This window comes from Rutidosis leptorrhynchoides, chromosome 6 (assembly GCF_046630445.1).
Source record: "Rutidosis leptorrhynchoides isolate AG116_Rl617_1_P2 chromosome 6, CSIRO_AGI_Rlap_v1, whole genome shotgun sequence".
NCBI lineage: Eukaryota > Viridiplantae > Streptophyta > Magnoliopsida > Asterales > Asteraceae > Rutidosis > Rutidosis leptorrhynchoides.
In genome coordinates, this window is record NC_092338.1 from 369958206 (window position 1) to 370030294 (window position 72089).

Genomic DNA, 72089 nt, shown 5'->3' on the forward strand with positions numbered 1-72089 from the left:
TTTCTTACAATAACCCAACTAAACCATAATTTATTATTAATCTTAAATTAAAATTAAAATTATAATATAAATATATTACATATAAAGATTGAGAGATTGGAAAATGGTGTAGGTAACTCGGCAGAATTCGTGGCTATTTATAGGGGATTTCTGACACTTGCAGCTCCACGATCGTGGTACTTTTGTGCCTCACAGCTCCGCGATCGCGAAGGTCCTGATTCCAGCTCATTTCTTGGACAAAACGTGGGCTGTTGTGAATATTATAATATATAATATATATATAATCATTTATATATTATATTATATTCTTGTACATAGTGGACTTGTAATTTTAGCTCCGTTGAGTTGTACTTTGATAGTTGTTTCATGTCTCGGTTCCGGATTTTTGAACGTCCTTTTGTACGCGTAGATATCTTGTACTTTACGTTTCGTGACTTGTACTCTTGTCATTTTTAGACGTTATTCATCAATAAATTGAACCACTTGGATTGTATCTTGTACATTTGAGCTTTTTGGTCATTTGCGTCTTCAAATCGTCGATTCTTCTTTTGTCTTTGCACTTATTTATTTAAACGATTATTACATAAAAATAGAACAATAGTAACTAAAAGCTTTACATATTGGAAGGATATTGATACTAAATATATGTTCATTTAGAGCACTATCACATGTCAGATTACAAGTTTTGAATAAAACATTCCCACCAGTGCCGGACTTGGTGGTTGCGATGAGAACCAAGGTTTTTCATTTGTTGCATGAATTCTGGTCACATAACTGCCGTCCTTTTGATGACTTGGCAACGCGTTGCCCTATCTCCGGCCACAAAGGTTATTTTCCACACATCCGAGGGAGTGGGTTTGAAATGAGGATACCCGAATGCATGTCATGTTTTTGGGCCTATGAGTTGGGTGTTTTTGCATACTTATTTGGGTATATTACCCGATGAATGTAAATATTAGTAGAAAAAAAACTAGATTTATGTTGGTATTTTTTAGATTTTGAATAAATGTTACCCAGTTAATTAATATAAATGTTAGTAGTAATTGCTATTACTTATGATCAGTTGATTATATTGCTTCCATTTTTCCTTTGTATTATGTGAATTTTGATGTTATTTATATTGCTATATCTAACATGACTATTAACAAAATAAAAATAAAGGCTAATTAAGTGTTTTTTGACAGTTATTTCAAACTAATTAAGTGCCTTCGAATCTTACAAGAGTCATATCAGAGGAAAAGAGCCTCTAATAAAACTATAAAACTAATACTACACAAAAGAGAACACCCAAAGAGGTGATTCCTTTTTAGCAGTTGTATGTTGGTCTGCACTTTGCTGTTGACTTGATGTTGCTTAAAACTGTCACCATTAGTCCCTTTCTATATTTTGATATATGATGGAGAACACTTTCTTCTGATCCAAACTTTAACAACCTTAAAAGGAAGGATTCCATTTATTTTGTTTGTTTATGTTCAGTCTACTATAGTACGTAATACAGTATTTTTTATTTTCTTAAATGCAGAGTTCAATATGGTAGTAATTAATTCTATCCAAATTAAGTAATGGGAAAATGGGTAGTATTCAATTCGCATCATTAGATCATTAACTAACATCATCAAATACATCATTAAATATGGGTGAGTTACTTTTTTATATTGTTTGGGTGAGTTACTTTGCAATGTAAACTGAATGTACAATGAATACGCATTGAAAGAATCACAAACCTTATCTTAGTTCATCTTGTTGTAACCAATTTCTGCACTAATTGTCAAATTGAAACACATAATTTGAAGCCAAAAGACATAAAAAGAACAGTCACATACATTCATCTAACTATCAAGATAGCAACTAATACACACAAGACAACCACAATTGCTATCATAGTTAAAAACAACTTATCATAAACTTACAGCTTTTTCTTGAAAATAGCTAAGTCTTCTGTGAGTTTCGAAAATCAAGATCATGAATTCGAGGGTTCAATTTCTTAATTTTCAAATGCATTTTGTATAGCAGATCTTTATAATGTTGGTTTGGAAGCTCATCATAAAAAACATAAAAAATTTACACTCTCTTTGTTTATCCTGCAAAAGAAACAATCAATTGGGGGGAAAATTAAAAACTTAAAATTAGGGCAAATTGAGTACTTACAAATACTGGACACCTGACGAATCTTCTTCCTGGGTTTGCTCGAGTCCATGAAAGTCCAAAAGAAACAATCAAATGGGGAAAAAATTAAAAACTTAAAATTAGGGCCAATTGAGCACTTACAAATACTGGACACCCGACGAATCTTCTTCCTGGGTTTGCTCGAGTCCATGCAAGTCCATCATATATGATATACTCGATACCCACAATCACAATATTTTCTTCCTGGCAATGGATTCGTGTTGAGACTTGAGTTAGTTAGGTTTGAAAAGTACTGAGTAAATAAAAAAAAGATAACAACTGCTTTAACTATTGATCGACGATCATGATTTTAGGCCATGTTGTTTGGGCCAAACAAATAAATAATTAATTCATTAAATATGGCCCAAGCACGGTTCCCAGCTGAAAGTCTGATCTATTATACAAACATTTTTAATTTTTGAAACAAAAATGATAAAAAAAAAAAAAGGGATTTGAACCCAGGTAAATCAGTTGAAAAGGTCACACATAAACGACTAGACTATCAATGCTTTTGAATATTGAATGGAAGTTCAATTATATAAGTTTAATCATTTTTTTAACAAAAGGGAAATAATACGACTTAAATAGTAAATATCATAAGTGCATATTTTCGCAACCACAATTTAAGGGTCCTATGGTAATTAGGACCTTAAATACCCAAGCGTTCTATTTTTATGACCTTATTATATTATTGGTTACTCATTATGAGACACCAACAAGATAATGTCATAATAACTCCATTTGTTCGCAACCACAATTTAAGGGTTCTATGACAATTTAGACCTTAAATACCCAAGCGTCCTATTTTTATGATCTTATTATCTTGTCAGTCACTCGTTATGAGACACCAACAAGATAATGTCCTAATATGTCCTTTTTTCACAACCACAATTTAAGTGTCCTATGATAGTTACAACTTTAGATACCCAAGCGTCCTATTTTTAAGACCTTATTATCTTGTTTGTCACTCATTATGAGACACCAACAAGATAATGTCCTAATAAGTCCATTTTTATGCAACCACAATTTAAGGGTCCTGTGATAATTAAGAGCTTAATAACCCAAGCGTCGTATTGTTATGACCTTATATCTTGTTAGTTACTCATTATGAGGCACCAACAAGATAATGTCATAATAAGTTGATTTTTATGCAACCACAATTTAAGGGTCCTATCATAATTAGGAGCTTAAATACCCAAGCGTCGTAGTCTTATGACCTTATATCTTGTTGGTCACTTATTATGCGACACCAACAAGATAATGTCCTAAGAAGTCGGTTTTTATGCAACCACATATTAAGGGTCGTATGATCATTAATACCTTAAATACCCAAGCGTGGTATTGTTATAACCTTATTATCTTGTTGGTCACTTATTATGAGAAGCCAACAAGATAATGTCCTAATAAGTCCATTTTTATGCAACCATAATTTAAGGGTCCTATGATAATTAGGACCTTAAATACCCGAGCGTCCTATTATTATGAACATCTGTATCAAATAAATGACTCAAGTGTCCTATGATAATATGACCAAAAAATTATGTGTCCTATAATAAAGATTTTACTACACCAGTTTATACAATCATATCATAGTGTGACTCACCTTCTAAGTGTCCTATAAAACATTTGAATAATAGGACCCCAAAAAATAATGTGTCATATTAAACAACTTTTTAGAACCAAGATTATGAGCGTATCGAATAATATGACCTAAAATTCATATGTCTTATTCTATAACTTTTTACGACCCCACTTTATAAGCGTAACATATTTTAGGACACCACTACTTTTGCATATATCTAATGGGACCCCCAGAATTGCCCCATCCCAAATTATGGTTTTTTAGGACGCTTTTTCAGCGGGGTCCTAGACGAGGGGTCCTAAGATAACAGTTTTCTTGTAGTGTTCACATAAGACATTGTGAGCAGCTCAGACACCAAACTTTTACTTGAGAAGTTGTGAATATCTTTGTGAGAGTCTCTTGTGCCATAACCACTTGAGGTTATTTGCTGCCTTTGAATAAAAATATGTATCAGTTGTTGTGACAGCTGTGTTCATGTCAATTTGATACATGTTCTCATGTCTTTTTGCTGTCAGTAGTGGCTTGCATGTCTTATCAAAAATAGTGCCAATTTTCCTTCTGAATTGGAGTATCTTACTTTTGCTTGTCAGTTGGCTTATGTTGAGTAAATTGTATTTAAGCCTAACGACATATGCCACATTTAAAAATGTAACATTCCCATATTAAAGTACCAAAACCCTTTGTATAATCCAACGAATTATCTCCATATGAAACAACTGGACCATCTTTTTCTTGATAGTCCATTAGCAGAGACTTACATCCGGTCATATGTCTCGAACATCCACTGTCGAGATACCAGATTTGCTTGTTTCGAATGCCCTGCACAGTAGCTAAGAGATTAGTTCTTTTTTGGAACACATCTAAGGATGGGTTTTGGAATGGTCATTTTTGATGATCTCTTCCTTTCTGCTGGTCTGCTTGAGGAGGCAGCAGCAGATGGGGGTTGGGTTTGAGTACACTGGTTGGCCAAGTGAAACTTGCTACCACATTTGTAGTATTTTCTCACTTTCGACTTTGGTGACTGGTCATACACAGACTTAATAGGGGCAGTAAGATCAAGTCTGCTTTTGGCTATAGCTGCTATGAGCTGGTCAAGCTTAACAGTCATTATCTCAGTAATAGATGACCCAGCACATGATTCCATAATTTGGTCCACTTTAGCTTTTCCCTTAAGGGCAGCTTTCTTCTTGGAGCCAGTACCATAATCATGGTACACTGCTTTGCCTTTGACATTTGATGAGCCACTGTGGGAAGTTACTGGCTTGTCTGCTGATACTAGTTGACCAGTATGAATTATGATTGCTGCCTTTGATTTGCCATTATTACGTTTTGCTGGCTTGTCTGTAGTTACTGGTTGACCAGTACGATTTTCATCAGCTGGCTCATCATTGGTGGAACTCGAACATGAAGGGGAATCAATTGATTTTAACTTTCTTCGATTGTTTTTTGTGATTTCCCTTTTTATCCGTCTTTCTTTTGGAGTCATGTAGTAGATGCTAGAAGGGTCAGTAGTCTCATCAGTTGATGCAATGGCTTCTCTTACTCTTACTTCATCATCCATTATCTCTTTCATGGCAGGTGGTGGGTTAGCACTAGGTCTTACAAACTTATTTGTGAAGACCTTGTTACCATTAACTATCTTAGCAAAAGTGTCTGGCAAGATAGCATCAGGATCAGTTTCAAGCACAGGGTCCATGAAAGTAACTTCAGCATGAGCAACAGTAGCATAGTCACCAGCAAAAAATGCCTCAACTTGGGCAGGTATCTGCTCATTAATGCACTTGGCAGTGCATTGAGCAGATGTACACCAAGGGGCTACCACCCTTTTAAGGTCAGTAAGCTGGTTTTGAACTACTGCTGCATCTGAGTGAAGAGATTTTAAAGTATAGTTTTGTTTTTCAAGTTTAGAAATTTCATCTTTCAAAATCTTAATTTCATCAGATTTGCATCTAAGTTTTTCATTTAAAGATTTAATTTCAGTTTTGAAAACTTCTTCACATTTGCTGCCTCTACTTAAATCAATTCTCAGGTAGTCAAACATTTCAGCCTTTTCATCATTAGTATAAGTTCAAAAATTATCAACCTTATACAGCATTTCAGATTTCTATTGAGGTGAATCCCTTTTCAGATCAGCTTCCCTCATATCAGCTAAAAATGTACTACCACTTTCTTCCTCTACCAAGTCCTCTACTTCTCTGGCCATTAAACACAGCTTTTTATCAGTACCATAACCAGCACACTCTTCATCATTTTCACTATCAGAAGATGAAGATGAGCTGGTTTCATCCCACTCATGATGTTCAGCAACTAGCACTTTTTATGGTTTCTTCTCCTTCTTATTAGTCTTTGAACTTTCCTTCATTTGGGCCTTCATTGCCTTGTACTTGTTCTTGTACTTTTCAGCTTTTAAAAAAGAGTTAGCATGTGATGAAGACTTCCTGGACATGCATTCAGATACAAAGTGTCCTACCTTTCCACAGTTGTAACACCCAAATTTGGGGCCCTTGACTGATTTACTACCATACCTAGCACTTGGCTTCTTACTCACTTTGTATGGCTTGCTGGTTCTACTACAATTAAATTTTTTGAACTCCCTAGTTAGCAAAGCCATATACCTTCAGCAAACCCTTCCCTATCATTATCATCACCGCTTTCATCAGACCCAGTACCACTACCCTCATCATCTTCAGCTGCCTCTTCTTCTTCTGCCATCAACTTTTGAACCAGTAAAACTTTTTGAGCTTTCTTTTTAGCAGCAGTTACAAGAGCTGTATCATTTGACTTTACAGATTTTGAAGTGGTGGGGGCAGACTTAAAGTTTTCTTTTAAATTAAGCTCAAGTTTAGCCTCTGCCTTCTCATGGTTCTAAAGTCTACCATACAGAGATGACATGTTAAAATTCTTTAAGGTCTGAGTGCTTCTTAATGGGTCAGTAACAGGTTTCCATTTAGAAGGTAGTGAGTTAATGAATTTGTTGACTTGTTCAAAATCAGTATATGTGATTTTCAAGGTAAGCAAGTCAGCAACTAAAGAATTAAACCTAATGAAGGTTTGCTTAAGGGTCTCACTCTTGTAAGCAAAGAACATTTCATATTCTCTTTTTAAAGCAATAATCTTATTTTGCCTAACTTCATCCATACCTTCATATGTAACATCAAGATAGTCTAACATAGCTTTAGCATTCGGTTTTCCCTTAATCTATTTGAACAAGTGGTTGGGTAATGTAATAGCTAACAAGGTTCTGATCTTAGGGTCAAGTCCAACACGACGTTTGTCCTCATCCACCTATCTAGATGGGGGAAGAACAACTTCTCTACCAGGAATAGCAGGAGTGTCTGCTGTAGCAGGAACACTATTAAGTGTTTCAGTAGGAATGAATGGACCATCAGTGGCAATGTCAGGCATGAGTGGGTTAATAGACTCAAGATGGAGCAAAAACCTAGCTTTCCAGGTTTCGTACTCATCTTCATCAAATTTAGGTGGTCTATTGGTTGACCCTTTTTCGAGGTAAGCTGAATTTGTGTATGCAGCTATGAGAGAATTCAGATCCAAGATATGAGATTATCAAAACTCAAGCTCTGATACCAGTTGTTGGTCCCTTGATTAACAACAGGAGTATTGTAAAGGGGGGGAGTGAATACAATTCTTTTGATTAACTTAAGTGTTATTACAGATTAGTATTCAAGCAAGTAATTTAAATAAGAGTCAAAGGTAATTTTCAACGATTATTCTTTATTGATATGAATCACAAAGAATTACAACTGTTCTTGGCGGAATAACAGTTGGTTGATACAAATTATACCTAAGTTATAGCTATCGAGGATATCTTAAGCTATTACACATTTTGACTTTAACTAAATAAACATACACCACTAGTTATTATAATAGTGGATACTTCTATTTATAGTAGTCATATTATCCATGTAATTATTCTATTAACAATTGGTACATAGTATGTCTGTACTTGTGGGGACAACTGCATCAGAGATCGTGCTCTCTTCTTTCCTCTTTGGTAGCTATTTGCAGGAATACCTCAATTCGGTTTGGCACCACTATTTGAATAAACAAATAGAATGTTGTGTTTCCTAGGCGTTGACAAAGAAATACACATGTCTGCACATGCGTTAAACTTCTGCATTCCCACGTGGTCTTGTAAGGTCACTTGTCAGCCGCCGACGCGTGTCCTTTTCTGTTCAACTTTGTCTTCGACTTCTGTTGAATAATACAATTGATGTAGACCACTCAGGAAACCACTATTCTTGTAATGGAGCATAGTTGTCTTCGTGTAGTATGCTGCTTACCAGTTATGCTGGTTCTTCTATGCTGAGTCACTTGATCTTCATGATTTGCTGGGCACACATCCTGTGCTAAATGAAGAATATTGTCTACCTTGTGCTGGTAGACTAGGCAGCATACTAAACACTTGAGACAGCAACATTTGATGTCTATACATAAACAAACCTATGCTGGCTGCACATAACATTTTAGTGTACATATTTGCTGTTTTGTCATAATTAAATTAAATCTTTAATTATTTTGGAGACTCAACACTATTCTCTAGATAATTGTGAGTACAAGGTAAGACCCTAATGATTATAAATATTAATACCTCTGATGCACTCGTGCGACATGTCTCGCTCTCTGAGAAGCTGAAAGGCCCGGCTCTTCAAACAGCCAGAGAGATGCAAACGGGAATCACCGTCATGAGTAAAGCCCAAAAAATCGTCTAGACTACCCCACCATCCACCATCCATCCATTTCGGGAAAAAAGACGACGGAACGCGAGGCACCAATCAACTTTCATATTGAAAAAAATGCTTGATAGATCCATTTCGTGATTTTTCCAAGGAATTTGAAGTCACGATTTGAGACTAAGACGCACTAGAATCTAGTTAGAACTCCGTGGGGTCACTGGACAGCACTAAAAGTTTTCAGTAGAAAACACGCATTAAATTGTATAGGAAACCACTAAATTTAACTGCAATACCCATATATTTTTTAATTTTATAGTTTTTCTTTTGAATTCTATAGAACATCACTAAATTTAACTACTTGGACCTCATATATCTTTCCAATTTGTAGTTTTTTGAAAGTAAACTACCACTAAAATAGCTTTCAAATATAATTAGTATTGAAAAAAATATATTTAGGACATCATTGAGTTATAATCCCGGAATCGCCACTGCTAAGACGCATGACCGAGACAACTCGTGCCGCTCGGTAGCACGGTTACTATGCGACTTGTACACTGAATGCGAGCAACCCAATGCGACTCATACACCGAATGCGCGCGATTCAAAAAACACCGAAAGTCACAAGTCGCATAGTAACTGTGCGACCGTGCAACACGAGTTGTATTAGTTATGCGTCTTAGTCTCAGATCGGGATTTCAAATTCTTCGAAAAAATCACGAATCGCATAGTCCCATGTGGGTTTGCGACTTGCGAGGATTTTTTGACAAAAAAAAAGAATGAGGGCGAATCTTTATAGTTCAGTTAGAAATTTGGTCTTTTTGTCATTCACTCTATATACAATCATAGTTATTACTCCCGCCGTTCCATAATAAGTGTCATGTTTGACTTTTCAAGGTCTTACGTTTATAATTTTGACTTCAAATATTCATTGTTATGTTATATAATATTTGATGAAACTTGTATAAAATTTTTTCATATAAGTTTCATAGAATACTATATAACATAAATAAAAAATATTAGAGATCAAAATTTTAAAAGTAAAACCTTAAAAAGTCAAACATGACACTTATTATGAAACACGTGGAGAAGCACAATACCAACTTTGATCTCTAATATTTTTATTTATGTTATATAGTATTCTATGAAACTTATATAAATAGATTTGGTTTTAAAATATTATATAACAAGCCCATTAGGGGAGACGTTGTTGGGCCGCAAGATGTGGAGGTAAGGGAGCCCATTACCAACTTTGAAGATATCAAGGTAAAGTTGTCGTCTAAGAAGAGGGAAAAACTTGTCTCGCTTGGTAACAAGGGTGTTAATATGGTTGATGATAATGTCCATAAACCAGTGGAGTTTGGTCAACGCGGTAGGAGGTATTGTGATTTTCTATATCCGAAATACGATGAATTTTGTACGGAGTCATACGTTTTAAGTGGTCATTTGAAGAAACCACAAGAAGAGGTTTTGGCCAAATCATCTTTTAGAATGAAGATGAAGGAAGAGATTGTTTCGTGTTCTTTCAACCTTCACGATAATGTCAATGATATCGATTTTGACGATGCGGCTCAAAGGTTGTTTATTGATGATCATGTCGGGGAGATTGGAGAGAGCTCTTCGATCGTAGGTTTAAAATCGGGGTGCAAACCAGTTGAGAAAGACTTCTTCCAAGACTTAGAAGACCGTGGTATTATCATTCCATTCGAGTTTATTTTAACCGAGGTCAATTGTTTTAACTTATAAAATTGTTAATCGAAACAGGAAAAGAATTGAGCGAGAGATCATCGATGGTAAGATGAAGAAAGTGGTCAATTAGTGCGTTTGGTTGTTTATTTTGTTGTACTTTCCTTGGTTCGTTTCTTAGGCTTTATCTAGTTGTTTTGATAGTTTATTCACAGTTTATTTCGTTTAGTTCATAGTTAGAGTCCCGGTGGTGGATAGTTTAATTTTTTGTCTATTTTACTTTCTAGGTTCGAGCATCTAAGCTATCGATTCATATATTTCAGTTGAGAGCGTTCTCCTTTAAAAAATGTTTTCGTTTCTATAAGAGTTAGCGTTATTTTTGTCTATAAGAGTTGGCGTTATTTACATATAAATTCTACGTATGTGTATATAGGTTAATGTCTGTGTAATTCTAAAATGCAAACTCTGAGAAAATAGTGAGGTCCAAATGATAGGATACGCGGATGTCTGTCCTCGGGAAGGGCTTCGGTATTAATAAAAGGCAGCCCATCGAAAGAATTCTCACTTGGAAAAGGCCTCCGACAAGGAGATCCCCTTTCCCCATTCCTTTTCAACATAGCCGTCGAGGCTCTAAGTGTTGTTCTTTCTGATGCAAACAGTTTTGGGTTTTTCAAAGGAGTCAAAGTGGGTGCTGGAGGCTTTTGTTTAACTCATCTTCAGTAAGTATGCAGATGATGGTTTATTTTTTGGAGAATGGTCGGAGCATAATATAATGAACTTAATCCGAATCTTAAAGTGCTTCGGTGATGCCTCTGGTTTGCGAGTTAATTTATCCAAAAGCAGACTAATTGGCATAAATGTAGGCGATCTGGAAATCTCTTCCATGGCTCAATATATTGGATGCTTACCCGGATCCCTTTCATTTACCTATCTTGGCCTCCCGGTAGGTAAAAAAGTGCAACCCGTTAATGCTTGGAGTGAAGTTGTTGATAGATTCAATGCAAGATTATCCTCCTGGAAAGCAAAATCTCTGTCGATAGGCGGCAGACTCACGCTAACGAAGTCAGTCCTCGGGAATTTGCTGCTTTATTACATGTCAGTTTTTAAAGCACCAATATCGGTTATTAATTCAATGGAGTCCTTACGAAGAAGGTTCTTCTGGAATACTTTTGACAAAAAATCAGCGGCATGGGTAAGCTGGAGTCGAATTCTTTCTTCAAAGGATAAAGGCAGTCTAAGTGTCGGTAGCTTAAGGGCTAAAAATCTAAGCTTACTTTGCAAGTGGTGGTGGCGATATAAGAACGAAATGAATGCTCTTTGGCATAAAATTATACACTCAATATATGGGGAAGATGGAGGTCTGAACGAACCAGTCACGACAAACTGTTCCCAGACTTGGAATCAAATTAGAAGATGTGGATAACAAGTAGATTCAATTGGAGTTCCTTTCACTACCTCGTTTATTCGCAAAGTTGGTTCGGGTAATGAAACATTTTTCTGGAATGAGATATGGAATCCTACTTTATCCTGCCCACTTCGCATTGCTTTCCCCAGATTGTACGGATTGGATAACAACCAAAATGCTTTGGTTGTCGAACGTGTATGCATTGGTCCCGTGGGTTTGAATGGTTTGTGGAATTGGAGAATTAACCCCCGAGGAAGATCACATTCACAATTAGATGACCTAAATCAGGCCCTTCGTTCTTACAATGCATTAATTACAACGGGTGATAGCTTGACATGGGCATTAAACTCTCGGGGTATTTTTTCTGTTAAAAACCTCTCCTATCTTATTGATAACGAGATGATGGAATCTTCTTCGAATATAATAGAATGTAAATGGATGTCATCCCTTCCAAATAAGGTGAATATCTTTATTTGGAGACTAAATATGGATAAGCTACCTACGAGATCAAATTTGGAGAGAAAGGGTATTCTGACTGGATCTGCTTCATGCCCATTCTGTGGTGTCGAAGTCGAATCCAAGGATCATGTATTTGTCTCGTGTAGGTTCATTTCACCCCTTTGGAGAGGCTTTTTCAATTGGTGGAACATGTCGGATCAAAACCCAACTAATGTGGCAAACCTGCTTAGTTCGGCCAATTTTGATTGTGGTTCGAGTCATCTGAATTTGTTTAATCTTGCCACAAGATATGTGTTACTTTGGTGCATATAAAGGTCGAGGAACAATCTCATTCACAGCTTACCGGAAAGTAGAAGTTCAATCCTAAATGAGGACATTCTAGTCAGCATGCGTGTTCTTTATCATCTCTGGTTATCTAACAGAGGTAACAAAATTAATTCAAGGTTGGAGGATTGGCGTTCAAACCCCAGAATCACAGATAGTTTGAATGTTGGTTTGGCATTTTGTGGTGTAATGGCTTTATTCCCTTATCTAGTTTTTCCATTTTAGTGCCTGGTGTTTTTCTTTTTAGCTCATTACTTGTGGGCTCTGTATTTGGTGTTGGGTCATTGCCCATTTAATTTATAAAAATCATAGCTTTTCAAAAAAAAAAAAAAAAAAAAAAAAAAAAAAAAAAGGTCTTCAACAGAATTTGTTGTTTCATATGTTTTAAATTGGCACCAAACTGTAACCAATTAGATACTCCGTATCTCAGTAGCTAATAAATAAGTGGTCAACGGTTTGAAAAGAGCCAAAATAAATTTTAGTTCTTTACTATGTGGAAAAAGTAGCTCGAGCATGAGGTTATTTTTAGAAGCTTACAATAGGAGTTAAAACTTATTATTTGAGCGGGTAAATGGATATTACTTTTTGAAACTAAAACTTACTCGTATTATTTTTACGAGTGTCTGATTGAATCATATAAAAGTAAATTGGCTAAAAAAACAATAGAAGATATGATAAACGACTTACGGGTAATTATGTAATTTCTAAAATTACTTCAACTATGTTATTTTTCAGAGTTTTTTTTATAGCTTATTAGAAATTTTGTCACCTAAACAATACTACTTGTATGAGATTTTATTTCATTTATTTATTTTGAAAAGTAAACCAACAAGTTTATTATATATAAAAAAATACTACTAGTTTGAGGTTACAACAAAAGTAAGTTTGAGCTATCCATAAACTCGTAATCTAAACGGCCCATTGTCACATAATAATAGTCTCAACTTGTCTATTTAATTTAACAACTACCAATAACAGAACATCTAACTATAAAATAATACTAGTAGGTGCCTTTGACAGAGTGTGATCATATCATCTTAAATCTTAAATAAGAAAGAAAGGTAAGAAAACAGTAGTCTCAATTTTTACTGCAACTAAAACTGGGTTGAATGTTTTGGTACAAAGTGAGGATAAAATGGAATGATGATCCCTAATTGGTCTCCTATTGTCTCCCATTTGGGGTTTATTTTTATCTCAACTCTTTTCACTATATTATTTTCTTGACTTGAGAGTTATTTAAGCATATACCAAAAATACTTTGAGCTGTTATAATTCAGTAGGCTTATAACTACCTTTAGTGGTTTGATTCTTGATGTTATAATTCAGTAGGCTTATAACTACCTTTAGTGGTTTGATTCTTGATTTAGAATACTAATAATGAAGTGTAAGAACAAAGATGATAATGGAGAGAAAGAAAGAAACACTTTGTAAGTGTGAGAAATGGTGCAAGTTTAATGCTTGCATTCATGAGTATTTATAGCCTAAAATCTCAATATAAAAATACATACTTTGTGTACCAAAATTGACTATATGTATACACCAAAATTGACTATCCATATCTATATTATTATTATTATTATAACACTCCCCCTTGGATAGCAATTTTATTTTGTTGAAGATCAACTATAAATTACTGCCTCGTTAAAAACCTTGCTAAAGAAAACCCAGTGGGAAAAAACTTTAGCTAAGGGAAAAAGAGTGCAGCATGGAGTTGACTCCCCCTCAAGTAGACATCGCTTCAGCTGTTACATCTTTTGAACATGTCTCATGCCAATGTTATGAACGTGTGTTCTGAAAATAGCAGTTGGAAGTGCTTTCGTGAAAAGATCAGCAGAGTTTTTGCTAGATTGCACATATCTCATTTCAATCTGGTTGTCCTTAATGAGATTTTGAGTGTATGAGAAGAATCTAGGTGGTATGTGTTTTGTTCGGTCACTTTTGATATACCCTTCTTTCATCTGTGCTATGCAAGCTGCATTATCTTCATAGATAGTTGTTGGACTTTTATCGCGTTCTAGTCCACAAGAATCAGTAATGAGTTGTGTCATTGATCTCAACCAAAAACATTCTCGAGTAGCTTCATGTAATGCAATCACTTCGGCATGATTTGACGATGTAGCAACAAGTGTTTGTTTTTGAGAACGCCATGATATTGCAGTACCTCCATTTAGGAATACATATCCAGTTTGAGATTTAGCTTTATGTGGATCAGATAAATAACCTGCATCTGCATAACCAACCAAATCTTGTTTTGATTCGTTAGAATAAAATAATCCTAAATCAGTAGTTCCTCGAAGGTATCGAAATATGTGTTTGATCCCATTCCAGTGTCTTTTGGTAGGAGCAGAGCTGAACCTTGCCAACAAATTAACTGCAAAAGAAATGTCAGGTCTTGTACAATTTGTAAGATACATAAGAGCTCCAATTGCACTAAGATATGGTACTTCTGGTCCAAGAATGTCTTCTTGATCTTCACATGGACGAAATGGATCAGCTTCAACATTGAGTGATCTAACAACCATAGGAGTACTTAATGGTTTTGCCTTGTCCATATTGAAACGTTTCAAAATCTTTTCAGTATATGTTGTTTGATGTACAAGTAAACCATTAGGCATATACTCAATTTGTAAACCAAGGCAATACTTGGTTTTTCCGAGATCTTTCATTTCAAATTCTTTCTTTAGAAGTTGAATGGCTTCATGGATCTCTTTATTTGTACCTATGATGTTAAGATCATCAACATAAACAGCTATGATCACATATCCGGATGTTGTTTTCTTAATGAAAACACAAGGGCAAGTAAGATTATTTGTATACCCTTTGCTTATCAAGTAATCACTTAATCGGTTATACCACATACGTCCCGATTGTTTTAACCCATATAAAGATCTTTGTAATTTAATCGAATACATTTCTTTGGGTTTTGCATTTGATGCTTCTGGTACCTTAAATCCTTCAGGTATCTTCATATATATATCACTATCAAGTGATCCATATAGATAAGCAGTCACAACATCCATGAGATGCATTTCTAAATTTTTAGAAACTGCCAGACTGATTAAGTACCTAAAAGTAATTGCATCCATAACAGGAGAATAAGTTTCTTCATAATCAATTCCCGGTCTTTGAGAAAAACCTTGAGCTACAAGTCTAGCTTTATACCTTGTAACTTCATTTTTCTCATTTCTTTTTCGGACAAAAATCCATCTGTATCCTACAGGTTTCACATCTTTAGGAGTGAGAATGATGGATCCGAAAACTTTTCTTTTATTGAGTGATTCTAATTCAGCTCGTATTGCTTCTTTCCATTGAGCCCAATCATGTCTATTTTGACATTCAACCATAGATGTTGGTTCTGGATCATCATCATTATTCATGATGTCATATGCAACATTAAATGAAAATTTCTCATCAAGATTTTTCATTTCATTTCGGTTCCATAATATTTTTGAATATGCATAATTGATTGCAATTTCTGTATTGACATCATCAATCTCCTCTGCAGTAGGAGTACTGATTTGTGGTTCTTCTTGAACACTTTCTTTTACTTCATTATCAGCTGATTTTCTTTTTCGAGGATTTTTATCCTTTGAACCGATTGGTCTTCCACGTTTCTGACGTGGCAAAGATTCATGAGTGACGTTATTGCCAGCTTTTGGAATTTCAATTCGAGCTGGAGTATTTACTGCTGGTATATATGATTTTGTCACCGTTTTTGTATCTGTAAATGCATCAGGCAATTGATTTGCAAGTTCTTGTATATGCATTATCTTTTGAACTTCTGTCTCGCATTCTTTTGTGCGAGGATCAAGATACTTTAATTGAGGTTCACACCATGAAACATCATTTTCTTTATTTTTCATTTCTCCCCCTAATCTAGGGAACAATGTTTCATTAAAATGACAATCAGCAAAACGTGCTGTAAAAACGTCACCTGTCATAGGTTCAATATACCTTAATATTGAAGATGTTTCATATCCAACATATATTCCCAACCTCCTTTGAGGACCCATTTTTGTACGTTGTGGTGTCGCAATTGGAACATACACTGCACAACCAAATGTTCTAAGATGGGAAATATTTGGCTCTTGACCAAAAGCAAGTTGTAGGGGGGAATATTTATGACTTGCACTTGGTCTGATGCGAATCAATGCAGCAGCATGTAAAATTGCATGACCCCATATAGATACAGGGAGTTTTGTTCTCATTATCAATGGTCTAGCGATTAACTGTAAACGTTTAATCAATGACTCGGCTAAACCATTTTGTGTATGCACATGAGCAACAGAATGTTCAACAACAATTCCTATAGACATGCAATAGTCATTAAATGCTTGAGATGTAAATTCACCTGCATTATCAAGTCTCACCCTTTTAATGGTGTAATCAGGAAAATGAGCTCTCAATTTAATAATTTGGGCAAGAAATTTTGCAAATGCCACATTACGGCTTGATAACAGACAAACATGAGACCATCTGCTAGATGCGTCTATTAGAACCATGAAATATCTAAATGGTCCACATGGTGGATGAATTGGTCCACATATATCACCTTGAATTCTTTCAAGAAACATTGGTGATTCTTTCTCAACCTTAAGTGGTGAGGGTCTAGTTATCAATTTTCCAAGAGAGCAAGATGTACATGGAACCATTGTATCATGATGGATTTTTCTATCCTTTAGTGGATGTCCATGAGTACATTCAATAATCCTTTTCATCATTGTTGATCCTGGATGGCCTAATCTGTTATGCCATAAACTGAATACACCAGGATCAATATATTTTTCGTTAACTACCATATGTATTTCTGGTACATTTATATGTGTATAATGTAATCCAGAACTAAGTCTTGGCAGTTTTTCAACCACATGACTCTTGTCAGTGATACTTAAATATTTCTCATTTTCTGTTGTCACTGACTGATAATCATACCCGTTAAGGTATATGTCGGAGAAACTCAATAAATTTCTGCTTGACTTGGGAGAAAATAAGGCATCATTTATTAAAAATTTTGTACCATTTGGTAGTATGAAATTTGCCTTTCCTATCCCTTTTATCAAGTTAGCAGGTCCTGATATTGTATGTATAGTTCCTTCCGTTGGTTTTAGATCAATAAAATATTTCTCGGATTTAAGTATAGTGTGTGTAGTTCCACTGTCTGCTATACAGAGATCTCCACCACTTGATTGATGTTGTATTCCAGCAAAATTCATATTGAACTTCATATATAAGAAATAAATAGTGAGTACATTAATATTACACAATATTTTAAACGCAAATAGATAGTACTGAAACATTTAGCAAACATAATGACAAAGACAGACGATATTAAATCGTTTATTTTTCAAAAGACACACAACTTAAACATTCAAGAAATCTTCATATAAATCAGATGGTTTCTCAGTGACTGTTGGATCAATATTATCCACAAAATTTACTTCCTTTTCTTTACCTTTCAGCGAATCCTGATACATCTTAACAAGATGTTTAGATGTTCGGCAAGTATTAGCCCAGTGGCCCATTCTACCACATCTGTAGCAAGATTCTTCAGAATTTTTAGAAGAATTTTCTTCAACATCTTGTTTAATGGGCTTGTTTTGTGGTTGATATTTATATTTTCGTGGATTACTATTTCTTTGACCACCACGGCCACGACCACGACCACGTCCACGCCCATTACCATTACCATAAGGATGGTTTCTACCATAGTTATGGCTTTTGGCATGATGATGGTGATGGTTATTATAACCACGACCTTACCCGCGTCCTTGTCCCTGTTTATAATTATTTGCAGTATTTGCTTCAGGGATTGCAAGTGTACCAGTAGGACGGGATTGCTGATTTTTCATTAATAGCTCATCATTTTGCTCTGCAACTAAGAGATATGAATTAAGTTCAGGATATGTTTTGAACTTTAGCATTCTCAAATTTCTTTGCACTGTGATGTTTGCAGCATTCATTGTGGAGAAAGTTTTCTCCATCATGTCTGCATCACTAATTTCATGTCCACAGAATTTAAGTTGTGAACATGTATTATACAGAGCTGAGCTGTATTCATTTACTTTCTTAAAGTCTTGGAACCTTAATGTTCTCCATTGTTCCATTGCAGCTGGAAGTAAAATTTCTCTTTGATTATTGAATCTGCTTTTGAGACCTTCCCATAAAACATGGGGATCTTCTACAGTCACATAATTATTTTGTAAGCATTCATCAATATGTTGATGAATAAAGCAACATGCCGTAGCTTGTTCTTTTTCAGAACAAGTGTTGTTTTCATTTATGGTTTCAAGAATGCCCATTGATTTAAGATGCATTTTTACTTTTATAACCCATGGCATGTAGTTGTTTCCAGTTGATTCTAAAGGAGTAAATTTAAGCTTTTCCAGATTCGACATTTTCTATTATCAAAAATTAAAACAAACATCATGATAAATTAGAGTCAAACATAAATTTAATATAACATAAATGATAAGTAGGTGACAGTGTCGACCATGTGTAAGCAATCATAAATAAATGTTATATAACAAAAATATAAATATTAGTAAACATAAATGAAAATTTGGCGACAGTGTCGACCATATATTTTTTTTCAGGTGGTATAACCGACCTATATCATTCTGGTGGTATAACCGACCATATATCATTTTGGTGGTATAACCGACCATATATCATTTTGGTGGTATAACCGACCATATATCATTTTGGTGGCAGAGCCAACCATATTTAGTATTAAGATTATCGTGCTGATAACGTGTTATAATTCAGTAGGCTTATAACTACCTTTAGTGGTTTGATTCTTGATGTTATAATTCAGTAGGCTTATAACTACCTTTAGTGGTTTGATTCTTGATTTAGAATACTAATAATGAAGTGTAAGAACAAAGATGATAATGGAGAGAAAGAAAGAAACACTTTGTAAGTGTGAGAAATGGTGCAAGTTTAATGCTTGCATTCATGAGTATTTATAGCCTAAAATCTCAATATAAAAATACATACTTTGTGTACCAAAATTGACTATATGTATACACCAAAATTGACTATCCATATCTATATTATTATTATTATTATAACATGAGCCATTTTATGCAAATATTACAACTTGGGTGTCACTTGAAATTCACAATTCTTTAGTCATCCAATAGTGGAAAATATGCATTTAGTGTTTGGTGCTACGTGGTTGTGAGGGAAATTATATTATATTATATTATATTATACTTATATATTAAACCTACTTACGTTTTGAGTTTGCGCTCACACTACAAATGGTCCTCCAACTTTCGTACAAATTACACAACAACCCCTCAACTTTACACTTTTTCAGGGGTAAAAAATTTAAATTTATAATTTAATTAAAATAAAAAAACCTTACTCCACCCGAATTTATAACGGGCCCTATCTTCTCGCTCGGTGCGAGTTAAATTTTTTCGAGGCCACCGTTCAACTTGAAAAAATCTCACGACCCCAACGGGACTAACTATATGCAAAACGGACATCGTTAAAAAAACACTAAATAACAGGCCCTATATTCACGCTCGTTGCGAGTTAAATTTTTCCGAGACCACCGTTCAACTCGAAATAATTTTACGAACACAACGCGACTAACTATACGCGAAACGGACATCGTTACAAAAAATAAATATTTTGGGCTATATTACATACATATATATACATATACAACACGACTAACTATACGCGAAACGGACATCGTATATTCAAATTGGACCGCGCGGCGAATACAACCGCAGCAACGCGCGGTCAGATTTTTTCTAGTTTATTTTATTTGCCTTAAAAAAGAAGACAAAAATAAGGGTAAACGACAACGTTGCACTTCAAAACAATGTGTGTTTGTCACTTTCCTAAATTTATGCATTGGTGAATTATTAATTGATTAGGACACACATGTTTTTCCCTTTTACTATATAATATTTCTTGTGTATCAGTGTAAGTATATATGTATATAGATAGATCAACTTTACATATTTTGAGTCACAAATTTTGTTTTCCTTTAAAATTGAGGAAATTCTATCTGGGTTTTGTCAATCAACTATTTTTCCACCTGGATTCATCAAAAGCTTGAATCTTTTTTACTAAATTCAAATTCTTGACAGAAAGGTATTAGGGTTTTCAAAGTTCTTGACTTTATTTGCAAAAGTGAGTCAAGATTGTAAATTTATGTGATATAATTTGTGGGTTTTGAATTAGAGTGATGATGGCGGTGAGTTCAGCTTGCAAAGAGGATCCAATGGGGTTAGATAATGGGAAATATGTTAGGTACACACCGGAACAAGTTGAAGCTTTAGAAAGATTATATCATGATTGCCCAAAACCAAGTTCACTTCGCCGGCAACAACTCATCAGGGACTGCCCAATTCTGTCAAACATTGAGCCTAAACAGATCAAAGTTTGGTTTCAGAATAGAAGGTACTATTTCAGATTTTGTATGATAAATCTTTGATCTTGAAAACACCCATTTTGTCTTGATTGCATAAATAATAGTGGGTAATTTTAATAAGAAAATATAATTTTAATTGAAAGTTAAGTTCTTGATCTTGAAAAATTAATTTAAATGCATAACAAGAAGAAATTTTGACAAGTTTTTGTGACTCTTTTAAGTCAAAAGTTTCAAAATTTTGGTCTTAATTAAACCACTTTCATATTAAATGCATAAAAAGGAATTCACATTTTAGACCAGCAAGAATGGGGTGGTAATGTTGATCAAACTTTGGTGACTTTTTATAGTTAAAGTTAAAGTACTTGATCTTGGAAAAACCCTTTAATCTTAAATGCATAGAAACTATCCCATTTTGTACTACAGACTTAGCTGGTAATCTTTTTCAAGTTTTTTAGAAAAAAAGATTTTATAATAAATATTTTAAATTCTTGATCTTGAAACACCCCTTTCGTGTTGAAAGTATTATACAAATTTCTGAGTTAAAATTTTGTTTTTTGTATATATAGATGTAGGGAAAAGCAAAGAAAAGAAGCATCAAGGCTGCAAGCTGTGAACCGAAAGTTATCAGCAATGAATAAGTTATTAATGGAGGAAAATGATAGGTTGCAGAAGCAAGTTTCTAACTTGGTGTATGAAAACGGCTATTTTCGTCAGCAGACTCAAAACGTAAATGAAAATAGCTGACATTGAATTTTCTCTTAGTTTCAAAAGATTTTAAATCTTTATGTGTCAAAATGTCATTTTAGTTTTTAATGAATGCTTCCTTATCACTTATGTTGATACATTCATTTATCATATGATATGATATGCAGACGGCGCTCGTCACCACGGACACGAGTTGTGAATCGGTAGTGACGAGCGGTCAACACCACTTGAGTCCTCAACATCCACCAAGGGATGCTAGTCCTGCAGGGTATGTTTGTAATTGCACTTTAGCCATTTATATCCTATATGTATTATTATTAATTATTAATTAATTATTAATATTAATATATGTTATTGATTAAGCATTACATATAAGATGTAATATCAATATCAATATCAATATTTAATTTAAAATTTGGGTGTTTTTTGTATGTTTTTTAGGCTTTTGTCCATTGCAGAGGAAACTTTAACAGAGTTTTTATCAAAGGCAACTGGGACTGCTGTGGAGTGGGTCCAAATGCCTGGGATGAAGGTTCTTTACACTTGTACTTTAATTAGCGACTTAAAATATTTTATTAGTGTTTGTTTAATCATTCCATTAACTATTAATCTATATTATCTCTTAGTTTAATTTGAATTCTTTTTGAAGAAACCTGCTAACCTTCTTTTACACATTAGAATCTCATCATTTGACTCACTATCCTCCACATCCTACCTTTTTAGAGATTATTTATTTATTTATTTATGGGTCTTATTTTTCATTTTTCGTTTCTATTGTTTATTTGTTAATCGAATAAAGACTGTAATTTTAATAGACTAGAAGAACAAAAGTACCAAACATAGTATATCATATGATATAGCTATATTGATTTGTCTTTAGAATGAAATATCATCGTTATTATTCATTAATTATCGATCATCCTGATTCTTTTTCCTTTTACCGTGTAACGAATTTTGCAGCCTGGTCCGGATTCCAATGGAATCATTGCTATATCTCATGGTTGCACCGGTGTTGCATCACGTGCATGTGGTCTTGTTGGTCTTGAACCTTCAAGAGTAAGTCGCGTATTTTTTGGACACACATTCAATTATAAATTTATACTTTTTTATAGATGACCATTAACATTTCGAGTTTAGGTTGCTGAAATCCTCAAAGATCGGCCATCATGGTATCGTGATTGCCGAGCTGTCGATGTTCTCAACGTGCTCGCAACCGGGACTAATGGAACCATCGAGCTGCTTTACATGCAGGTTAGCACATACAATTAAACCATGCGTATAAAATTTGTTGCACTAACAGATTCTTTAATCTATTGTAACTTTGAACGATTAATTATTATGTATGTTCATTTTTATTATAGCTGTATGCACCAACTACTTTAGCACCAGCACGTGACTTCTGGTTACTGCGTTATACATCTGCTTTGGATGACGGTAGCCTAGTGGTACGTCGACAATTTTTTTGTATTTCTTACTTCAATTTATTAGCTTTTTTAAGGAAATGTAGAAACTGAAATATTTTTTACATTAAGGTTTGTGAAAGATCATTGAACAACACTCAAAACGGCCCTACTATGCCACCGGTGCCTCATTTTGTTAGAGCCAAAATTCTGCCAAGTGGGTACCTCATACGACCTTGCGATGGTGGTGGCTCGATTATTCACATAGTTGACCATGTTGACTTAGAGGTAGATGATACTAAATTTCTCCAAATCCAACAAAACATATCCATTTTGTAATTATATTTTAACTTTATTTCTCTTTATTTTTCATTTAGTCGGGAAGCGTCCCAGAAGTTTTACGACCTTTATATGAATCATCAACATTACTTGCTCAAAGAACCACACTCGCGGTATGACTAAATTCTCTTAATTTGTCGTTTAAGTACTTTTTCTAACAAAAGGTTTATTTATTTTTTATTTTTAGGCTTTTCGGCATCTGAGACAGATTTCACAAGAAATTTCGCAACCCATGGTCACTAGTTGGGGTAGACGACCGGCTGCTCTTCGTGCACTCGGTCAAAGAATGAGCAGGTTTTTATCTTTTGTTTAAATTTTTTTAACCGTGTTCATGTGATTAAACGTTAAAGATTTCAATTTTATTTGACAGAGGATTTAATGAAGCCATTAATGGTTACTCGGATGAGGGTTGGTCTTTGGTAGAAAGTGATGGAGTTGATGACGTAACCGTTCTTGTTAACTCAAATCTTGATAAGGTAATGGGTGCGACGCCGATATTTTCCGATGGATTTCCGTCAATTAACAATGCCGTGCTATGTGCTAAAGCGTCTATGCTCTTACAAGTAAGTTTTCAGTTCAAACATACCTTGCTCTAAGAAATACACTTTTAGTCACTTTGGTAATGTTTTAAACTTTCAGTCCCTAGAACGCACATTTTGTTACATAAACAGTCCCTATTCCTCTTATAATGACTAAAATACCCTTAATTAAAGCTTATAGCTCGTGTTCAGATGTAAGGGTATTCTAGTCATTTTAAGACTGATAATTTAACGAAATGTGCCATCTGGGGACTGAACATGCAAAACACTTGATCAAGGTACTGAAACTGCAAAAATCGAGAATAACATAAGGACCATTATTATAACATACTCTTTCTATCATAAAATGCCAATTTTAGATACAAGTGTAAAACAGGTGATAGGTTTGACCATAAGTCAACTTTTTTTGCAGAATGTGCCTCCTGCAATACTAATAAGATTCTTGCGAGAACACCGATCAGAATGGGCGGATAGTAGTATCGATGGCTACTCGGCTGCTTCAGTTAAAGGCGGCCCTTGTGGCCTACCGTTAACTAGAAGTGGAAGCTTTGGTGGTCAGGTCATTCTTCCGTTGGCTCATACCATCGAGCATGAAGAGGCAAGTTTATTTCTTGAATTAAAACATGATTTTTTGTAATTTGTTTGTAAATTATTAATATAAACTACTTTTTATTAAAGCAGTTTATGGAGGTCATTAAGCTTGAAAATATGTCTCATTATAGAGCTGAAGACATGCTCGCGCCTGGTGATATCTTCTTTTTGCAAGTAAGTTGTATTCACTTGGTCTTATATAGAATTGTGTGTATTCTTATACATATTAATATGGATATAAATATATAAATATAATATAATTATTTCACTGAAATATTTTCACAGTTGCAAAAATCGCTACTCGGGGAGTACTCAGTCGGGACTTAATATGGGGAGTACTCGGATGTTGACTGACTGAGTTTTGACCAATTTTTCGAGTAATCCCAAGTTTAATCCTATTTTCCGAGTAATCGCGAGTTTGACCGAGCTCGAGTGAGGTTGACCGAGTAGTTTCCGAGTACTCCCCGAGTTGCAAATATTGAGTACTGGCCGAGTAATTCCGAATTCTGAAAAACTGATCATATTACATATTTAATGTACCTAAGATAATGTGATTTTTTGAAGTTATTAATATCACATCTGAGTGTTTGGCCAATATAGTTTTTCTAAGGAATTAGTAGATAAAATAACCAAACACAACATATAAGTGTTTACTTAATAAAGCAAAAAAGTATAAATCAATAAGGGGCCTAAAATATTATTGGCTTGTTTGTTTCCAGCTTTGTAGTGGAGTCGATGAGAATGCGGTCAGCACTTCGGCTGAACTTATTTGTGCTCCAATTGACGCCTCGTTCACCGATGATGCACCTCTTCTTCCTTCTGGTTTCCGTATAATCCCGATTAATAGTGGATCGGTAAGATCTAAACATATGCTAAATTACTAAGTTCCATTCTTTTCTAAATATTAAAATTTCAATTTTTTAACAATATCCTAAGGGTTGTCGTTAAGGTACAAAAAAAATTATATATTTTAATAACCTCCATATAAAAGTCAACTACAAAACATTAATGCATCTTAACGATAACTCTAAGGGCTGTCATTAAAAAATTCCTTAAAATTTAGGCTTTGTTTTAACTTCTTTTATGCTTTACACAGAATTCTCAGAATCCTACGCGTGACCTTGCATCTACGCTTGAGGTGGGCCCACCTGGCAAACGGACGTCTGCAGATTACCTCAGTCAATCTGGACCCACAAAGTCTGTTATGACCATCGCGTTTCAGTTTGCTTTCGAGATTCATCTTCAAGAAAACATAGCCGCAATGGCTAGACAATATGTGCGCAACGTCATATCATCCGTCCAAAGGGTCGCACTCGCACTCTCGCCGTCGCCTTTCGGCCCGCGAAGTCTACGAGCGCCATCTGGCACCCCTGAAGCTCATCTGCTATCTCGTTGGATATGTCAAAGCTTTCGGTAACTCCTTTAATCACTTGTACTCTGTGCAACTTAACTTGCACCTCTTGATAATTAAAATGTGATGAAAAGATTCTATGTTTAGTTGCTTTCTTGGTGAAGAACTTTTTAAAACGGTTGATCAACGAAGTGATTCGATGCTCAAAACACTTTGGCATCATTCAGATGCCATCATGTGTTGCTCCTTAAAGGTAATGTTTTTCTTTTATTATGTTTACACATTATTAATTAACCATACTAATTGTGGAGGGAGTATAATTACCAGAGTACCCCTGTGAACCGTAACTTCCCACTTATATTTTCAGGGGTAATTTGGTCATTTTGCATTTTATTTTTGTTATAAACCTATAAGTATTCCGTTTTAAGTAATACGAAATATGTCGCGTTTTGCAGGCCTTGCCAGATTTCACGTTTGCGAATCAAGCAGGGTTAGATATGCTTGAAACAACGTTAGTTTCGCTTCAAGATATTACTCTCGACAAGATCTTCGATGGAGGCGGTGGAAGAACGACTAATGTTTGCTCTGAGCTCCCACATATTCTACAACAGGTTAATCTTGCTTTAATAATGACTCGTTTAATCTTTTACACATTTAACAACAAGTATAATGTCATTAACGGTTTTGTTTTAGGGTTTTGCGTGTCTCCCGGGAGGGGTTTGCTTGACGAGCATGGGGAGACCTGTATCGTATGAACGAGCAGTAGCTTGGAAGGTATTGAACGATGAAGAAAACCCTCATTGCATAGCGTTCGTGTTCGTTAACTGGTCTTTTGTTTGACTGTTTGAATACAAAAGAAAAGGTTGTTATATTTAGAAATAGTAGGTTTACAAAGCCAAACATATGTTGCTTTGCACGGTGTATTAATGTGGCTTTCTCTTGTTATGCGACAGTACTATCGTATTCAGTTTGTTAAGTTTATAAGATCTTTGTGCTTGTTACTCCAATTTTTAAAGGTTATTGAACTTAGTACAAGGGATTATGAGATATCATATGTTGTTAACATCTGTACACCACCAAAAATACTTTCAAAGGTTATACAGTATAACATGCAATGCATATTTTTAGTGATGTACGGATCATCACCATATTATAATTGTACTGTTATGTGACTATTGGCGAACATAAACAGTTTTAGACCGAAATTAAAAGAATTGAAACCATGAATCTTAGATTTGAGATCATAGCAGAAATTTTTCAGTGAGTATTTTTTTTCTTATACCAAAATAGTTTGACTAAACGTCAGTTAAAAGCTATATAAACATATACTAGAATAAAATAATAAAATAATATTATAAATACCAATCATGTAGTAAAAATGAATCAAAACAAGCATGAGACACTCCAGCAACACAACATATAACATAATATTTAGAGCATCAACACAAAAAACATATTATTGTACACAAAATTTTCATTAATATATATGGAAAGGTTGGATATATGCGGCGCACATAATGGATATATGCGGCGCATATGCGAGCTGGTAGGTTTTGTTTTTGGTTAATCTAAAAAGGGGTAAACAATGGTCATTTCACTAGGGTACCGAGTTCTAAACCCTAAATCTGATCCAAATCTAATCTAGATCTCATTCTTCATCCACTCAAACACTCCCACTTAGAGAGAGAGAGAGAGAGAGAGAGAGAGAGAGAGAGAGAGAGAGAGAGAGAGAGAGTCAAACCCTAGAGAAAGAAAGCTTGATTCAAGGAGGAAGGAGCTAGATTTCATCAATTGGAGTTTAGATCTTGTTGAATCCACTTGCTAGCTACGTTTTGTTGTTGTGGTAAGTTTGAAATTCATGTTCTATTGTTTAATTTGAGTTATGGTTATGGTTTTGGCTTAGTGTTGGGTGTAAGCCCTATTTCTTTTGAGACTTGGGCAATTTGGGTAAGATTTGTGTGTGTCGACCCTAAGACACATGATCTAGGGTTTGATGTTGTGATTTGGGTTAGTAAGTCTTGAGATAGTACTAAATCACTAGCACACTTATGTGTTAGTGTATGGGTGATGTTTGGATTCATATTTGACCCAAAATGTGGGTGTTTGAAATAGGTCAATTGGGTGTGGTAAGACCCAAACTTGCAAGATGAGTATGTAAATACTCAAACCTTGTGTTAGTTGGTGTATTAGGACCATAATCACTAGGTATTAGCGATTAGGGTTGGTATTGTCCTAGAGTGGGTGTTAGTAGTGCAAATGGGTCACATTTGCACTATGGGTCGTAATTGCACTAGGAGTTATGGGTTGGTAAGTAGTTCAACTTGCTTTGTGTGTTGATTGTTGTGATAAATGTATTAGGTATGTTGCATTGAAGTTTGCGGGATTTTGTGCTAAGCATTCACCTAAGCGATAAGGTGAGTGAAGTATTTATATGTGTATGTATATAATGTGTTTGCTTGCTGGTGAATTGGTGAGTGTTATCCGTGCTTGATGATTCACTCTTTGTCGACCACTTGTGGAAGTGGGGTGAGTGTCGTCCGAAAGGTTTCACTCTTTGTAGGCCACACTTGTGCGATGAATGTGGTGAGTGTCATCCGAAAGGTTTCACTCTTTGTCGGACACATTTGTGTAATGTATGTGGTGAGTGTCTTCCGTAAGGATCCACTCTTTGTCGGCCACATACATGTTTTTTTATAACGGCAATATTTAGCATTTAATTCTCTCATTTGCAACCCACACACGCTAGGTAGGAAACTCCAAGGATCGTCACAGGTTGCTCGGCAACTAATCGCGGTAACTGGGTTGCTTGGCAACTAATCGCAGTAAATCCTGGAAAAAACCTCCCCATCCTTGGAATCGAACCCGGGTTGTTTGGCAACTAATCGCGGGCCCGCCCTACTAAGGCTTTGGATATCATTGAAGTAATGCTTCGTTGGTTATACCATTGAAGCAATGCTTCGTTGGGCCACATACATGTGTTGAATAGTGTTATATCATTTGATGAATAACATTATTGTGTATGGTTAACCATTGTTGTGTGATTGTAGAGTTAGCACATTATATTACGATATCATATGTTCTTATGATGCTAGCTTGTATGCGGAATTATGTATGTATGTGCAAGTAAGTAGGTTATATATGTATGCATAAAACTATTGCACTCACTAAGCATGTTGTTTACTCCCTCGTTGTTTACTCTTTAGTTTCATGCGGATAAAAGCAAGGGTAAGCTCGGGGACTAGAGAACTCCCTCTTGTTGATTGTTAGAAGATTGCTTTTGGATATTGACCTATGTTTGGGGTAGTTTAATCCCAAACACCATGTCCGCCTTTTGTTTGAAAGTTAAACTCTTGTGGGTCGAAATTACCATACGGTTTTATTAAATGGGAGTCTCATGGTTTGTTAACTCGTTTTGTTACTTTAACATGTGTAATTAATATTTTGAAGTCGTTTATTCAAGATTCGGTTGTTATGAATTAAATTGATGGTAAAGTGATATGTTGGAAGTGTTAAAAAAAATCTGCGTCGTTTTATTATAACGGGTTTGGGTCGCTATACTTGGCATAAACTCGAACCCAATGGAGATAAAGCACGATTACATTTACCTCGGAAGGCTTCCTTGATGCTAAGATTTGTAACCGCACTCAATCCCCACCTGTAAATTCTCTCCCAAACATCCATTGAATGTCGGAAAAAAAAACTAGCAAATGCTCAATAGTCTCTATATCGTCATCACATAAAGGGCACCTAACGGAATCAAGATCAATACATCGCCTGTCAAGTTCGGTACGAATCGAAATCCGTCGTTTTAGAACCCTCCATATGAATAATTCGACTTTTTTGCGGGGTAAATTGTTTTTGAGTGTACCGTCCCTCGTATTACCTCGTGTTAACAGCTGCTCTTCTATTAAATTCGTTAGCTTCTTAGTTGTGAAAGTTCCGTTCGTAGCTAGGTTCCAGTACCAAAAATCCGCGGCTCTGTCTTGTTTCTCAAACCCAAACAAAGTGCTGGTCAATGTCTCTAGCTCATCGATGACCCGACCCGTTACTTCTCGGTTCCAGTTCCACGTGAATACGCATGACTGATCAACCCAGTTAACTCTATCCCGAATCGTGGTATTCTCCATTTGTTTTTCTTATTACTCCATACATACTATGAACATTGACGTTTACTCCTTCACGTTTTGAACTCCTGTTTTCGAAGAACATCGAGCTGAACACTAAATTAACCCGTACTACTCCTAGTGCTCAAAAGGTGATTAAAAAACTGAAACCACATTTCCAGATTAAGCTCGAGAATGGCAAATCGGGTCAATCGATTACCCGTTGCATACACCAAAAACACAAGTTTCAAAACCTCGACTCCCATTTATTTGTTAGATCTACCAATTATTTATCTTTTTGTTTTCTTATTTTGAAGAAAACTTTAATCAAAAAAGAGTTTAATTTATCACATGCACATTTATGGTTCTTAATAATCATGTCAATAAAGTTATTATTGACATTTAATTGATGACCCCAAGGATAGTAATGTTAGATCACACAATCAAAAGTTGTACTATTATTGTTTTGGGTATTGTATAAGCAATTTATTTTATTTACAATTTACAACAAAAGAAATTTAATACATTTTTATTACAGGAATAGGAAAAAACCTACAATTTTTTGCAGTAAAAATGGCATGAAATTATGAAAATAAAGAAACATTCAACTCTATATAACTCTCCTACTTTCTCTCTTTAACACACACAAACACATCTAACTCAAATCTTTCTGGTATCTTACTATTCTATTCCCTCATAATATCAAAATCATATATTATAAAATTTACATTCATAATCAATATTTCTTGATTACATACACATAATCTTGGTTAACAAGAAGCAATCTTAATCTGCTTTGTGGGTAGGTTACACATTCATGTTGTTCCCTGGATCTTTTTCAATTCATATATAGCATATTTGTCAATTTAATGGGACAAAATTATTATCATTTTGCTAGTCATTTTTCTTAACGAAAAGTGTATGTTACGTTCTTGTTGCGTTGATTTTATAAAATCGATTGTAGGACAATGGCAAACGATGGAGATCAACTTGTTACTCCTTGGAATATGTCTATCTCCAGGTGATTCGATATCATTTAACGAAACTTTATGCTTATAGTCGCTTACATTATGCTAATTTTTTTTGATTTATCGAATCAAACATTTGTATGTTGTAGTGGTCACAATTTGTTGCGAGACCCACGCCATAACAAAGGGCTAGCATTCACCGAAAAAGAAAGAGAGGCGCATTACTTAACCGGCCTTCTTCCTCCCACCATATCAACTCAAGAGCTTCAAGTAAGTTTATAAATCTTTTAATTAGAGTTGTACACAGAAAACATATATATGGTAATATGGTTTCTTGAATAGTTTCTTCGTATGAAATCAGGAGAAAAAAGTGATGCACATACTTCGTCAATATGAGGTTCCTTTGCAAAGATACATAGCTATGATCGATCTACAGGTACTTGTTATTAAATCAACTTACACACATTTTACCAAAGGGCTTTTGGCCTAGCGATATCAAGGAAACTCATCAATATTGAGGTTGTGAGTTCAAGTCCCGTTGTGGACAAAAAGGAAATAAGATATAGTATCTTTATCTTTAGAAACTACATGCTACCTATATCTTGAAAATTTTAGTACAGTTACCGCAATTTTAAACAGATATTTTAATGTCCGGTGAATATTCATTAACCCGCTCCATCCGGTTAATATGGATGTGAACAGATGATTTGTAAACTTTGTGGATAACTGGATATGGATATTGATATGGATAAAGAAAATAAATGGATTATGTTGCAGGAGAGAAACGAGCGATTGTTTTACAAGCTTCTAGTCGACAATGTAGAGGAACTACTCCCAATCGTTTACACACCAACTGTCGGTGAAGCTTGCCAGAAATTTGGAAGCATTTTTCGTCGCCCTCAAGGACTTTACATCTCTTTAAATGACAAGTTTAGACTTAATTCCTTGTTTTCTTTAGTCATTCAAGATCATAAATTTTAATATTTCAGTAGTATATATGTGACTGAAATGAAATGTGTATCATCAGAGGACATGTTCTTGAGGTGCTAAGAAACTGGCCCGAAAAAAATATCCAAGTTATCGTTGTTACCGATGGTGAGCGTATATTGGGTCTAGGAGATCTCGGTTGCCAGGGTATGGGGATACCAGTCGGAAAACTTTCTTTATACACCGCACTAGGAGGAGTTCGTCCTTCAGCTGTACGTAATTTTTATTTATCAGTTTTCAAGATATGCTGCTAGTGAGGTTTGAACAAAAGATTTATTGTGATGATATCAGTACCTAAACCACGTATTAGGCCGTCTTGTGATGTTTATTTTATGCTAATTTAGCATTTTCTTGATCATGATCACAGTGTTTACCAATAACCATTGATGTTGGCACCAACAACGAAAAGTTGCTTAACGACGAGTTTTACATTGGTCTAAAACAAAACCGAGCAAGAGGGGAAGCTTACGACGAATTGTTAGAGGAATTCATGACTGCTGTTAAGTGCAACTATGGAGAAAAAATTCTTATCCAGTTTGAAGATTTCGCAAACCATAATGCATTTTCGTTACTTAACAAATACCGAACAAGTTATCTTGTGTTTAACGACGACATACAGGTGATCCAATTACTGATATCTTAATACTGACCTTTGTGTTCAAATATTCATATCATACAGTACATCATCATCATCATCATCATCATCATCATCATATGTCTATTTCCTTCAGGGTACAGCGTCTGTGGTTCTTGCGGGTTTGCTTTCGGCTCTCAAAGTACTCGGTGGGACCCTTTCTGATCATACATTCTTATTTCTAGGTGCCGGAGAGGTATGCATATTTAGATTTTCAGTCCTTATACTTTATTACACATATATAATCACCCCTTACTTTGCGAGTCTCTCTTTATTATGTTTCAAAGGCTGGTACGGGTATAGCAGAACTTATCGCACTCCAAATATCAACGAAAACAGGTGCCAGCGTGGAAGAAGCTCGTAAAAAGATTTGGCTTGTTGACTCAAAGGTACTATATTGACCATAGAATAGAAACTAGGGCGCATGATGCGACAATTTAAAAAAAAAAAAAACGTGTTTTTTTCACATAGGGATTGGTCGTGAGTTCACGTAAAGAGTCACTTCAACATTTTAAGCTTCCATGGGCTCACGAACATGAACCGATTAACAATCTGTTAGATGCAGTAAAGGTACATAACCGATATTTCATCACCAAATACTATCTTTTGGAAACCTGTTGCTTAGATAATTACGTTGTTGTGCAGGAGATCAAACCATCTGTACTAATAGGAACATCTGGTGTCGGGAGACAATTTACTCAAGAAGTTATTGAGGCAATGTCATCTATTAACGAGGTTAGTTTTTAGCTTTCGAACAGGATAAATGGTGGTTTTGGTTTAGTGAATTGATATTGATTTGATCAAACGGTGTGAAGAAACCTCTCATTATGGCTCTATCGAATCCAACCTCACAAGCAGAGTGTACTGCAGAAGAAGCATATACATGGAGCAAGGTAACCTAGTACCAACTTTTGTTGTGTTTCAAAAAGTTCTAATGTTTTTTTTGTTCCCTTTCGGGCCCGAGTGATACAACTCGCTATGCGAGCTGACTAATATCGAGGCGACAACCTGTTTTGTGAGTTGCCCCGAGTTGTGCATGGTGAACCTGCGTGGCCGCAAGGGGACAATTCGCTTTGCGAATAGATTTACAGCCCCTCATGGTTCGAACCTAAGACCTGTCAGGTAGCAAGTTCTAATTTGGATTGTCCTATATTATAAACTTCCGAGTTTTCGTAGGGTCAAGCTATTTTTGCTAGTGGAAGCCCATTTAAACCTGTGACGTACGAAGACAAAGTATTCGTGCCTGGCCAGGTTCAAGCCTAATTCCTCATAACTGCTTTGAACATTTCATAACACGTTACTTATCGTTCTCTTATGGGGTGATAACAAATGCAGGCAAACAACGCTTACATATTCCCAGGGTTCGGGTTGGGATTGATCATGTGTGGTGCAACTCGTGTCCACGACGATTTGCTTTTGGCGGCATGTAAGTTGAAAACCTACAACCAAATATTCATACATAATTGACTTACAATTATCTTACAACCGTCGTAAGTGTTGTCTATTAAGTTCTACATTGACGAAATATTTATAACAGCTGAAGGTTTGGCATCACAAGTAACAGAACAAGACTTTGCAAAGGGGCTTATATATCCACCATTTTCCTGTATCCGAAAGATATCGGCACATATTGCAGCGACTGTTGCTGACAAGGCCTATGAACTTGGTATGTTCATTTACTGTGAAATATCAATAATCAGTTCACAATGTTTTACTGTTTAAACTTTCCATATTTGTATATTGAGGCTTTTACATTTTCGATTTTTCAGGTCTGGCTTCTCTTCTTCCAAAACCTAACGATCTCGTTACATTCGCAGAGAGCTGCATGTATTCACCAATCTACCCTAACTATCGCTAATCGTATCAAATGTATTTCTGAACTTTCCTATTCCTATTCATGTTATAGTTAAAGCTATACAGCAAGCAAAAGGGTATGTTAAGTGTATGACTAATAAGCAGCTTTAACTGAATGTTGTATTGTGTTGGCATTCAAAATATAAAAGAGATCAAGATGGCTACTTTTCGATACACATTGGATAATCTGCACAGGAGGTTCACTATTTAATTCAAGCTAAACTACACCACAATTCGACACCCTGCAACAATACATTTAACTGCAAACCAAATTTGAATACCATTTAGTGTCAGTTAAAACTGGAAAAAGAAAAAAAAACAAATAGAAATTTAATCGAATGAACCATAAAAAATTAGTTCCGGCTTGTCATTACTCGCAAGTTAGAGTTTTACTTGTGTAAAAAATGAAAGAGGTGAAGCTAATTTAGGGTTGAAATGCAAATAAATTTTTATAAGAAATTTAATCAATTTTCTAAATAGATTTTTATAAGAAATTTTCTAAATAAAAGTGAATAAATTTTTATTTAATCAATTTTTAGGCCTGTAATCAATGTAATTTTTTATTTTTAGGACGTTTTAGTTATGTGATCGTATTATTTTTATAAAATATTTTTAATTTTATAAAATTGGTATTCATATATAATCTTCTATAGTATAAATTAAATCTGTAAAATGATGACATCATAATTAACCTATTTTCTTTCTTAAAAAAAATTAAAAATAAAAAACAAAAAAATCTAGAAACCTTACGTGATGTCATTAACAATTTTAATTATAATTTATAATTTTAAATTAAAATAAAATCTTTTTACGGAGTAATATTTTCTCTTTCTCAGTAGGTCTTAATCTTATCACAATCTTTCAACAAGCTTCTAATATAATCATTTTTATTCATCTATTCTCTGTAACGTTTTATTCTAGGGATCTTCTTCGTCGTATTTCACAAAGAAAGCAAAAAAGTAAGAATCCATGATGAAGATAAGAATGGCGGTTGTTTAAGAGAAAAAGGAGGTTAAGATATTAGGGTTTTATTATCTAGATACAAGGCTCGAATTAAGATCTGGCCCAAAATTAGGGTTTGTGGTTGATTCGTTAAACTATAAACGTTGGCATCGCTGTTGAAGGCACCATCGCCACCGTCACTTCTATCACAACCACCGCACCATCGCCGTTGTCACTGTTATCTATGTCATTCCAATTGTTTCATGGTATTACTTTTGTATTGGATTTGTGTATTAAAATTGTTTATTTATAAATCTAATTGGTGTTCTCGGATCTAATCTGGCTTATGTTTCCCAAACCATTAATATTTTCCTTTATAACTGATTATTGTGGATATTGCATCAATTTGATGGATTTGTGTTAACCTTTTTTTTATTTAAATAATTATATATTGTTGAAAATGGTTTGGTTTTAAGTTTGAATGTATTGTTGGTATAGCCATCATAGACGTTTTTTATGTTCCATGGTACCTCATGAACTTGGTTACTAATTTTAAAAATACGATTTTTTTCTAACCTCATGATGTTTTGTTCATACAGCTGCAATTGGTTAAGGAAACGGGATTTTTCATCCACTATAAGGTATAACTCTTTGCTCATTCATGATTTTGATATGTAACTTCTTAAGTGTTTGGTGGTACTTTCATTTCTAAAAATATGGTAGGCCGAATAAGGTAGTCTGAATAAGGTGTTTGCGACTATCTTTCGTTATTATGACTGGCGTATATTGATGGTATGAAGGGTTGGTTGACCGAATGTTTAAGTAATGAGTTTTGGTTCGGGTTGAACGGTCCATCTTTAGTAAGGACTGTATTTTGTTATTGGTCCATCATTAGTGAGTTTTAGTACGGACTGTATTTTGAACGGTCCATCATTCGGTATATGTATGTATTTGCAGAGTTTATTGTTCAGGTTTGTTTTGAATGAACAATTTATTGCAATTTACCGTCTTGATGAACAAGATCATAATCTAATATTTGTTTTTGATTTAGCTCATGTTTGGAATTCATAGTTTATTCTACGGGTTAGTTTAGAATTTAATTTTAATGAGTTTTATAAAAAGTTACGTTTTGAATGACCTCTTATTCTTTGGATGAACAATTTAGTAATTGTTATGACTTTGATGCACATTTATATGGTTTTGTAGGTATTTTCGTTGATGCACACTAGATGTTCGATGAAATGACCTATATGAATTTCTTCGTTGAAGGTTAGTCAACTTTATAAAAAGTTTGGTATTCAAATATCTACTTGACCTTATTGATTTTTATTAGTATCAATTGGTTGGGTTGTAGTTTCTTTGATTTTCATTTAGTTCCTAAAATATTTCATAATCTTTTATGTCTTTTTTATTTTGATATGTTTTTATGAAAATTTATTAGCCTTTCTATCATTAAGACGCTACTGTATCTATCTCACTTTATATTATTTTTTCAGCCACTTACCTTCAAAAATATGGGAATGATATTAATGTCACCTACGGAATCAAAGGGACAAAGATCGACAAATATCGGATTAGGAGAAATATTAATTGTGTACGATTTCTTCATCCTATTGTAAGTAACCTTTATACGGAGTATTATTTTCTAATAGTGTCCTATTTATAGTATATTATCTTTAATTTCATTGTTTTATTTTCTCTTTTTTTTTTCTTTTTTTTTTTTGTAGATTTGTGTTAATTTTATGTTGGTTCAGGAGCATTTGAGTCCAACATACTTTTAAACATATTTTTTTCCTGTGTGCTCTTTTATCCGATTTTGTATACCAAAGTATTTAATGAAATGTCTTAATAAAAAGTTGAATTTCAATCATATTGGCGTGTTTTGTCATTATGTTGTAAATATCTTTTGTCGTTAGGTGTGCCAGTAAGTGAATGTGAGAACGGTGTTTTCAATGACAATTGTTGCTGCGTTTGATGTTTGTTACCGTAGTAAGCTTCGTTTCTTCTTTTAACAGGTTTGGAGTGATGAGAGTTCAAAGCAATTTCTACATTCAAGAGCAATGGCATTTTAAAGGTTTTGCCGAGTTTTTGGAACTTTTTAGTATTATATCATGATGTTTCTCTAATTCATGATGTTTCTAGGACCCATTTTTATTTTTATGACTATGACAATTGCACATGTTAATATAGACCCAGTAGTTCGTAGAAAAGTTTCTGTAAATTTCATTGAGAACTTTTAGATATTCTCAAGCTGTGTTTCTAGAGTGTTTTGACATTTTTTGTTACTTGGTTGCAGTTTGAAAATCAAAAGACATACTGAAATAATAAATGAAGTTATTGGAATTAATAGTGCTAAATTGGTTTAAAGGAATTGCTTATGAAATAGTTGTTTAGTTTTAAAGTCAAATATGCCCAGGTAATAGATCTTTAGAAGTTCAGGACTTTATGTTTTAGAAGGATGATTTCAATACTTTTAAATCTAATCTAATTTGTGGTTGTTTTGAATAAACATGAAGATTTTGTAGCAGCAACTACATGATATCACAATTTCTATTTGTTTTTAAGTAATAATAATGAGATTTTGTCATATTGGTCTATGTTTTTCAATTTGGTGAAGTGCAAGTGCTTACTTATGATAGAAAAATGGTTGTTATAAGGTTTCGGTGTTGAAATCAAGATATAGTTTTGTTTTAATATTTCTTTCATAGATTTTTTATATGGTTTTTTCAATAAACCCGTGATTTCACGGGTCTTTTAACTAGTTAGAAGTGCAGAAAGTGTTTGACTGTAACTGAAAAAAAAAGGAAAAAACGCGGAGAGTTCAAAAACAGGAAATAATGCAATATACCCATGTTTACTACTATAAATACACCATTCATGTACTAAATGAAGGAAGTCGAGGCGGACGCAACTTTTTCCACTAAAAGTAATCCGTACAACACTAAACCTGCTTTAAAGAATTGTACAGTACAACATTATAAAACATGTTTAGTGGTGTATGGTTAATTTTAGTGACTATACAAAAATAAAACTAAAAAACATCATTGACCTGACCTCATTGACACATCTTCTAAAACTCCTCATCAAAGAGTCTATAAGTGAAATTCTGGAGTTTGATTGCGAAGTCTCTCATTCTTCGTGCATTCTTCCTGTTAAGTGTAAATTACATCGCATTAATTTTGATCCATAAGATTCTACTAATTTTGTCAAATATTTGGAAGAAATAAAAAACTCACACATTGTACACCTAAAATATATTCATCAAACATATCACATGATTAAGATGATACTATCACATAATGAGAGGATAAAGTAGCTAAACAATAGAGAACAAGACCATCTATCATGCAGCATTATTACTATAGGTCATCGGAAAGTTTAATCTTTATTAAAATTAATTAAATTATATTATTATATATTTCACTGAAACTGCAACAAAAGGTATTAATCATAATCCTTACTTGAAACGACTTTAAAAGAGAGTAGCAACGCCTTTTCTCCAAATTTGCTGCTGCATGCTTTTTCTTCAAAGCTTCACGTGCAAGTTGCTCTGCTTGCAGCGTAACTTGCACATTTTGAAGCTTCTGCAAAAGAAAGTTACATGACATCAGCATCAACATTTCCAAATATAAAATATGTACAGATGTTGCAGACTACAAAATACATAACAAATGTCATACAGTAACTGTTTATTATGACACACACGGAACAATGACTTGTTACGTAAATATATCACCTGTTGAATACTCTTTGAAATTCCATCCATGGAACTGGTCAACGTTGCACGGCCCGCAGGACTCTTAAGAGCATCTTGTAACTGTTTCAAATTTTGATTACAACAAAAGAGAAAAGAGAAAAGAGATTATTAGACAACATATATACTATAAAATTAGTTTTGAATACTTCTAGTGTAAAAACATAATAGTGAAATCAATATAGATTTATGTTGACTTTGATAAGTCAAAGCATTATATACAAATACGTCTACCTGAGAGCTCACGGAGTTCAACAAGGACGTTTCTTTTAGCATTAACTCTTTTATTTCCAACAAAGCATTATATGTAGCATAGTATTTACGAGTTTGCCGAAGCTTTCCCTGTGCATTAACAAACGAAATAATAAAATGTCACACACACACACACTGATACAATATTAGAGAACTGATGCACAAATCATAAATAATTGTAAATATTTTAACATACCTGGATGTGAACATTAAGTTCTGAAAACCGCCGTTCATATCTGCAGCATAGACACAACACATTTCACATTTAACAAAAGTATTACGGTGATGTTTATGTAGTCGTCGAAAGCAACTTACTGGATGAGCTCCGCTTGTACCGGGACGTCATCACGTTGTCGCTTTAATGATGTAATTTCCCTTAATTTTGAAGCAAGGTCCTACACAGTATCAGCAAAACTAAATCGTTCACAATAAAACAACGCTAATAAGTAAAAACATAAGCAAACTTTAACAATACTTGATACGACATACACGTGTAATAAAATATTCCCTCAGTTTTTTTTATTATCAAAGGTTAGTTACAAGTTACAACAGTACCCAATCCCGCCAAAGGTGTACGTTATCCGAGTTATAATTTTTGAATATTCAAGATCTACGTATATATAGGATTCAGATTCAGAGATAGGCTATATATATATATGAGGTCAACATCAATCGAAAAGAAAAAATTGTGAATCAATGTTTACTCACAATTGTCGCCCAAAATTAGCTTCTCATTTAATCCTGATACTTCGCATTATCGCATATATATAGGCACTTACATACATAAACACGCTCATTTACAATTAGTCGAAAGAAACGTATGCAATACCATTTTTGCTAAATTTAATCTCTCAACAGCATTAGCCAATGATCGATCAACAAGTTGCGTAAAACTCTCACTGTAATCATCGCTATGTATCATCTCTTCCAATTCACTAACCTCCACTTGCAGTCTAGCACATTCTTCACTGCAACTTAGCTCAATTTCAGCTTCTTGCTTCTCAAGAACCTAAATTTCATTTTCAAATAACTCAATACCTAACAGCAGAAAACACAACACCTCACTATTGAAAACGACATTTCATTTCATTATTATTAATAACATCAATAATTTAATAATTCAGTAATTAATACTGAAAGTAAATCAAAATAAATATATATAAAAAAAAAAAAACACAAATGGCAACCTGTAATGTATCTAGAAGTGAAAGTAAGGTTTGTACATTAGCACTAGCACCAGCTTCGTCAGCTTTATCTCTCAAATCATTCATCTTCTTCAATGTTTCTGTTATCTTTTGATCCTGGAGAAATTAAAACAGATAAAAATCAAAATATTGAAGATCTAATGAAAAATTTTGAAATTAGATTTGTTAAATATATCAATTTGAGCATAACTTTTAATTTGCTATGATAATAATAATTGATGCTAAAAATAAATAAATAAATATAAATAATCTGATTAAAGAAATAACGTAATAAAAATGGTTTACCATATCTGTCATCCTCTCTATTAAGTTAAGGTTCGATATTTATATATTTAAGCTGTAAGAAGAAAACGTGTAATACACGCGCTTAAAAGGGAGAATCGTGGTGGCGGAAGTGGCGGTTGACGGCGGAGATAACAAATCGTATATCAGCTGGGCGGTGTAGCCGAATTGTTAATTTATTTTAATAAACCCTTTAGGCCCTTGTAATATTGTCTATATACATTTTTGGCTAAAAAGTAAAAACATAACTAAAATTAAATAGATCGTAACGATTTAGAAATCACAAGTGATGCGATTCCACTTATCTCCTTGAATAGATTTTAAGATCTACTTGAACATACACCAATGAACAATGCCTAGTATCTTCAATGACCATTGCCTAGTATCCGAACACAAATACACAAACAATAACCAAACCTATTTGCTCGATAATGGTGCTCCCTATGGTCTGCACGTATGACGAAGGGTAGATAATTCGTCAGGAAGGGAAAAGTATGTCCGGAAGGTAAGATCTTCAATATATCCATTCTGCGTTATCCGTCATGGAAGTAGTTAAAAAATAGTAAAGGCCGCTCAGCGTGCAGCGTAAGCCCTTCAGGCCGCCTTTAGTGCATAAGCCTTTTATATTTAAAGAACAAAGCATGTTAGCAGCACGCATGCCACATCAGCATGGCTGGACTAAGTCGGTTAACTTCATTTACCAATGATAACTCGACACGTGTCTCCGTCTTTTACGAAGCCCTGATGCCTATAAATAGGACACATGTATCAATAATTGAAAGAGGCAAGTGACTAAAATCTCTCTCTCTCTCTCTCTCTCTCTCAGAGTACTTTCTCTTTCTAGAATTCAAGAGCATAGCAACAACTCGCTAAACGGACCAACTTGCAGTTTGGATCCGGTGGACGACTTAAGCCACCCCACAGTTTCTATACTGTGATCCGGATCTGCAGAGATTTCATCCCGAAAGTGACAAGTCAACCTACAACGCACAACGTTGTACCTATACTTGTAACCGCTAGTCGGGAATAATTATAAACACTCGATAAGAGCAAACCATTGCACCAATACACTAAACAAAGCACCAAGCATAATCGACCTTTTTTTTTAATTTTAACGGCAAGCATAATCGACTTTACTTGCTCGACAAGAGCAAACAATTGCAACTGTAGACTTGACACTAAGGACACAAAACCATCCAAGGAGAAGTATGCTGAACAAACAACCAGGAGCCTCCTTAAAAAAAAACACTTTACGCTTTATAGAATTGCACGGTTGCACCCGTTGAACGAAAACCCCATCTAATCCTAACCTCACCTAAAAACTCCAAACCAACTCCAAAGACAAGTACATCATTTTAGGGATAATATATAGATATGGATCAGTATATCATTTTATTTTAATAATATTATTATTAATTATAAAAAAAATTATATTAGAAAATATATTTATAGGCAACTTCGTATTTATATTTTATTTCATTTTTATAAAATTCACCTAACACACAAACTGAGAATATATAAAAATTATACAAATACTTATGTATATCTTAGTTAACAATATTTATATCATTTTACAATTTTCCAACTACGTAGGTTTTTGTGTCCTTTTGATATTACCAATGAGTTTTTCCCGAATTTGACATACATATTGAAAATTGAATAGTATACAAATTTCAATAACTTATAAAACATTTTTAAAAATTAGGTTACTTAAAAAACAAAATGATATACGGTTCAATTCTTCAATTCTTCAATTCAACCATCAAATAAACGATAGCTAGTGCACTTAGAGAGCCAGCGTTGAATTGCCCGAGCACAACAAGACTATCTCTATAAATAAGAGAAAAAAATGAAAAACCGGGGAGCACACGTAAAACATGCAGTGATGACCCCATGAATATTGTTTGTACTAAATTAACATTCTAAAATATAAACATGACAAGTAACCCCGAAAACATAAGTTTCCAAAAGCAGAGTACACAACAATTCATACAACATTTGTGTTTTCATGTTTCACAGTTTCACTTCCAAAGTTTAACAATCTTATCGTGGCTAGCCGAAGCTACCAAACCTGTAGCCGTTGACAATGCCAAATCGGCAATCAATCCTTCATGGGCCGATAAAGTCATCGTCTTGTTCTCCGACATATTCCATAGCTCCAAAGACTGCATTAACAAATCAAATCAAATAAATGATTAATGTGCCTAATTATATGGTTAGTAAAATTTTCAGAACATACGTTAAAATCATTGGTTAAGATGTTAATCAGTGTATGGGGTAAACGTAAGAATTAAAAATAAAAATTAAATATAAATGAGGAAAAAAATGAAGTGATTAGTTTCACATTACGTTCGAAGAGTTGAGATAACTTGCCTGATAACATCCAATGACCAACAAAGAAGCATAACTCGGATGAAAAACACACGAATGAAACTTGTTGCCGTTACAGCTAAGATCATGTACGCACTCCCCTTCATTTCCAGCCATAAGAGACCACACTCGAACCGAGTCTTCACTAACCGACGCCAAATACTCACCACTCGGATCCCAGCAAATAGAATTAATTGGCTTCGTATGCCCCTATATTATTATTCACATTACCATATATAAAATTGACTAGAAACAAAGACGGAGCTTTATAAGGCCTCGGACGGGCTCCCCTTAAAATTTGAACTAGTGAAATTTTGTAGCCATTTCAGTTAGCCTTTTAAATCAACTAAATCGGAGCCCGTATAAAAAAGCTATGACTAAAATGTTAAGTACATGGATCGGAGCCCGTTTCTATATTTTACACAACCCCCCACCCCCAAAGAAAAAAGTCATTTTTATTCAACCTCGGCCAATAAATAAAAGTTAAGTACAAGGATCGGAAACTAACTGGTAACGAATGTCGAACGGCTTGTGTTTCGACATCGAGTATGGAAACGATGTTTTCTGCAGCTGCTGCAAGAAATCTTCCATGGCGTGGCTGGAATCTTACTTGGGCCGTTCCTCCCTGATCCACCATAAATATAACATACAAACTTTAATTTTAATTTTGATTTTAATTTTAGCAATATTACTTTGATTTAATATAATAATAACAGCAAAACTTTTTGATATTCGTACCTTAAATATCCGTGCACAACTACCATTATTTATGCTCCAATATCGTATCTCCCCATCACCGTCACATGAACAGATGAGGTCCTCTTTATTTGGGTGAAAATCCAATGACATCACAGATGCGGAATGACCCATAAATGTGCGGAGCGAAAAACCAGGCTGAAGGGTCAGAGTCGAAGTCAACGTTATTCAGAGCAAAAAAAGCCAGAAAGTGAATATAACCACACAAAGGAACATATATTTGAACAAATTAAGTCAACTAACATTGTCAGCATCCCAAACACGAACTGTTTTATCAAAAGACGACGTTGCAAGCCGGGGCATGCTCGGGCTGAACCGTACATCCGTGATCAACGATGTATGTTCTTCAAGAGTCGATTTCGGCTTTAAAGAATCTGTGTACCATAGCACAGCCTGCATCATAAAATACCCATCAACATTAATTAATACTCCATAATTAATATATTACTGCACATTAACAAAGACAATAAATTTTTCAATTACAAGTCCACATAAAGCTAGTACAATCTTGTTCTTTTTTTTACCTTTTTATCATGACCACCGCTCGCAAGCAGCTTACCATCTGACGAGAAATGGCAACAAACGACCTTGCTTTGACTAGCACGAACGGAATTGACCTCCGTAAACGTAAACCCTATCATCAAATCAAGAATAAAAAAAATAAAATAAATCTAAGACGTCAACATTGACTAGAGATTATACAAAGTAAAGATGAGAACTTTCAGTAGTGGTCAAAAAGATACAAACCTTTGCTCACATCCATACAACGACCAACCGTATCTCTCATATCGGTATCATCGTGAGATAAAAAAGATTCAACGTTATCATCAAGAGATCCATCTTCCACAAAACGATCCATGTCAGCCTGCACAATGTCCTTATCATCCCACTGCAAATAAATATTAAATATATCTCCTTAAAAACTACTTATAAAACTAAACCAAGATGACTTACATACGACACACACGTGACACTCACCAATTGATTTGACGGAGATGTAAGACTTGTTGGCCCATCGGGCCGAAACATCATTATCGGTTTCGAAGAACCGTCATTATGTGGCAGAACCACGTCTCCAGGTGTATGAGTTGACGGAGTTGATGGCGCCGAACTTGGTGACGGGCCCGCCGTGTTTGCGGTTCCTGAACTGTTTGCGGGTCCCGAAGATGACACGGGCTGCTTTCTTTTTCTAGCGGTCTGTTTATTTTTTAACCGTAATGATGCATCAGTATTTAATATTATCCATTAATTAAGATTTAATTTAAATTTAAATACTTAATAAAACAAACAGACTCGAAGAGTACTCGGATGTTGACCATGTTTGACTTTAAACGATTATGACCGAGTTTTGACCGGTTTTGACAGTTTTGACCGATTTTCCTAGTAATCCCGAGTTTTGGCTGAGTTTTGGCCGACTTTCCGAGTAATATCGAGTTTTGACCGAGTTTGACCGAGTACTCGCCGAGTAATTCCGAGTTTGCAACACTGTGAAAGTAATAAATTTCACCCGACCTGATCATTTCCTCTAAACGAGTTCGACATGCTCCCGTCACCGACACTACTTGCACCGACAATCTTTTCCTGTTGAATATTCAAGTTCGAATTTTGCGGTGGTGGAGCCGAAAGAGAATGATGAATCTGTTGCTGTTGGTGTTGATTACCGTTCTGTTGTTGCTGTTGTAATTGCGCCATTTTTAACTACAGACGATAATCGATAACATTAATATAACTCGTGTCAACGCAGCTAAAGATAAACGGTACGAGAATTAGAAAGTAACCTTGATCATCATATCGGGATCTCCTCGAGGTATAACGGGCATCGAAGATCCAACAACGTTTGGCATATCACCGACAGAACTAGCAAGCCCATCTTTGCCCATACTCATGCTACGGTTATTAAGAAGCATTCTTAGCCGTCGGCTTTCATCGTTTGCTGATTGTGATGTCATGTTTTGTTGAGCTAACAAAAGTTGTTGCTGATGTTGTGGTGACATCATCTGTAGTTGATGAAACGGTTGGGAGCCTGGCATGAATGACTTCTGTTGTTGCGATAGACCAGACCGCAGTTGATCTAATCCCTGTTAATTAATTATCACCATTAAAACATAATTCCATATAACTAAAAACGTAGACGGCTGAATGTGTAATCTTTAACAAACATACCGTTAAAGGCCACCCTTTTAATGTCAAGTTGTTACTGCCTTGATTTGATCCTACAGAAAAAGGTACTTATCAGTTACACGAAGAGTTAGTTACGTAAATAGTCAAAAGGCCGAATTCAAGAAAGTCAAAAATATTACCCGGGATTCCGATTAATGACACTTCAGAACCCCCCGCAACTCTAGGATTTAAGATTGAATTCATCTCTGTCTTTATTTCCTATTCAAGTGTAGTCAACATAAGTCAAACATCAATATCAGTTCAACTCGTTGAATATATGACTTCAAAACACAAAAGCACGTAATGTATTTCCCTCTTGGAAAAACATTCAAGTGTAAACACTCCTTGTTTAGGAAACATTTATCATGTTTGGTACTTTTTCATTAATCTTTGTTTAATATTTTATACTCGTAACAATGTTTGCATCTCCAATAGTGAAAAGTGTAAACGACAAAATACGAGTACTCACAGGTGCAGAGCCGGGAAGTTGTTGGTTCCGACCTTGAACTTGAGGCGACATGTTGCCAGCTGTACCATGCAGCACTTGCCTAATAAACATTAATAAATTCTAAGTTCCAACTTTATAAAATATGAACACGTTCAATCCTGCTTTTAATACATGCAAAAGCTTATATAAAAGTTCATTAAACAACCACCCAACAACTATTTCATAAAACTCACTAATTTTCTTACAGATATAGAAACAAAAATCTGTTTTCAAGCTACTTTATACACACGAGTAATACGCAAGAATTGATTATAAGCGATAACAGTACCCTGAAGGTTGACCGGCTGCAGCAGCAGCAGATTTTAATATCGACGCCTGGTTCGGATCCAAAAGCTGCCCAGAATTCTCACCATATCTCTGCCAAGATTGCGACAAGAAATACATAAAAATTTCACTCATACATATACGTATATACATATATATACATATACATACATATATATGCATATGAACACACACACACACACATATAGGTAAATTAAGAATTAAGAATCCAAAAACGTTAACAGATGATCTTACTTTCATAGCTGCATCATCCAAAGAATCCCTTGAAAGTGGCACTTTCAATTTCTCCTCGTACATTTTTGTAGCAATAGCATTAACTCCGGGGTTTTGCCTCATAAGAGGATCGCTTCCAACAAGCCTGTTTGACGTTCCGTTCAGAAGGTGGGCCCCATCTCTTCGTTGTTGTTGCTGCTGCTGTTGCGCTTGTTGTTGCTGCTGCTGTTGTTGCTGCTGTTGTTGCTGTTGCTGCTGTTGTTGTTGCTGCTGTTGTTGTTGCTGTTGTTGAGCCTGTCGTAAAATAAGCTGTTGCATTTGCATATGTTGCTGTTGCTGTTGCTGCTGTTGAGGATGAGGTGTTTGCTGCGGCTGCTGTTGTTGTTGTTGCTGCTCTCTTGCTTTTATTAACTGAGTCTGCAATTATGAATATTCATATATGTTAAGATAAATATACGCATACATTGTAAATAAACGTTACAAGTATGTAACAAGCTCCAGTAAAAAGCATCAATAATTAAAAATGTGCAAAAAAGATATGTCGAAAACATCGCAAGCTAACCTCGATGTAAGAGGCTGCAACCTCTGAGTGTTTTTCATTGGTCCTTGCTATAAAAATGTCCCAAAACACCGACCACCATTCGAACAGAAAGCCGCCAGGTGCATCAATAGCTATAACATATCCCAAAAATTGCAAACTAATTATAATTATAATAATAATTTATATAACTTTAACTTATAATAATAATAATAAACTAGTAACAAATATTTGCAAGTTTTAGCAATATTATTCCAAGTTTTCATAAAAGAGTTCTTACCAACAGGGTCAGATGAGACTTTTCCTTCAGCTTGAAACGCTTGAGCGGAAGCCTTCAAATCCCTTTTTACTAAGTAGTCATGTATATAAACATCTAACCTGTGATTGATTAAAAAAAATCAAATATTTATTACTTAATTCCATGATAAAGTATGAAACTTTATACACAGAATAGAGTGTTTATGTTAACATAAGTCCCAAAAGTTTAAATTTTTATACATAATTAATACAATAACAAATACCCACCAAAATTTAGGGATCTTTCATCAAGACTAATTTAAATCTAAAATTCTTATATACGCATATGGCTTAATTAGGCACAATATAGATTTCAAAACCTAAATACCCAAATGAGAAATAAATAAATTAACTTGAAAAAAATAAATAAAAAAGATACTGCAAGCACAAACCCTAGAAAACTTAGATATAACAAAGCTACAATTGGATCATAAAGCAAAACATTAAAAAAGAAATGGAAGCAGCACATCCATAAATCTAACAAGAACCCATGTAGAAAGCACAATTAATTATTAATTAATTAAAAGAGAAGAAAAAAAAAAACTTACATTTTATCAGCTTCCCAGTGAGTCTGAGACATTTTCTTGAAACAAAAGGGTAAAGAAATTCAAATTGTTAGATCTTATTATATAAATACAAGTAAGAAAAACATGGGTTTTGCCTGTTGTTAAAAAACCCTTTTGAGAATTGATGTGAAAAATCAAGTCAAGAATATTTATTTATTATTATTAATTAATACAATTAAGTTAAGAAAGAAGATCTTTCAAGAAAGAGAGATGCAGATATGCAGATATGCAGAGAGAGAAAGAGAGACGGATTAGAGAGAGAGAGAGAGAGAGAGAGAATATATTTGATATTTTTTTATTTTATTACATAAAGTCATAAACCAATTTTTACTACGAGTACGGTATGTATTACAAATGGGGTTTGGGGCGTCCGGTAGCGTTTATGACGATGTGGGTGGAGCTTGGTCCAAGGTGGCCAATTGAGTTGGGTTGGAGGGTTGCGACGGTCAATAATAAGGTGCTGTTTGTTTTTTAAGATGTTTTTGTCTGAAGATCTGCGAACCATGTCTGTTAAGAAGATGTGGTCTGAAGGTCTGTATGCTGAATAATGAAGACTGTTTGTTTTTATGTCTGCAACATAACTTAATTCTGTCTGCAGCACTTAGAAGCACATTTCTAAGTCTGCGAGGCTGCAGACATAATAAGATATTATTTTAACTTATGTCTTCAGAAAAACAAACTGTCTGCAATATAAACGTCTGCGGGCGCACAGACATAAGACATAATAAGGTCTGCAAACAGAAAAACAAACAGCACCTAAGTGTTTTATTTACTACCCCTCCGTCACATCTTAAGTGTCCACTGTTGACTTTTCAAAGTCTTACTTTGTCAACTTTGATCGTAAATATTTTTGTTTGTGCTATATAATATTTGATGAAAATTATATGAATGAATTGAGTTTTAAATGTCTCTTCATTCCATATAATTTTCATCAAATATTATATAACACAAATAAAAATATTTACAGTCAAAGTTTACAAAGAAAGACTTTGAAAAGTCAACAGTGAACACTTAAGATGGGACAGAGGGAGTATGTATCTAAGATCGTTGCTCGGTCTATAACTAGTAGGGTCTTCTTCTGTCTTTAAAAACACACGAACTTCAAAAACAAACACCTAGATTTGTATGGAGTTCTTGCCCAAGGATGCTCTTGTTAGAAGAGGACTAGCTATTTAATTTCTTCAATGTTTTGCAAGTTGTAGTTCTAATGTATTTTGATTTATGGTATTTTGTTGCCTTTAGCATTTGGGCAGGAACTTTGTAAGCCCAGTTTGCAAGCATACATTGGTCTCATGTAATTTACAATTTTCACATTTTCTTGAAAATTTGATATTAATTTAATTCCTGTTTTTTTGCCCCACACACACACACACACACAAAAAAAAAAAAAAAAAAAAAAAAAAAACACCTAGATTTGTCTAAATGGTTTCATTATTATTTTTTCCAATAAGAAGATAACATATAAACGGATATGAATATTAACAATTACAATCGATAATAGGGTTGTGCACGATACATCACCAGACCAAACAAACTCAGTTCGGTTCAGTCTCGAGTCCAATTTTATTGCGAAAGGTCGGACCGATGACTGGACTATATAATATTGCTTCTGTTCGGTTCGGTTCGGTTCGGTTCCAAAAAATTCAGTCTAGTTCTATAAAAACAACCGTCTCGTTTCATAATAATATGATATATAAAAAGTATATGAATATAATAAAAAAAAAGTGAATATTAGGCGTTTCATATATGTTATACATATATGGAATAATACACGCTATACATTTTTATAATATAAAATAAATGATCAATTAAAATTCATATGTTTTTTTTTAAAAGCTAACCTACATTAAACCCCAAATCTCAAAATGACCATACATTTACACCTTGCCTACAAGACGCAAACAAAGAAAACGCCAAAAAAAAAAAAAAGTAAACCTCCTATACAAAACACCAATTTATGTCTCAATTACAAGAAAAAAAAAAGGCCATCAACCAATGTCTATCAACTTGTAGTCGTGATCTTCCAAGGGCTTGCTTTCCAGTCAAACGCCGATATCGATCACGTTTTCTTGCGGGAAAATATCCAAAGATGCGAGAGCAGGATTGAAGACGCCAAAACATTCTCATTTAGAATAGCTCCCCACCTATCTACCGGGTTGTGTATTATTTTATTCTCCATTTCCATATCGACCATAAAAGAACGTATCTCGAAGCTAGGCACGCCAAATTTGAGGTCTCATCACCTGGTTGGAAGTTTGCCTCACTGATTGCATTTGGAATCCCGTTCGGTATTATTTGATTCAAACCCCACCAGTTGCAAAAACCCCCCCTCCAGATCGTGTAAATGCATTTAATGAACAAATGATCGGAATCTTCAATAATTCGTTGACAAAACGGGCACGAATCATTGCTTAAGTTTACACCTATATCGCAATGATTCAAGTATGTTGGCAACTTGTTTAAACAGAGTCTCCACATAAACACGTTTAGTTTTTTAGGGAGACAAGATATCCAATTGTGGACGGCGCTAGGAGCATTTATATCAAGTGAGGCGCCTTCAATGAGATTAGACAATTTATGAACAGTAAACACACCTTTTTGGCTTAAGTTCCACCGCCAACTATCCTCCCCGTTTAGCATGAGATGATCTGATTACTGATGTAACTCGTATAACCTTTGCAATTCATCATTTTACCTTCCATGCATGATGGTATTCCAACACCAGTTACCTATCAATCCAAAAGAGTCGTTTGAAACGCGATCAGCCACCAACGCCATTTTGTATGATTCCAACGCATATAGCCTTGGGAATAATTATGCTAAACAGTCATTAGTTGACGGGATCCAGGGGTTAACCCAGAAACGAGTCCTAGTTCATGTTCTAATTTTTCGTGAGAAAGAGTTGGTGAAATTAATACCTATTTTATCAACCAATGCACCTGCCTTTACAATGTTATGCCACACTCCTCCACCCAACACTCTTTGATTCGGTACAGTTTGAAGCCCGTCGCGGTCCTCATAGATTGAACATATTACTTTTCTTCAAAGCGCGTCTTTTTCAACTTTAAATCTCCACCACCTTGCATAGCCAACTAATGTTTTTTGATTTAAGGCACAAACCACCTTTCGCCTTTAATGATATGGTTGGATTCCATTTTACCCATGATATGGATCTTTGATCAAATTTGTTCCAAAAGAATTGCCGCCTCAATTTTTCTAAAGCTTTAATAACCATAGACGGGGAACGGTATAAAGGCATAAAGTAAAAAGGTAAACTCCCTAATACCGATTTAACTAGAGTTACTCTACTCCGAATTGAAAGTAACTTTGCCTTCCACGGACTCAACTTCGCGAGAAATCTATTAATGAAATCTTCCCACGCAATTAGAGATCTCATCTTTTTGCCCACCGAGAGCCCAAGGTAAACAAAAGGGAGAGATACGGGAATACAATTGAAACATGCCGCCAAGTCAGAGGTATCTTGAGTACCAACACCAATACCGTATAATTTACTTTTACAAAAATTTATGTTCAACCCCGAAGTTTCTCCAAAACATTGTACAATATCTACTTGGTTTGATACGTTTTCAATCGGCCAATCTCCGAAAAATTAATGCATCGTCCGTGTACTTTAGGTGAGAAATTTCCAACTCATTATATCCAACTACCACCTTTTTATATAAACCGCATCTAGTTGCATTGCTCAAAGCAATATTCAGAGCCTCGACAGCAATTTTGAATAAAAAATGCGAGAGTGGATCACCTTGTCGCAATCCCTTTTCCAAAGAAAAATATTCGAGGCTCCCATTAATTAATACCGAATATCTTCCCAAAACTAGGCACCTCCTGATCCATTTTGTCCAGTTACTACCGAAGTTCATTTGCATCACCATATTATCAAGAAATCCCCAATAAACATTATGTTGGTTAACAATCCAATAATAATATTCAAAAGTTAATCACTTTGTTTTGATGGTGACACAAAAGACTTAAGTGCTTAAACACGTGCAAGACGACACATGTTCATAAGCCTACACAAACTCTAGCAAAAGACCAACACATAATAAACAAATGGTTAATTTTGATACACAGCTGAACCACGTCCGACCGCTGGCCTGACCGTGGAATGCCCTGTACCACAGTCTTAAACATGCACATGCACGTTTTCAGAAATATTGAATCCACGGTCGACCTCAAGGTTGACCGTGGATCGATCGCAGTTTCTTCTGTTACCATTTCCAACCATTTTGAGTTTGACCACTTTGAGGCATCTATAATTTACAAAACCTTTTTTTAATATGCTTAGAATAGTTGCCTTCTTTGTTTTCAAAAGAGTTTTGAACTAAAAGGTATTAATCTTGATTAATCACGCCTAATGACATCTTAATGACAAATTAACTTGAAATAAAGTTAAACACATAAGTGTTACATCCTGATGTGTAAAATCTAGTATAAAATTTATCTCTGGAAAATGCCGGTTTAAAGATTACTACACACTAACGGGCAGTGTACCCGATCATGCAATAGTATAAAGTTGGTAATTCCGAAATCGTTCTAAGGACAGTTTAAATGTGAGAATTAAGATTGCAACTAACGAAAATAACTAAGTTAATCTATGAAAATTGAAAGTACGAGATAATTTATTTTATGGTTATTTAACGATTAGCCAAATCAAGGATAGATTAAAAGTAAAAGACAATATTTTTGGGTTTTTAAGTTTATAGAAAATAAATGCAGACTCAACGGAAAATAAAGATATTTGAATTCAATAGATAAAAGAATGTTCGCCTAGATATCCTATTCGCAGTGTCGGATGATTTTGTTATTAAACACTGGTTCTATTTATCAATACATGCAACTACATAGTCAGTTTACCCAGAGTTCTCTTTTAGCAAACACGTCAAACTAGGATTTATTGGCTTAGGGTTCCCTTTCACCAAAGACCTCTTTCGTTTGTGACTTAGTAATTATCTAATTATAAGATTAAGATTCAATTGGTTACGCGTTCGCTCCACACAATTCATCCCTATTTTGTTCAATCTATGTCACCCGGTTTACCCCCTTGGTCCAGTAAGCACCCAATTGATTAAGACAAATCAATTGGAAATTAGTTCACTAAATTGAAACAGGGTTCCCTTTGTTCAAACAAGTTCACTAACCAAGCCTAGTAACAATAATCAAATCCCATAAGAATGGTTCTTAATCAAAACTCATAATTATCATGCATTAATCAAATTAAATATTAAAGTATCATCCAAACACATACGAATATTCAATCTAGACAAACATTAAAGTGCTTAGCCAACAATCATGGCTAAAACTAAAATCACAAATAAACAATTAAGAGTATTCATTATTTTGATAAGAATTAAACCTAATGAAAATTGTGTTCTTGAATGATGAACGGGTCGAGACGCGTTTCCGGAATGATTGAGTTGATCGAATGATATTGGGGATCCCCGAAAATCACCAAAATTCGCCTAAAAGCTGCTGGAATTCGTCTGGATGGAAGAATGAATAATTAGGGTATTTTTCGGGCTTAAATATCTTCCAAAATTACCTGGGTCGACATTCCGCCGCGCCGCGGCCAATATCGCCGCGCCGCGACATACACCGTGAACTGGGACCTTCTTAAATCCTTTCCTGATATTGAAAATAAGCAACCGCCGCGCCGCGGCCCCATTTGTCGCGCCGCGACACACAACTGGTTCTGAGCCCACCTTTAACCCCTAAACTGATATCGAAATCAGTTAATCTCCACGCCGCGGCTATGATCATCGCGCCGCGGCATAACACGTATTCTGGCTCTCACTTTTCTTTGCACTTTTTTCAACACTAATACTAACTTAAAAACCAAAATACCCGATATGGACTTAACATTTCCAACCCCGGAGCACCAATAATAATAATCAAATAACAACATGCCTCAAAAACTCCATAAAACGCCACTCTTCAACAATAAACTATTCAAACTCGGACGTTCTCAATATCATCAATATAACCGCCAAATCGTATCCGAACGGACTAAAATGTGATCGATATCGCTAAGGAAAACATGTATAAAATATGCGATATCAAACCACCCCACACTAGAGTTTTGCTTGTCCTCAAGCAATAGAACTCGAAATTAATCTTCTACCATATAATAACATCTTCAAAAGCGTAAGTAGAACCATGTGTACAACTAACTAACCAACAACTAGCGTGGGCACGATTTTGGAGTAAATATCAACCATACCTCCCACTTGCATTCCCCCGAAATTAACTTCTCAAACCTCAAGCAATTAATATGAACAAAGTAGCTAAATATAATCTCGAATAGCGTACCATAATAATGAGGTAGAAAATCTCGAACCATAATGTAAGTCTTCAAAGGAACCGGGAATCAAGTGAGAGCGAAACACCAAAGATATGACAATCGAACGCATGTGCCAAAAAGAACGCACGGGCTACCCCGCAATTGGTCAATCCAATGCCTCCCACAGTACCTAACATCGTGAGATGTCGGTAAGAAAATAATGTGCTTAGGAGGATACACATTACGTCTAGATATCATCGATAATCATGAGGTAATCATCTAATCCGTTAAGTCAATCATAAAGATTGAAGTTCATCAGGCTTAAAAGCTGATATCTTACCTTTCCGAAGGTTATCCAACTGGGGATCTGATCAATCACAGATTTGTGTATCATGGTGCGCTCCCCATTTGACGAGACAGATCTCCCTCATCGAGATAAGTCTGACTACCAGTTTTCCTGTTTGATGTTGAGGCCTGGTAGATTTCCAGTCAATTTTAGCAATGACTTTCAAGACTTTTCATCACCCTACAACTGGTCTGGACTACAACTTCTGAAATAAATCAGCAAGTGTGTCGATTTGGAGACTTTACTCCTCGGGTTATATAAAGTGGTCGGGTGCAACATTGTCCTTGTTAGGAGAAACAATGAGGATCGCCTTATTAAAGTTTTCGATCTAGCGCATGGCCCGATTTTGACCACACGATACAATCACCGTTCATACGGTTGACACCCGCCTTGGTGCAAGTGACCTACGATTGAATTCTTAAAGAATTCTTAGGATTTCACATTCAATGGTAATGAACGTGGTTGGAATTAATTCCAAGTTGTCTACTTCCCACATGACAAGCTTTTCTGCTTGTTTTAAGAAAGGTAAGAAGTAGATACTACCCTTCCGATAAATCCCAAAAACCTTTGGGTGCCATAGCTTTTGGCTATGGGTTGTGTTGTCTAAGCAAACAAAGGCACGTAGCTATTGTTCCTAAAAAGGACAACACTGGTGAAGCTCAAGGCTCCTCTTCCCACAGTATCACACCATTAGATGATGTAATAATAAAATGGTATAGTTTGGAAGTCTGCTATACCAAGTAACCAAAAGTTTTTGTTCTGGCACGTGATTCGGTCACAATCACGCTATGCAATCACCGCTCTCTCACGGTTTACACCCGTTTTGGTACAGGTGACCTAATATTAAGTTCTCCGAACTCGTAGGATTTCATGTCCAAGAAAATGAACATGTGGAACAAAGGTTTTGGCCGAATTTTCAATTGTTTTTCTATTCTTTTATATTTTTAAACTAACTTTTCTATATTTTTTTAATTTTATCCCTAATTTTTAAACTTTTTTTACGACCAATACCCGTGAAACGTCAAGTCTTGTTTTTGGTCAAAACTAATATGATGATGATTCCATTAACAACTAACCCAAGAGATTTTACATCCCCTACCCCACACTTGAGATCAAGTAATGTTCCCATCACTTGAGATCAAAAATAGATTAAAATCGAAAGGGTTATGTGAGAAAGAAAAAATAAAAACTTATCGAGCTTAACCACTGATCGCGGAATGCCAGTGACAGATGGCGCTGAGCTGACTGCCAGCATAAGAACATCGTCCATTCCCGATCATCACACCAATATCATCAATCATGTAGTTTTGCTGAACTTAATGTCAGACTTGAAAAATCGTTTCACCAACAAACCTAAGAAAAGAAAAACAAAAGAACTACATAAACAGGACAAAGTGGCACCACCCAATGCCTAAACGCCTTACCCCAAAAATAAGTTTCAAAGTACATAAGCAGAATACATAATTATCCAAATACAAACCAAAGGAAAGGAAATAGTTTTAAACAAATTACAACATAATCAACGGGTTTGCAGGCCCTCCTCACTGAAAACCATCATACGGCCAATTGCCGTACGGGTACTGCTGCTGAAACCTCTGACGCGCATTCTCCAACGATTCCTGCTCACTATAGATTAGGGCCAGTACACGTGGCCGAACTGGACTACGATAATACACGGGTGTCTGAGAAGTAGTACCATAATACTGATCCGGGTTAAAGTAGAAGAGACGATCATTGTGCCTTTGCCAATCGTTCCCATAAGCAATCCATTGCTGGTCATGCACGGACTCGGCCAACCTTTCTTCTTGACGTAACGTACTCGCCTCGATCCACTCCTGACTTTCCCACATACGGTCATTATGTGACCGTTGATCTCCCCGAAAATCATTAAAACTATCCGACACACCGATTTGCACATTATCAACCCTCGAGACCAAGTTATCCCAAACTTCTTGGGAAATACCCCAAGGCTGACCCCCTGCAGGAACATTCGGAGCAACCGACTCCCCATCATCACCTCCTTGATTATTACCACCAGCCTCAGGCGCTTGTGGCCGAACATACTCCACCAAGCCAACTCGATTTGCATCCCACATTACAAAATTTGCACTAATATAAAACCTTAAATTAAAAGGTTTCATAATCTGTAATAGGTCGGTCAATTTCGTACACCTGCTAAAATCAATGTTGAAAAACCTCGCAATTTTTGTAACAAAATGACCACCAAGAAGTGGCATTGATGCTCTTGTTTCCCTCGCATGATTAGATAAATAAGTAGCAATTAACATACACAAATCAACATGTGCATCGGCCCTAACTCGATGCATAATCCACAACTCGGTCGAATTGACTTTATCGTTCCCATTTCGTCAACCGCAAAAAGTACACGAAAGCAATTTATGAAGTAATCGTAGCTGTCTGCTCCGAATATTGGACCCTTTTGACTCATTGGAAACAAACGGAGTCAAACCCGAAATTTCATACCAAAAGTCTCGCTCGTTATAATCCTCCGGATGTCCTATAAATTCAGTTTCTTTTTTCAAATACCATGTTAAAGACTTCTCATCCAATTCCTCATACAAGTTGAGTGCTTGAGCCAAATCCATTCGACTCATGGCTCGGTTCTCTCCCCCTAGTTGAAATGTCATAAACCCTTGATCCGTAGGATCCCTTCTAGAACGCATACTTAAAGAGGAGAAGAACTCCACAACCAACTCACGATAAAGGTTGTCTCTCAAAGACATAGCACGTTCCCAAGTGCCAAGATAGACTCCGTTTCTCGACATTGCTAACATATCAGTAATTTCATCCCTTATCTCACTAGTTGCTCTATCCAACTCATCCCAACTAAAATACCAGGTCGCTTGTATACTCCGAACCGAAATAAATTCAAAATATTGGGAGTAGTTTTCTCCAAATTTTTGTAACCAAATCTCTGGGTTCGTTCTTCTCTCTTCATCCCTTCGTGATTGAGCTGCGGAGGACGAGGGGACATCAACTATGCTTCTCTGCACACATGAAACAAGAACCAAACCAAACACCAAACCTTGAAAAGTTAGCATTAGAACAATAATAATAATCAAATCAACATGTTCCACATACTTGCATCAACTACCATTAATACTCGTTTCAACTTCAATTAGGCATTTAAACAAAAGCAAGTATTTAAAACATATGTTTTTGTTCCATGGTACCAAATTCAAACTAATTCTCAAAACACTATATCATGTAAGTGCCCCATTAAACAATCCCCACTTAACTCAATTTCACAAACTCGTCTAATTAATTAACCAACCTACGATAAATCATTCCTATAATCACGAGTTAACTTCTAAACTTGCAAGAAGATTAAACAATTGTAACAACCAAATAAACATCTCACAAATCACAAAAATCATCATACTTACCAATTACCAAAATCACATATGACCCGCCCAAATCACCCACACTATCTTAAAACATGTATCTAGTAGCAAACATCTCCCTCACAAACAAAATCCCCAAACATTCAACATCAAATTCGGATTTATCGATACCCTAATCTCAAGAATCAATATTATGCATAAACTACATAAGAATTCATGAAGAAAACACAATAATATCATATTCATAAACAATTCATCACATATTAAGGCATAAAAGTTTCAATTAAACAAACCCCACAAAATTTCAAACATGAACCCTATAATTAATAAAATTAATCAAAGAAACATGAGAGAAAAAAAATAGAGAATAGCAAAATCGGACCTTAACCGGCATGATTGAACAAGGAATTGAAGAAATTAGTTAAGAATTAGAGATAATTGAAATTAGGGTTTGAGAGCTCTAAGTGTGCTTGAGAGGTAAGTATAAGAATGGTGGGTGAAAACAGATTCAAAAACTCCTAAAAAGAGTGAGATTCCCGTCGGGTTTAATATTGGGTCGGGTTGACCCATTTGATTTAAAACATTGGCCGTCGGTTATGAATCTGTGTGGCAGGAATGTCGTGCCGTGACATTAGTCGCCCGCCGCGACGATAAGCTGGACTTGATACTAATTATTTTCTTATTAGGCGACCTCGAAATATTGAAAACTCGCGCCGCGACATCGAATCCTCGCGACGCAGCAATAGACGTGGTCAGGCACCAATTTAAAACACTGATTGATCATGAAAACCTTGTAATCTCGTGTCGCGGCCATATGTGTCGCGCCGCGGAAATGTGCACAACCTGATACCTTGACGTTTTCGTTTATTCATCAACTTCTATTCATCTTTTAAAACCAAACAACCAATAAAAGCAACAAACAAAATACCACAATCAATCAAATAGCATTTTAGACACAGCAAGCCAGTGATCAAACCTACATATACAAACTATACAACAATGTGAACTATATTTAACGAGTCGTTCACACGACTCGTCCCCAACTTCAAGTGGCGTTGGGATCGGGTTCAACGTGAACCCCGTCATCAATCTCAAATGGACCATCGAAATATTTCTTCACTCGATGTCCGTTAACTTTAAAGGTAGTACCACTCGCATTTTTCAACTCAATCGTACCATATGGGTACACCTTAACAACCTCAAATGGTCCCGTCCACCGGGACTTTAGTTTTCCCGGTAAAAGCTTCAATCTAGAGTTAAACAAAAGCACTCAATCCCCCTCATTAAACTCTTTCGAACCCTTTAACCTTCTATCATGCCATTGCTTGGTTTTCTCCTTATAAATCAACGAATTTTCATACGCATCAAGGCGTAATTCACCAAGCTCATTCAATTGCCCCGCCCTTAGGCGTCCGGCTTCCTTTAAATCCAAATTGCACTTTTTAAGTGCCCACTGATAATGCTAAAAACGAACATATATTTCATAGCATTATTCCTCAAGAAAGACAAGCTTTTAGTTGCAATTGTTCTATTTACAAGTGATATTCGTTTAAATAATAAAAGGTGAAGACAAAAGACAGATTCGACGAATTGAAGACGCAAACGACCAAAAAGCTCAAAAGTACAAAAGACAATCAAAAAGGTTCCAATTATTGATAAGAAACGTCTCGAAATTAAAAGAGTACAAGATTCAAAACGCAAAGTACAAGATATTAAATTGTACGCAAGGACGTTCGAAAATCCAGAACCGGGACCAGAGTCAACTCTTAACGCTCGACGCAACGGACTAAAAATTACAAGTTAACTATGTATATAAATATAATATAATATATAATTAATTATATTAATTATATATATATTATATATATATTATAAACCGTCGGTAAACAAAGAGCCAAACTCCTCTGAGCTGTAAAAGTAAACTCCGCGACTAGCGGAGTTTGAAGGCAAAATTGGCCGCGAGTCGCGGAGCCCCAAAATGAAAAACTGCCTATAAAGCCAACCGAATTCTGATCGTAAAAATCATCTTTTTCTTCTTCTCTCATATATACGTAAAATATATATATATAATTTATATTTTAATTTTAATTTTAATTATAATTCTAATAATAAGGGTATGTTAGCGAATGTTGTAAGGGTGTAAGTCGAAATTCTGTCCGTGTAACGCTACGCTATTTTTAATCATTGTAAGTTATGTTCAACCTTTTTACATTAATGTCTCGTAGCTAAGTTATTATTATGCTTATTTAAAACGAAGTAATCATGATGTTGGGCTAATTACTAAAATTGGGTAATTGGGCTTTGTACCATAATTGGGGTTTGGACAAAAGAACGACACTTGTGGAAATTAGACTATGGACTATTAATGGGCTTTATATTTGTTTAACTAAATGATAGTTTGTTAATGTTAATATAAAGATTTACAATTGGGCGTCCTTATAAATTACCATATACACTCGATCGGACACGATGGGCGGGGTATTTATATATACGAATAATCGTTCATTTAACCGGACACGGGAATGGATTAATAGCCACTAGAATAATTAAAACAGGGGTGAAATTACATTCAAGGGTAATTGGTGTAATTGTTAACAAAGTAGTAAAACCTTGGTTTACACGCAGTCGATAACCTGGTGTATTCATTAAACAAAGTATTAAAACCTTGTTACAATTCGAATCCCCAATTAGTTGGAATATTTAACTTCGGGTATAAGAATAATTTGACGAGGACACTCGCACTTTATATTTATGACTGATGGACTGTTATGGACAAAAACCAGACGGACATATTAAATAATCCAGGACAAAGGACAATTAACCCATGGGCATAAAACTAAAATCAACACGTCAAACATCATGATTACGGAAGTTTAAATAAGCATAATTCTTTTATTTCATATTTAATTTCTTTTATTTTATATTTAATTGCACTTCTAATTATCGCATTTTTATTGTTATTTTATTTAATTGCACTTTTAATTATCGTACTCTTTAATTATCGCAAGTTTACTTTATCGCACTTTTATTATTCGCAATTTCATTATCGTTATTTACTTTACGCTTTAATTTAAGTCTTGTATTTATTTTTAATATTTTACATTTGGTTTTAATTGCGACTAAAGTTTTAAAATCGACAAACCGGTCATTAAACGGTAAAAACCCCCTTTTATAATAATAATATTACTTATATATATGTTTGTATTTTTATAAAAGTAAATTAATATAGCGTTGAGCTTTGTTTTAAAAAAGATTCCCTGTGGAACGAACCGGACTTACTAAAAACTACACTACTGTACGATTAGGTACACTGCCTATAAGTGTTGTAGCAAGGTTTAAGTATATCCATTCTATAAATAAATAAATATCTTGTGTAAAATTGTATCGTATTTAATAGTATTTTCCTGCTAAAATTAATAACTATTTTATATACACCCCGCTGCACATCAAGTATTTTTGGCGCCGCTGCCGGGGACTTATCTTAAAAGCCGGAAGCGCAACGCTAATATAAAAAAAAAAAGATTTTTTATTTACTTTTATTAAAATTCGCTTTTGTAAAAATACGTTTTGAATATTAGAAAATATAAAAAGAAAAACAAAAATTTATATATTTTTAAGAGTTTGTTAAAAGTTTTATAAGTTTCTTTATTTTTATTTTAGTTTATAAAAATATAAGTTTTATTTAAATATCTTTTATTTATTTAAAAATAGAAAATAAAATAAATAAATAAATAAATAAAGAAAAACGCGTTGAAATTAAACCTGTCAGTTGAATTTCTGAACCCCGCGACTCGCGGGGTTTGATGCATTAAATACCGCAACTCGCGGAGGTAACCTGACACACGAACAGGAAGCCCTAATCCTGCATTTATTACGGATTATTATTAATTATTATTATTATTAACCCTAATTATTATTATTATTATAATTAAGTTTATTTTTAATTTAAGTTTTATTTAATTTATATTTTAGTTAAATTAGTTTAATTAAATTATAAAATTAATAGTTTTAAAAAATTAAATAATATAAAAATAATATTTTTATAAAAATTGTACTTTTTACAACTTTTTGTATATTTTTATATTTTGTTTTTTTTAATCGTTGTAGCGTAATATTTGTATTTTTCGCTCATATTTAGTTTTAAACTTAGTTTTTGCCATAGTCATTTTTACTCCTATATTTTTAGGCTTTGCCGTAGAATTCCTTAAGTGCTTTTTCTTTAGACTAATATTTAGGTACTTTAGAATTTTGCGACGCCTTTTTAAGTTTTAGTTTCTTTTTAAGTTATTTCCATTTGGGATTTAGTTTTTCCTGTAAGCTTTAATATTTTTAGACGACTTTTACCTATGTATCAATTATCATTCCAATTAGTAATTTCAATTTGCGATTATAATTTTAAGTTAGTTATAGTAATAAGGTTAGGTTAGTCAAGTATTTTTAAGTTTTTATAAGTTTCTTTTATTTTTTCGTCACCTTTTATTTTTCAACCATTTTTCTTTTTCGACCTTTTTCGACGAACTCTTTTTCTTTCTTATTTCTCGCTATTCTAGTTTTAGGACATAGATTTTTATTCTACTTCTTATCTAAATTTCTTAAAATTACGAAAATTTATTTTGAGTGGTTAAATTAATAGACATCAAAATTTTATGGTTCGTAGTAATAGTTGGATTTGTACGTGGACCGGGTTATTGGAGCCAAACAGTCCTCAATTATATTGAGACCAAACGAATCCTGCCCCTCTGCTGCATCTTTTGGCTATTCGAAACGTGGGCAAAATCAGAAAAGTCTATTGATTGGATAACTTCTTATAATTTTTCTTTCCTTTTAAAAACTAATAGGATATTCAGTGAATGCACCGAGCAAGACGTTTATCACCTTTTGTACGTTCACCACCTGTAACTCGATCAAGACATCGTTTAACAAAAATCGCCGCCGTTGATTTTTCTTTAGAATCGTCATCCAGTAGACCAAGTACTTCAGTTCAAATTTCCGATAATCCATTTTTTAAACCCGACCTCACAATTGAGAATCCGGAGAATATTCAGGAACGGTTCGTAGATCCTGAACCACTAAACTTTCCTCCGGAGCCACCAATCATTCAAACAGAGATTGTTGAGGAACGAACCATTAAATCAGAATCATCTAGTGATACCGATTCAACAAATTCAATTATGGAGAATCTGGAACCTTTAAGTACGGAAGACCGAATGAGAGCTAAACGCACTGGCCAAGGTCACGCAATTACTCATCCAGACATTAATGCGCCAGATTATGAAATCAAAGGACAAATTCTACACATGGTGACTAATCAATGCCAATTTAGTGGTGCGCCGAAGGAAGATCCAAATGAACATCTACGTACCTTTAATAGGATCTGCACACTATTTAAAATCCGAGAAGTGGAGGATGAACAGATATATCTCATGTTATTTCCCTGGACTTTAAAGGGAGAAGCCAAAGATTGGTTGGAATCGTTACCTGAAGGGGCGATTGATACATGGGATGTTTTAGTTGACAAATTTCTTAAACAATTCTTTCCTGCATCTAAAGCCGTAAGACTTCAAGCAGAAATTGTTACGTTCACACAGAAACCAAATGAAACTCTATATGAGGCATGGACTAGATATGGAAAGTTGTTAAGAGGATGTCCGCAACATGGTTTAGACACCTGTCAAATAGTATAAATATTCTACCAAGGATGCGACATCACTACAAGAAAAGACATAGATATAGCAGCTGGTGGTTCTATTATGAAGAAAACCGAAACTGATGCTTACAAAATTATTGATAACACTGCTTCCCACTCACATGAGTGGCACCAAGAAAAAGACATCGTTAGATCATCTAAATCAGCTAGAGCCGATTCTAGCCATGACTTAGATTCCATTTCCGCAAAGATAGATGCTGTGGAGAGACGAATGGAAAAGATGACTAAGGATATTCACTCAATACGAATTAGTTGTGAGCAGTGTGAAGGACCACATTTGACAAAAGATTGTCTCAGTATTGAATTAACAATGGAACAAAGAGAGAATATTTCATACATAAACCAAAGGCCTGGAAATAATTATCAGAATAATTATCAACCGCCAAGACCGATTTACAATCAAAACCAGAATTATAACAGAAATATTCTATACAACAACCAACAAGGTCCTAGCAATCAACAAGTATCCAATAATACTTATAATCAGCAAAGACCTAATTTTCAAAACAAACCACCACAACAAACCGATGATAAAAAGCCGAATTTAGAAGATATGATGACGAAGCTAGTTGAAACTCAAACGCAGTTTTTCACATCTCAGAAACAAACTAATGAACAAAATGCTCAAGCATTTAGAAATCAACAAGCTTCTATTCAAAATCTGGAACAAGAAGTAAACAACCTAGCAAGGTTAATAGGTGAAAGAAAACCGGGAAGTCTACCTAGTGATACAAATGCTAACCCCCGGAATGAAACAGCTAAAGCCATTACCACAAGAAGTGGTACAACACTTAAACCACCTGAAATACCTGTAACTTCTGATGAAGCTATTCCTACTCCACAAGAACCACAACCTGATCAAGATAAGGAAAAAGAACCGGTAGTTGAAAAGGTTAATGAAGATAACACAGTTAAGGATAAACCTTATGTTAAACCATACCAACCACCACTTCCTTACCCGAGTAAAATGAAGAAAGAGAAACTTGAAGCCGAGCAATCCAAATTCTTGGATATGTTTAAACAGATAAATGTAAATCTTCCTTTCATTGATGTGATTTCAGGAATGCCTAGATATGCTAAATTCTTGAAAGATCTAATTTCAAATAGAAAGAAAATGGAAGAACTCTCGGCTGTTACTATGAATGCTAATTGTTCAGCAGTGCTGTTGAATAAGATACCAGAAAAACTATCTGATCCAGGAAGTTTCACAATTCCATGTTTTCTGGGTAGTCTTAGTTCAATAGAAGCATTGGCAGACTTAGGTGCTAGTATAAATCTAATGCCGTATTCACTATACACTAAACTAGACCTTGGAGAATTGAAACCAACTAGAATAAGCATACAACTAGCCGATAGATCAATAAAATATCCTAGAGGGATAATGGAGAACATGCTAGTTAAAGTTGGTACTTTAGTATTTCCAGTAGATTTTGTTGTTCTGGACATGGAAGAAGATTCTCAAGTTCCTCTCATATTAGGAAGACCATTCTTAAACACGGCTAAAGCAATGATAGACGTGCTCGGTAAGAAACTGACCCTAAGTATAGAGGATGAGAGTGTTACCTTTTCAGTTGATAGAGCAATGCAACAACCACAATCTGCAGATGATACATGTTATTATATTCAAACTATAGATGCACATGCAGAATTATTAGAAGAATTTCCAGAATTACAAGGAACAGGAGAATGTTCTTTAGGAGAAGGTAATGAACCAATTGATGAAGCTGAAATGTTAGCTACACTAATAGCTAATGGATATGAACCAACAACAGAAGAAATTCAAATGCTAAAAGAAGAAGACAGATATCGATACAAATCATCGATAGAAGAACCTCCGAAATTAGAGTTAAAGCCACTTCCAAACCATTTGGAATACGCTTATTTACATGGTGAATCTGAATTACCTGTAATAATATCGTCTTCTCTTACTGAAAATGAGAAATCACAACTCATTTCTGTGTTGAAAGCTCATAAACCAGCCATTGCATGGAAGATTCATGATATTAAAGGAATAAGTCCTTCGTATTGCACACATAAAATCCTTATGGAAGAAGGTCATAAAACGTATGTGCAACGCCAACGAAGACTAAATCCTAATATGCAAGATGTAGTTAAGAAAGAGATTATTAAACTGCTAGATGCAGGTTTAATTTATCCAATCTCTGATAGTCCATGGGTAAGCCCAGTTCAATGCGTACCTAAGAAGGGTGGCATGACTGTCATTACAAATGAGAAAAATGAGCTTATTCCTACTAGGACTGTAACAGGATGGCGTGTGTGTATTGATTATAGAAAATTAAATGACGCCACCAGAAAAGATCACTTTCCCTTACCTTTTATAGATCAAATGTTGGAAAGATTAGCCGGAAATAGTTACTATTGTTTTCTAGATGGATTTTCCGGATATTTTCAAATTCCAATAGCACCCGAAGATCAAGAGAAAACCACATTCACGTGCCCTTATGGTACTTTTGCTTACAAACGCATGCCATTTGGACTTTGTAACGCCCCTGCAACCTTTCAAAGGTGTATGATGGCGATTTTTCACGACATGATAGAAGAATGCATGGAAGTATTCATGGATGACTTTTCAGTCTTCGGTGATACATTTAAATCATGTCTAGTTAATCTGGAACGAATGCTAATTAGATGCGAAAAATCAAATCTAGTACTTAATTGGGAGAAATGCCATTTCATGGTTAAAGAAGGCATCGTTCTTAGACATAAAATTTCAAAAGAAGGAATTGAAGTGGATAGAGCTAAAGTAGATGTAATTGCTAAACTTCCACATCCCACCAATGTTAGAGGAGTTAGGAGTTTTCTAGGGCATGCCGGTTTTTACCGACGTTTCATAAAAGATTTTTCTAAAATTGCCACTCCTATGAATAAACTCCTAGAAAAGGATGCGCCATTCATCTTTTCAGATGAGTGTATCAAATCTTTTAATATTCTTAAAGAGAAACTCACTAATGCGCCGATCATGATAACACCAAATTGGAATCTACCATTTGAACTAATGTGCGATGCAAGTGATTTTGCAATGGGAGCCGTTTTAGGACAAAGGATTGAAAAACGATTTCAACCTATATATTATGCTAGTAAGACGTTACAAGGAGCACAAACGAACTATACAACTACTGAAAAAGAACTCCTTGCTATTGTCTTTGCTTTTGACAAATTTCGATCATATCTCGTTCTAGCAAAAACGGTGGTCTATACCGACCATTCTGCTCTTAGATACCTATTTTCAAAACAAGATGCTAAACCAAGATTAATCCGTTGGATCTTACTCTTACAAGAGTTTGATATTGAAATCCGAGATAAAAGAGGAGCAGAAAATCTCGCCGCTGATCATCTTTCTCGTCTTGAAAATCCCGAATTAGAAGTTCTAAATGAATCGGCCATACAAGACAACTTTCCTGATGAATATCTATTGAAGATAGATTATAAAGAAATCCCATGGTTTGCAGACTATGCAAACTACTTAGTTTGTGGATTCCTTGAAAAAGGATTATCGTACCAAAGACGAAAGAAATTCTTCAGTGATATAAAACACTATTTATGGGAAGATCCACATCTGTTTAAAAGTTGTCCCGATGGAATAATACGCCGATGTGTATTTGGAGATGAAGCTAGTAAAATATTAAACCATTGTCACACAGGACCAACAGGAGGGCATTATGGGCCTCAACTAACAGCAAGAAAAATTTATGATGCTGGATTCTATTGGCCTACAATTTACAAAGACGCACACCTTCTTTGCAAATCCTGTGATGCATGTCAAAGGGCCGGAAAAATAAGTCAACGTGATGAAATGCCACAAAATGTCATCCAAGTATGTGAAGTATTTGACATTTGGGGTATTGACTTTATGGGTCCATTTCCAAAATCTCAAAATAATCTATATATACTCGTAGCCATTGATTATGTATCTAAATGGGCGGAAGCACAAGCTCTCCCAACTAACGATGCACGAGTTGTAGTCAATTTTTTAAAACGTCTTTTTGCAAGGTTTGGAACACCGAAAGCTTTAATAAGTGATCGGGGTACTCATTTCTGTAATAATCAACTTGAGAAAGTTCTTAAAAGATATGGAGTAACTCATAAAATCTCCACCGCATATCATCCACAAACAAGTGGACAAGTTGAAAATACCAACCGAGCTCTAAAACGTATTCTAGAGAAAACCGTAGGATCAAATCCGAAGGAATGGTCCATTAAATTGGAGGATGCACTCTGGGCTTTTAGAACAGCCTACAAAACTCCAATTAGAACCACACTTTTTAGACTTGTTTATGGAAAAGCATGTCATCTTCCAGTAGAAATTGAACACAAAGCATTTTGGGCTTTGAAGACATGTAATCTTGATTTACATGAAGCCGGACGTCTACGATTAAGTCAACTAAACGAATTAGAAGAATTAAGACATGAAGCATACGAAAATTCGTTAATCTATAAAGAAAGAACGAAGAAATGGCATGATAAAAGAATCAGAAGTTCAAAAGAATTTAAAGAAGGAGACAAAGTTCTTCTTTTTAATTCACGATTCAAGCTATTTCCTGGAAAATTGAAATCAAGATGGTCTGGACCATTCATGGTCAAAAGAGTTTTCCCATACGGAACGATAGAATTAATAAATTCAAATGGGATTGAATTTAAAGTTAATGGTCACAGAGTTAAACATTACATACATGGTCCGATGGAAGTCGACAACGAAGTTAATCACAATTTCGACACCACAGCTAACTAAGTGTGGGGAGAATCAAGTCTTTAAAGGATAATATGTATTTTTGTTAGAGTTAGATTGTCTGTTTTCGTATAGTTCTCGAAAATGGAACCCGAATGGTCTTTCCCTAGCAGACCCTAAAGAACTAGTCTTCTCCCCCCATTCAGAATTTTTATTTTTTTAGGTTTTTACGAAATGAAGACTGCCTGTGAACTAAACCATGGTCTAATGCTACACGCTTTGATCACTAAACGTAATAATGACATACTACCGAGTGAAATAGTATCAGTAATCAGAGAAAGAATGGACGGAGTTAGAAAAGAATCCAGATGCGAAGATAATAAGTTACAATTTGGTAAAGGAAAATCAAAATCCGCAGCGAAAAGAAGAGCACGACACCTAGAACGATGTCACAAATGCGGAAAATGGTCACATGGAGGTAAATGTTCAAATAATCAAACCTATTCAAATACCGAATTTGTTACTTTATGCAGAGACGGACCGTTCATATGTTTAGAAGAAAAGACACTGAATGCTCGAGGTTACGCCTATGTAGCCATGGAAAACCAATTAAACCGACTATCTTATGAATGAGATAGATCATATAACTAAGAAATCTATTTCACAGGTATGTCTGTACAGTTTTTATTTTTATTTTTAACCTTTTGATAATAAACGCTAATTTGTTCGCTAAAAAGTATTAAATTGGTATTGAATAAAATTAGGTTTGGCGACCGAAATTATTGATATCATTCAAAAATTTATTACATCACTGCGAAATTTAACGTTTATTCTTAAGGTATAAATATCTTTAATCAATCAACCCAAAATATTTCAAAAATTCGTCATGAGTTAAATTAGGTCTTGGAACTGAAATTACTTTACCGAAAAGAGGGGCGCATATTTTTGATAATATTTGATTGATTAAAGTGGGATAAAAAGACAAAAAGATTTTTAATTTTATTTTTACCATGTTTTTAAAATTAATATTTAAATCTTAAATTAATATTGTAAACTTTGTAAAAACAATATATTTAAAATTGTAAATATTTGAAAAATTAATATAAGTTTGGTGTGAATTTATAATATGAATTTTTAAATTAAGATTGGTGTGAATTTTTAATTTTTAAAATATGAATTTTTAATTTTATGCATTTCAAATTTTAAGTTTAGTGTGAATTTTTAATATTAATTTTGAATTTTATATTTAAGTTGTGTGAATTTAAAAACAAAAATTTACTTTATCTCATTAAGTTAAGAATATGATTTTTAAAATTCGTCGTAAGTTGAAGACTAGGTCTTTGAACCGAAATTGCTTTACCCGAGGGAGGGACGAGAACTTTTATTATCATTATTTTTAATCTTATTGAATTAAAGTATACCAAAAACATTAAAAAACCAAAAATCTTAGCTTTTAAAACAATCGCTACAAAAAGACAAATTTTAAAATTTTGTCGAGGGACGGACTAGGACATCGATCCGAAACGACCTCGTCCTAAATAACAAGGGAAACAAAATTTTAAAATTAAGTACTTAATTGTTTTAATAAGTTAATGATTATAATAAAAAAAAAAGAAAAAAAAAATATAGCAAACTCCGCGACTCGCAGAGTTTGAAGGGTATTTCACCGCGAGTCGCGGAGGGACCGAAAATCAGAAAAAAAAATAAAAAGAGCTGAACGATCAGTTTCAGTCCACACAACCCAAAACTCAAAAACACAGCGAAATACTGCGCGAAAATACACCAAAAACACCCCCAAAAATCACAATTTTTAACCGTTAATCACCAAATTTTTTGCTAAAATCATGGTGAGAAGGATGCTATCTAAGAATTACTCAAGAAAAACGGTAAATTTCTACACCTAAACACCATTTAATCCGAAATTTGATGTTCTTGAGTCATTTTTTTCCAATTTAATTTTGATGCTTTTTAGTGTAATTATGATTAAAGTGTTTATGTATTATGCTTGTATAACCTAGATTGATGCTATTTAACATGATTAGAAGCCTTAAACTTCAAATTTTGAATAATCTAGGGTTTGTGTTCTTGAGCAATTTGGGGCTTTTTGATATAAACAGGTTATGGCCGATTTTTGTCATGAATTGTTGCTAAAATAAGTAGTGTAACATGTTTAGGTAGTTAAATGATCCAAACTTTGAGCCTAAATATGATTTTGAGAATTAAAGTGGACTTTTTCAAGTCTAAAATTCATGAACTTGATTTTTGAAAGATAATGCCATTTGAGACTTGTTTAATTGCTAGTAATGATTATTTTGACATGTTATTTGAGTTGAATGCTTATGAACTTGGCGAACATTTTCGTATATGCTTATTTGCAAAAGTGTAGATTTGATAAAAATGTGAAAATGAGCTTAAGTTTGATATAAATTGATCATGTCATTGTAATTATTTTGATTGATGATTTTGCTGACACTAATGCATATTTGGATGCACAAAAATTGTGTTTGATGTGTTTTGCAGACTGAAAGGGGTGAATCTTCATCCCAAGCCCGCAATGCTCCTGCTGAGAATATGGAACAAAAGGAGGTGGATAACTACTACAAGCAGGATATACCTCATCCAGTCATGACCTTTTCCGATATGCACTTGGAAGAGTTGCACCCGAACCTGAGATTTGACAGACTTTGGATAGATTATCCAAAATATCAAAGGGGTTTGCATACTCTTCATTCTAAGGTTGTTGAGGTACCGAGGGTCATAGAATGGGGACCCTTAGAAGCTGTAGAATTGGCCGGGCCAATTAGGGAATTACTTGTACAGAGGTATGGTAATTCTACTTTTAATGACTGGGTACGTTTATTCACCATGCGTAGACCTGTATATAAAGTATGGTGTGAAGAATTGTTATGTAGTATAGAGTTGAATGATCGGGTAGCTAGTTTAACCGATTGTTCTTTTATTAGATTTTTGTTAGGCGGTTCGATGCGCCACATGTCTTTACTGGACATGGCTCAGGCTTTATGTATATATACGCCTGAGGAGTTAGCGTCTGCCGATTGTAGAGGATTGATACTAAACGGTAGAAAGATAGATGAAAATTTTGATACACACGGTGTGTGGAGTCAAATGACAAGCCATCACCGTTTCAAAGGGGGAAATTACTCTTATTTGGATATAGATAGAGCCGAATTAAGAGTGATACATAGGTTTTTAGCTAATTCGATTACACAAAGGGGTAAAAACAAGGAAAAAGTAAATGAACAAGATTTGTTTTACCATATGTGTATTCGAGACCTACAAAGCGCTGTAAGTATACCGTATTGTGTGGGTTATTATTTATCAGCTATGGTTCGGGGGATGCGACCGCATAGCATAATAGGAG

The 72089-nt window shown here is 34.8% G+C and overlaps 4 protein-coding genes across 7 annotated transcripts; 2 read left to right on the forward strand and 2 right to left on the reverse strand.

The window, feature by feature from the left end:
• Positions 1–20312: 20312 nt before the first annotated feature.
• On the forward strand, positions 20313–26661 carry LOC139852250 (homeobox-leucine zipper protein ATHB-8-like). The gene is made up of 18 exons (XM_071841487.1): positions 20313–20734; positions 21272–21431; positions 21578–21678; positions 21852–21942; positions 22371–22466; positions 22548–22661; positions 22772–22855; positions 22943–23098; positions 23188–23262; positions 23337–23443; positions 23520–23712; positions 24101–24286; positions 24370–24453; positions 24999–25133; positions 25376–25692; positions 25778–25883; positions 26086–26241; positions 26324–26661. Exons 1-18 carry the CDS (start codon positions 20520–20522, stop codon positions 26468–26470), a joined length of 2523 nt encoding a protein of 840 aa, XP_071697588.1. The 5' UTR covers positions 20313–20519; the 3' UTR covers positions 26471–26661.
• Positions 26662–30701: 4040 nt separating this feature from the next.
• On the forward strand, positions 30702–34321 carry LOC139851671 (NADP-dependent malic enzyme-like). The gene is made up of 15 exons (XM_071840770.1): positions 30702–30754; positions 30851–30971; positions 31063–31137; positions 31479–31630; positions 31729–31900; positions 32056–32307; positions 32420–32518; positions 32610–32711; positions 32794–32892; positions 32968–33057; positions 33138–33215; positions 33499–33573; positions 33658–33748; positions 33860–33988; positions 34092–34321. The coding sequence occupies exons 1-15, from the start codon at positions 30702–30704 to the stop codon at positions 34178–34180; spliced, it is 1677 nt and encodes a 558-aa protein (XP_071696871.1). The 3' UTR covers positions 34181–34321.
• A 3650-nt stretch (positions 34322–37971) lies between these two features.
• On the reverse strand, positions 37972–40807 carry LOC139855555 (uncharacterized). 3 transcript variants are annotated; one of them, XM_071844791.1, is made up of 10 exons: positions 40615–40807; positions 40312–40425; positions 39954–40133; positions 39440–39519; positions 39321–39360; positions 39107–39214; positions 38855–38935; positions 38580–38702; positions 38173–38267; positions 38000–38065 (listed from the first exon to the last, which is right to left on the reverse strand). In XM_071844791.1, exons 1-9 carry the CDS (start codon positions 40624–40626, stop codon positions 38211–38213), a joined length of 795 nt encoding a protein of 264 aa, XP_071700892.1. In that variant the 5' UTR covers positions 40627–40807; the 3' UTR covers positions 38000–38065; positions 38173–38210. The 3 variants fall into 3 exon arrangements, with proteins under 3 accessions (XP_071700893.1, XP_071700891.1, XP_071700892.1); XM_071844792.1 differs by having other exon boundaries at positions 37972–38267; positions 40348–40425; XM_071844790.1 differs by having other exon boundaries at positions 37972–38267.
• A 1747-nt stretch (positions 40808–42554) lies between these two features.
• Positions 42555–48514, reverse strand: LOC139852745 (transcriptional corepressor LEUNIG-like). 2 transcript variants are annotated; one of them, XM_071842078.1, is made up of 18 exons: positions 48287–48514; positions 47722–47819; positions 47466–47575; positions 46925–47320; positions 46674–46762; positions 46367–46445; positions 46038–46116; positions 45901–45950; positions 45516–45815; positions 45250–45435; positions 44716–44934; positions 44485–44602; positions 44262–44371; positions 43981–44130; positions 43720–43875; positions 43490–43606; positions 42985–43191; positions 42555–42776 (listed from the first exon to the last, which is right to left on the reverse strand). In XM_071842078.1, exons 1-18 carry the CDS (start codon positions 48316–48318, stop codon positions 42633–42635), a joined length of 2640 nt encoding a protein of 879 aa, XP_071698179.1. In that variant the 5' UTR covers positions 48319–48514; the 3' UTR covers positions 42555–42632. The 2 variants fall into 2 exon arrangements, with proteins under 2 accessions (XP_071698179.1, XP_071698178.1); XM_071842077.1 differs by having other exon boundaries at positions 44485–44626; positions 48287–48513.
• Between the last annotated feature and the right edge of the window lie 23575 nt (positions 48515–72089).

Excerpts from the sequence above, each read along its gene's own strand:
- LOC139852250 (XM_071841487.1), top strand. The coding sequence starts at position 20,520 with ATGATGGCGGTGAGTTCAGCTTGCAAAGAGGATCCAATGGGGTTAGAT. Across the intron at positions 21,943-22,370 it reads TCCAAATGCCTGGGATGAAG|CCTGGTCCGGATTCCAATGG; the intron begins GTTCTTTACACT and ends CGAATTTTGCAG. Across the intron at positions 23,713-24,100 it reads AAGCGTCTATGCTCTTACAA|AATGTGCCTCCTGCAATACT; the intron begins GTAAGTTTTCAG and ends CTTTTTTTGCAG.
- LOC139851671 (XM_071840770.1), top strand. The coding sequence starts at position 30,702 with ATGGCAAACGATGGAGATCAACTTGTTACTCCTTGGAATATGTCTATC. Across the intron at positions 30,972-31,062 it reads TATCAACTCAAGAGCTTCAA|GAGAAAAAAGTGATGCACAT; the intron begins GTAAGTTTATAA and ends GTATGAAATCAG. Across the intron at positions 32,712-32,793 it reads TTTGGCTTGTTGACTCAAAG|GGATTGGTCGTGAGTTCACG; the intron begins GTACTATATTGA and ends TTTTTCACATAG.
- LOC139855555 (XM_071844790.1), bottom strand. Across the intron at positions 39,215-39,320 it reads AACTTAATGTTCACATCCAG|GGAAAGCTTCGGCAAACTCG; the intron begins GTATGTTAAAAT and ends GTTAATGCACAG. Across the intron at positions 38,936-39,106 it reads TGAACTCCGTGAGCTCTCAG|TTACAAGATGCTCTTAAGAG; the intron begins GTAGACGTATTT and ends AATTTGAAACAG.
- LOC139852745 (XM_071842077.1), bottom strand. The coding sequence starts at position 48,318 with ATGTCTCAGACTCACTGGGAAGCTGATAAAAT. Across the intron at positions 46,763-46,924 it reads TGGATGATGCAGCTATGAAA|AGATATGGTGAGAATTCTGG; the intron begins GTAAGATCATCT and ends CAATCTTGGCAG. Across the intron at positions 43,607-43,719 it reads GTTGTGCACGGATATTTAAG|GGAGGAACGGCCCAAGTAAG; the intron begins GTACGAATATCA and ends ATGGTGGATCAG.